Below are 72,089 nucleotides of genomic sequence, written 5' to 3'. Positions count from 1 at the left end.
TGTGATCCTAGATAACAACCTGTCCTTCACTGCAAACATCGCTGCTCCAACCCGCTGCTGCAGATACACGCTTTACAACATCAGGATGATGCGCCCCCAGCTGACCCAGAAAGCCACGCAGGTTCTGGTCCAGGCTCTCGTCATCTCACGCCTAGACTACTGCAACTCTCTCCTGGCTGGTCTACCTGCATGTGCCATCCAACCTCTGCAGCTCATCCAGAATGCAGCGGCTCGTCTGGTCTTCAACCTTCCTAAATTCTCCCACACCATGCCGCACCTCCGCTCCCTCCACTGGCTTCCGGTAACTGCTAGAATCCACTTCAAGACCCTGGTGCTTGCGTACCATGCTGCGAATGGATCTGGCCCTTCCTACATCCAGGACATGGTTAAACCGTACACCCCAGCGCGTGCACTCCGCTCTACATCAACCAAACGGCTCGCTGCACCATCGCTGCGAAGGGGACCCAAGTTCCCATCAGCAAAAACACATGGGTTTGCTATCCTCATTCCAAAATGGTGGAATGAGCTCCCCATTGACATCAGGACAGCAGAAAGCTTACACACCTTCCGGCGCAGACTGAAAACTCATCTCTTTCGACTCCACTTCGAGCGATAGAACTATTAACAAAGCACTTATATACTAATAAAGGACTGGCTTACCTAAAGCCAGCTGAGTAGCACTTGAAATATTTTTGCTCTATGAAACCTGATGTACTTATATAATTCTGTTTTCTTCAAGTTTGTATTTTGTTGGTCGAACGCACTTATTGTAAGTCGCTTTGGATAAAAGCGTCAGCTAAATGCAATGTAATATAATGTAATAATGTAACTGCAACACCTTGATTTTACTCTCAAGAGGACCATAAGGATACTCATCCACTTCCTGATAGGGCAGAACGTGATGGTACTCCCGGTCGCTCTCGCAGTACGCGCGCAAAACCTCCGGCCACGTCATGTCGTCGATAAAATACAGAGTGGAGTTGACGCTGTCTTTGAGGTCGGCGGAGGCAAACGTGGTGTTGGAGGTGTCTTCTTCACGTAGGATGACCTTCAAGAGGGCAATTTGTGTCTCTGCTCACATTGTTTATCGACGGCCCAGCAACTCAAGCTTATGCTCCTCATAACAGCAAGTCATTCAGCTCTGTAGAGAATCAAGAAGTTATACTACAGTATTTGACTCCACCTGCTTTATCTGCATCTCATTGCCTACGTGGGTTTCTTCACAAACTGACAGGTAAATCATTGCAAATATTTTTGGACTGTGAAAAGATGGGACCTTTTCAAATAAAATGGCTAATTAGCTAACTGGAAAGTGACCTAGCTTAATGTTTCATTAATGTAACAGAGCCTGTCCAGTAGCCTATATTCACAATATACTCTGTTTCTCCTGGCTTAATTAGTATCACTGGTAACAATACTGTAAATAGAGCCTAACAAAAACAGTTTAAGTACAACATAGATACTGTACAAATTATGAAGTGTATCTTTTTTCTCAATTTTACCAGAATGGAGAGTGATGTACAAACAGTGGATCCAAATCGTTGTACAGGGTATATGCAGAAATCTTGAAATCAAATTGAATACCTTTTAAGACACTTTCCATACATTTTAAGACCTCATCGCAACTTCGGTTACATTGGCGACACACTTTACCTCACATTTACTATATTGATTGTAAGATAGCACAACTAAACAGAGTGCAGACAGAATACTGAAGCCTCCTCTCCACATGACCTTCAACCTCTCTGTGAAGGTCAGGGTTAATGCAGGATGCTGCTTTGCTGCTTCTGTACTCTGTGCTCTTTCATTCCAGTAGAACTCTTCAGAAACCAGTATTTGACCAATAAACAAAACAATTGACAAAACTTTGAACTATGAAATATATTAAACTTTGGTGAGCTTCAGCGGTAATGCCATATAGGAGCTCCCTCTCAAATACCCAGGGGTTAAATTGGGCTGGGGCTGTCCGGGGCTAAGCCCGGCCCATAGGACGATGCTCTGACGTCATCACCCTCACACATTTGTCATATGTTTACAAAAAACGATATATATGTTAAGACTTTTCTCGTTCTTAATATAGACTATATTTAGGGTCGATATGTGTTGACCTTACTTTAAAATAGCAGATCTCTGTGACCGGAGATAGTTTGGCTTAGACCCCGGCCCCACGAGGACGCATACAGTAAAACACATACGCAAACGTAAAAAAGTCTTCCGTTCACACGCATTCGATTCATTAACGTGTACGTTCACACGAGACCGCTGGAAACGCTGTAGTACATATGCCAGGCCTGTAAGTGGCGCTGCTGCCGCCACAAAATACACCAAAAGCAGCGAAGAAGACCCCGGAGCATGGTTGTCATGGTTGCCCTTCTGTTTATTCTCCGCGGTGGACGGCGTGTTCTCCTGCTGTATATCTCTCAGGTAGTCCACCAGCAGATAAACCCCCCCCACAGAGTGGAGCAAGGCAACGAAACTTAAAATAAGAAGCAGCATTTTATGGCACGGCAAACTACTCCAGTAAGACCAATATCAGTGAGCAACAAGTTGCAAATGTTGAAAGTGAGAGCATACCTGCAACAGTCTCTTCAAGAAGACTGAGTAGGGTTGATACATTATCGTTTGATATACAAAGAGATTGTTTCATTTGTGGGAGAGCCAGATCAAGACCAGAACCTTTGACAGCCATTATGACTGGTACAGGTAAGAGTACCCGAGACAAGGTCCTTCATGCAGCATCAGAAAGGCTTGATGAAGGTGTACATCTTCGGCTGCTCTCATATCCGGATCTCTTTGCATATGATGCCAAATATCATAGAAGCTGCCTTAAACACTATATCTCTAAACTAACTATAGCAGCTGCCAGACGAAAAAAAGAATCAGAACAGCAGACCAGTATCTATGACAAAGCTTTTATTAAGCTCACTGAACTCATTGACAAAACAGTTTTCTCAAAAGAAATGAAAGCGACGACCTTCAACTCCTTGGCTGGGAGGTTTGATGACATACTGAGACACTGAGGTCTGGGGAAGAAGATGAGACGGTCCAACACACTAAATACAGCTCCTGGAAACTGAAGGAAAAGCTCTTACTGCATTATAAGCACAGGCTGGCATTTGTAGAACGAGCTAGAAAGTCTGATTTGGTATGCTCTGAAAGTGTGCCCATGGGATTGGCAATGCGAGCTGTACAACTCGAACACAAGCCAGAAGAGACAACAGCTTCTACAGCAGACTGTGAGACACAACAGCAAAGTCAAGGTCTCTCTGACAGGCAGATACTACATAGAGCTGCAGACATATTGAGAAAGAGCATGGAGCAGGTTGACCATACATCATATGTCAGCAGTGATCGACTATCACGTCTACGTTGCAGCAACTATGTTCCAAACAATGTTTATGACTTTGTGAACTGGTGTGTTGATTCAAATGCTCACAGAAATTGCGAGACCTGTGATGAGGAACCAGCTTTGAAGGACAATCTGCGTGTCATTGCAATCTGCCAGGATCTCATTGCACAGTGCCGTCACATCCATACGCCAATCACACTGGGACTTGCCATTTTGATTCATCATCAATTTGGCAGTAAGTCACTCATCAATGAGCTCAGTGCAATGGGGCACTGTGTTTCCTATACAGAGGTTCGACAGTTCTTCATATCTGTGGCAGCAGACCAGATATCAAGGACAGAGAGTGGTGTCTACATCCCAACTGGCCTCACTGGAGTCACTGAACATGGAATTGTTGATGCAGCCATCGATAACTTTGATCAGAATGAGGATACTCTGGACGGGAAGCAAACAACTCATGCTATGGCATCTGTTGTGTAGCGAAGAGGCCATGTCTCCACTGCATATGAATGTCTAGCACGAGTCCCAGAGAGGTCTCTCTCAACCTTGAACACAGCTGACTTGAATGGAGAGAAACTTCACAGGTATGTTTGGATTATTTGAATTTGTATTCATTCCGTTTATGTGTATAGTCAGTGCAAATTAATTGGTAGAAGTGTTCAATATGAATACTTGGTGAGGTTTAGTGTTCTGAGTTGATATTTAATGCATATGATAACAAGCTTATCTTATTATTTCTGGTTACAGATATATCAAACCTCCAAAGCGACCAGAACCGCCCGAACTTCCCAAACCTGAGATACTACACATAAACACAGCAGTCTCCAAAGCAGCAGAAGGCAGAGACCTGGTATGGAAGCTGGTCCGAAACCAGAGCGAGAATCAACAGCATATTCCTGCGTGGTCTGCATTCAATGCCTTCACATCAGACACACCTTGTCCAGTAGCCAGTGTACTATACATGCCCTTCATAAGAGAATCGCCCTCAGATTTGTCCACCATCTATACAGCTATGATACAGCTTGTACAGCTAGCTGAAGAACTGGGACAACACCATGTGCTTGTGACTGCAGACCTTGCCATTTATATCAAAGCGCAACAGATATTGTGGAACAAACCAGAGCTCTTAAAAGGGAAGATCACAATGAGACTAGGAGGTATGCATATCACAATGGCTTACCTTGCAAGCATTGGAAAGCTCTATGGTGATGGCGGACTGTTTGACATACTCACTGAGTCAGACGTGTATGCAGAGGGCACAGCCCGACAGTTGCTTCAGGGGAAGCAGCTGGCAAGAGGAATAAGGAGCATAAAGCTAGCCTCTGAGGCTCTGTTCAGGCTCTTCTGGAAAGCCATGCAATCATGGCTTGAAAAGAAAGGCAAATGTGCAATAACTGGAGCACAAGAGCAACTCCTACGAGATGTACAGCATGCATTTCATGGTAATGACAAGGCCACTGCTCAACAGCTTATCAGTGAGGTGGAGACGGAACTTACTGGGATCCAGAACATTATCAAGACTTTCATAGTAGAAGGGGCTAAGCAATCAGCAACTTTTGGATATTGGTTAATGTTCCTCAAGGGTGCTGATCTGTTGCTAAGGATCCTTCGTTCAGAACGTGAAGCAGACTTTCAACTTCACCTGAATAGCATGTGTGAAGTCATCCCTTGATTCAGAGCTGCTGGAAGAACCAATTATGCCAAGTACATGCCGGTCTATGTTGCAGAAATGAAAGCTCTTGAACATGAACAACCAGAAGCATACACATTCATGCAAGAAGGCGGATTTGTTGTCCGCCGGTCAGAGGATCACAGCTTCAACTGTGTGGCGACTGATCAGGCACTGGAGCAAACCATTAACCGAGAAGGCAAGAGTCAGGGTGGAGTTGTTGGCTTCACATTGCGAAAGGCAGCTCTCACAAGATGGTTGATGACAAGGCATGTGACCACAGCATACGTGGATGCCATGAAAGACCTTTGTGACACTGATGCAAAGGGCCCAAAAGCACACAACGAACATGGAGCCTCTAGAATGGACAGAGATGAGGGAGACATACAAAAGATAATGGAAGCTGTGGAGCAGAAGCAGAACCCCTTTGACCTTGATAGTATCCCTGAGGAACTGATCAATATTGCAAGTGGTAAGGTTGCATCTGAGAAAGTTGAAAAAGAGCTGTCAAGTTTCCTCCAAGATGGTGCTGAGCAGAATGCCATCTTTATTGAACAACGCCTGGCAAAGAGCTTCTGGGATCCTGAGGAAAGAAAACCGTGTGCAACCTTCAAAGACAGATCAGGTGGAGTCAGTACTAGAAAGGTTCACATGGACTCAGATGTGCTCTTTCGAAGATTACTTGCTGTATCCAAGCAAAGAGAGGTATCCATGGAGACTGTGATGTCTCATGAACTTGCTGCTGTCCCCCCCTCTTTGTTTTATGATGATGGAAGCATGAGAAAGACAACAAAAGCCGACCTTGCTAAACAATTGGAGTCAGTAGTTGAAGAGACACAGCAGTTGCCTAATGTTGCTGAACCATCGGCATACATCATCGATGGCATGGCTCTTCTACAGAGTCTCCCTGACTCAGGCTTTCAGACATTCAATGACCTGGGTGAGTGTGTCTGGAAGAAGATCACAACACTAATGGAAAAGGAAAACAACCGCTGTGTTGCTCTAGTGTTTGATAGGTATGATCATCCACACTCAATCAAAGACCTGGAAAGGCAAAGAAGAGGCACCATCCAAGCAAGCAGATCTACACATGTCATCACAGGCAAAGCCAACGTTCCTAACTACAGGAAATACCTCAAGGTCGGTGGTAACAAGGATGCTTTATGCAGCTTTGTAAGCAACTACATACAGGGCCCAAGAGAATTTCCTCAGAACAGTCATTTTAGCAGGAGGCTTTGAAAATGGTGAGGAGGTCAAAGTGGTCAGCAAGTCAGGTGTTGACAACTTGACAGATCTGTATAGTGACCAGGAGGAGGCTGACACCAGATGCAATACATCTAGCAGAGTCTCATTCTCGGCTCGTCATCAGATGTGATGATACCGACGTACTGGTTTTGCTTGTGTATTATTCCAGCAAAGGAATGTTTGGATCCTCAATGGTGTTCATGCACTCTGGACATGGCCCAAGGGAGAGGTTTGTCCCAGTCTGTCCCATTGCAAAGAAGCTTGGTGCAGCATTTTGTGCATGTCTACCTGCATGCCGCGCCCTCACAGGTTGTGATACCACAAGCAGCTTGTACAGAATTGGGAAGGCTACTGTGTTTACAAGACTTAAGTTTTAAGTTTTGGACTTTCTGGAAGTCTGGAGGAGGCTATTCCTGTGGCAAGAAAGTATGTCCTCCTTCTGTATGGCCAAAAGAAAAGGGAGGATGGCCGTCATTGCACCAACTTGGATGAGCTGAGGTACACACTAGCATCTACAACAGATTCATCAGCTGCAAATCTACCCCCAACAGAAGATGCCTTCCAGCAACATGTATTAAGAGCCATGTATGCAGTGTGGTGTCACAGCCATGTGGCCAAGCCTCATCTCTGGAACCCAGTTGGTAGAGGGTGGAGGCTCAGAGAAGATGGGTCTATTGAACCAGTGATGTTCGTCAAAAAACCTGCAACTAAAGAAGTCAGAGACATCACCCACCTGTACTGTAAGGACGGAAAGAGCAATGATAGCAGACCCGGCGTCATGGGCGGGCCCCATGGGGCCGGGCCCGCCCATCCAGGATTTGGGCCCGACCATCCAGGATGTGGGCCCGCTGTTTTAATCAGGGCTGAATACAACATTTTAATTGTTTTATTATTATGTTCAGTGGCGGCGCCAGGGTATACTTGAGTAGGCTACAGCCATACCAAGAAATGGCTTAGCCCCACCATGAAAAATGATTTTTAAAGTAAGCTAAATAAAGTCCGCCAACTCGTGCTGAGTAAATTGCACAGACAGCAGTTAGTAAGATTGATTTCAGCAGTCACTTGTCTGGAAATACCGAAGACTAGAAACGGTTTGAAAACTTTTGTCACGTAGTGATCATCTTCTCAATAGAACATCTTTGATAATGTCTTCTGGCCAATCAGAATCAAGATAACGACGTGGTGTTGTTGCAGGAAGTCCCGACGGAGAATATTTTTGCTGTAGTTACAGTACATCTCTATATACATCGATACAACATTACGTGTTGATAGAAATCAACACGTAATTAAATAAGACCCCACGGTTTGATGATTGATGTGTGCGCTGTCTTTCATGTTGACACACAGAACAATGAGGGCTCCACCCTTATCCACAATGTAAAGTAATGCACAGCCTCTTCCCTCTTCTCTATGTGAGGAGCAGCAGGTTCAGCTTTCATAACAAAGTAACAAAAAACTGAAATGGCATTCATTTTTTTTTAAATATGTTGTGTAGTAATAGATTTATTTATTTTTCTTCTCAAGAGAGGACCAGAATGTGTATTTTATGTTAATATTTCAAAAAATCTCCTGGGGGAGAATCTCCCCAGACCCCCCTGCAGGGGTTGGGTTTTCAGCATGTCAACTCTTTCACAATTCAGTTTTCCCGGGAAATGTAAGTTTCGGGGTGGGCCCGCCCTGGTACATCAAATGCCCGCCCAGAGACGTATGTCTGCCGCCGGGTCTGAATGATAGCATGTCTTTCAGTAGGCTTGACCTGCACAGAGTTTTGCTCTTGCTCTGACTGCCCAAATGTGAGCCATGTTGCTTTTGATGACAATGTGGATGAGTGATAGAGATGTGTTTATATTAGGGCTGTCAAGTTAACGCGTTAACGCAAAAAAAAATTAACGCCACTAATTATTTTAACGCGATTAACGGATGTGTATTTTTTTTCCTCGGCCGCCCCGTAATTTCAGAGCGCATCGAGTTTAAAATACCATCTACAAGCTGATGCTGACAGCCCCGCTCCTGCCGCCCGCTTGTGGCAGACCACACTTCCACGCTCACCGGCAGGCACCGACTGGCCATCGGGAGGACCGGGAGGGTGTGTGTAATGTGGCCCGAGCGAGCGAGAGAGAGACCTTACGTGCATTACCAACACACTCTCACTCCCTAAGCGTCCAATAGCGACGTTTGGTCAGTGTCCGTGGCATCCAATTGTGACGCTCCTAGGCTCCTTCAGCGTCATAAAGGGACGCAAATAGCTTTCAACTGATTGCAATGTATTCCCATCTGCGTCGGGATTTGACGCTCATGGAAGCACGGCATTCGTTTATGCCGGCTGCCCTTAAAGGCAATGTGAGCATCCATTCCCATTGGATAACGGAGAATTTTACACCCGGAAGTAAGTACTCCTCTTACTGTCGATTGATTTTACAGTGATATCTGCACTACTCATCGACTAAAAAACACCAGATTATCCTTGTTAATTACACAACATTGATTGGTTTAAATTGTGTGCAATGCTTTTGTATTTTTCCCCTTCGATTCGGAGAAACAAATATGTTTTCTGAGTAAAGGATGGCAGAAGACACTACACTACCCAGAAACCCCAGCTATCGTTTGGCCTACACCATGTGCTCTGTTTGACAAACCCCGTTTTTTTCACCATTCATTCCGATGGCTGGCGTCTATGTCACGTGATCTTCAAATTTCTCCCTGCAGAAAAAGAAAACATGGCCGAAATTCGTTTTATTCTCGGTAGAAAAGGTCTATTTTAAAGTTAATTTGGCCATTAAAATGCGTTTTGATGTAATTTGATGCGAGAAATATGAGTTGTTATTTCAGATTATGTGTGCAGTGGATGTACATGATCTTTAGTTTGCTAGTTATTACGAAGATTACTTCAGGAAATCGCGACGTTTTCATTGTTACCAAGGTGGTTGGTAGGGACGCTGCTATCGATATTATTTCTGTTATGTTGTGTAACTGTTTAATGGTGTTATCTGTATTGCTACCCCCTTCCCCGTCAATGTATAGTGTTGGTCCACAGCCTAAACATATTAGTTTAACAAAATCCGCATCTAAAGGTAGCTTACGTTATTTCCCCCCTGTGCAATTCCAGTCTCACATCTCAGAGCACATCGTCATTAACAAATACCGGAAACAGACCAAAATAATAATACCTTATTCCGAGTGTGCTTGCTTTTCTCTTTGAAAGTCATCACATAACGGCATTGTAATACACGGTTCGGCTGCATTACATATCTGCCGTAGTTCTGTATTTATAGAGCCCTGATGAGAAGACAAACATGAGGAACTGAAAACGTGACGTGGATCATAAATATATCAGCCATTAAACAACATCTTACATTTCTTTTCACACAATACGTCTCCTTGCAGTATCAACACTAATTCGGCTCACTTTTATATTTGATCCAATTGGTAGATAGGCTGTATTTACACCATAAAGGTGCACAGATGATATAAAGAGACACCTGGTGGTTAAAGCATGTTATTGAATTTCAATATTTTTATTATTAGATATTAATACGATCCCTATAAAGTATATTCATTACTCGTTATTCTCTACTAATTGTTAATTAAAGACTGTATGTAATGACTATTTTGCACATCCCGTTCAAGATTTCAAGATTGTCTAAGGTTTATTGACATATCATATAGGACTACACAACTGTGGTGTAGTTCTGCACTGAATGAAAAACTTGGGTCGCAGGTTCCTCAACAGTGCATTACAAGACATCTATCAATATGTGTGCATACCTCCAGCAATGTTAACTATGTTGAAGCACTTATTTTAACTGATATTATACATAATGTATTATACATATAAGATGTATGTAGATATTTCATCTCCGGCCTCGTCAGGTATTGAACAATCAATAAATAAAGAACACAGAATTGTTTAATATAAAACACAGAATTTGTGTGATTATACTAAATGATTTTCAAATAAACACAACTGCATATTTAACTGTTACACATGCTGATGTAAGGCAAATGTTCCAACTTGGGATCAATAAAGTATATCTTATCTTAAGCTGATCGATGGCTACTGCCATATTTGCAAAATGTGCCTCTGAACCTTGACAAGTGCATGTTTCAGGCTTATCAATTAATGTAATGTAATGTTATCACAGGGGTCACACACATAAAACCAGCTGTTAAATAAAGCTCTTCTGACCTTAGCTGGCATGTGGGTATATATATTAATACTGCCCATATTGGGCACAAGCAATTTTCACCCATTTATTAATTATATGTTTTAAATGTGAGTGTTTCCTGTCCCCTAAACCTCCAGGGATGTACACAGTTTAATACTGGCAACTTCTTATTATGGGAAATACGAAAACGTCTTTTAAAACTACAACTCCCAGTAGAGACGTGCCATAGAGAACATGTTGCGAAACAGAATAGCCAGCATGTGTAGTTCTGGGGACGGGAGGGGGGACGCGGTGGACCCGTTCAAATCCAGTTTTGGACAGTCTGCCGTGGTTCCATCCCATTTCAAGTGCTGTTCGAGAATCGGCTTAACCCTCGGAGCACACTCTCCAATCACAGAGCTTGAGGACTATCACGGGGTTTGTCAAGAGCACATGGTGTAGTCCAAACGATAGCTGGGGATTCTGGGTAGTGTAGTGTCTTCTGCCATTTACTCCTGGGAATGGACGCTCACATTACCTTTAAGGGCAGCCGACATAAACGAATGCCGTGCTTCCATGAGCGTCAAATCCCGACGCAGATGGGAATACATTGCAATCAGTTGAAAGCTATTTGCGTCCCTTTATGACGCTGAAGGAGCCTAGGAGCGTCACAATTAGACGCGGACACTGACCAAACGTCGCTATTGGACGCTTAGGGAGTGAGAGTGTGTTGGCATTACCGTACCGCGAACACACACACACACACACACACACACACACACACACACACACACACACACACACACACACACACACACACACACACACACACACACACACACACACACACCATTTGAATTGAATGAGAGAGGTTCCTGGTTGTTGTGTTTAATATTCATGAGAATATTTGTCACTGTTCAAATGATAATAAACATTAGCATAAAGCATATTTGTCCACTCATATGTTGATAAGAGTATTAAAAACTTGATAAATATTCCTCTAAGGTACATTTAGAACAGATAAAAAATGTGCGATTAATTTGCGATTAATCGCGATTAACTATGGACAATCATGCGATTAATCTCGATTAAATATTTTAATCGACTGACAGCCCTAGTTTATATGCATGTATCCCCCGGCTCCCACTAGCTTAGGTTTACTTAAGTTTAGATAAGAACATTTAATTTGAATACTAAAGTTTGTTAATCCAAAAACCTGTTTCCTTGTCTCTGTGTCTCACCTTCTAGTCCCTGGCACATTTTGGCTGCAGTTGGGCATAACAGTGTATAAAGACACCATAAACGTTTAGTGACATAACTCCATGAGTATGTAAGCTACCTTTACACAATTGGTATTGCTGGATTCAGTAGAACCACACATTTTCAACAAGTGTGTGTGTTGCTATGGCAATCCATGTCAGGGTCACTACAAAGTAAAGAGATCATTCTACATAGATACATTTCCGCCTATTGTAGGTATGTGTTCAAATGATCTCCAATGTACAGTAAGATATTGACATTCAGTCTTTTCTATAATGCAGAGGGATGTCCTGACTTCAGGTATGCCACGTTTTAAACCTATCAGACCTTCCATTGTGAATCTACATGAGTTGTTATGCCTCAACCCCCAGACGGCCAACCTTTATTTTTAGTTTGGGGTGTATAACTTTATATATCAATTTCACCACTTTTGCAGTAAAATATTTTTATACAACAATCCATTTCATGTATGGGAGGCCTTAGAGATGAGGAAAAAGTAAGTTGTGTTTTGTCCTAACTCCGGGAGGGGTATCTCAAAATGTTGGGGCCATTGTCACTAGCCTAATGGGACAGTAACACTAAAGGAAGACTTTTAAACCAGATACAAAGGGAAGTAGGAACGGGAAGCACTTGGGGGAGTAGTAGAAGAGAACAGAGCATTAACAGCAGGATAACATTGGGTTAGCTGCCCGGATTATAACAGACAAAGACTCATTCTGAAAACTGCACTGGAACAACATAACTTGCTTGTAAGCGATTTGAGCACCAGGAAAAGCACTATAAATGTAATGTATTATTATTATTATTATTATTATTATAACATCAAGGACATGGATTTCAAGTCAATATAGGAAAGTAAATCAAGAAATGAAGTCAACAAGCTGATCTTCAAGTTCCTCAAAAACACTGGTCTGAGGACAAGGATTTAATATGAACATTTAATAAATCAACAGTAGGTGGCGATATATGCTCCAAGTGGAAGCGATTCGCCATTAAAGAAAAAAGAAGAAGAAGTAGTAGAAGAAGAAATACGCTAACGCTACAAACAGGCACAACACTGTTACTCTGTTTTTACTGACATATAACATTTGATTTCACCTTGCTCTATTTTTTTTAACGCACGTTCAAAAACGGGCACATTTTAGGGAGTTTCAACCGGGTACCGGCCACCGAAAACGGGGGCTTTGCCCGGAAAACGGGGACGTTTTGGTCACCCATCCCACTGTGTTTACAGCTAAGCACACGCGCTAACATTAGGACTACAAGCTCACTTGGGGTTTAGGCTTACACGTTGCTTGACTGCCTGCCCACACTGCTGATCTAAACATAGTAACGTGTGTTGGGGGAAATAATTATTTAAAGTTATTTAATAATTGTGACATTTATTGTACTTTTCGATGGATGAATGATGCTCAAGGTGAGGGGGAAAAGAATACAACTGAGGGGGTAATGCCCCCTTTTGCCCCCTCGTGGCGCCGGGCCCGGTGTGCATGCATTTTGAGCCGATTTGGGCAGAATCCAGCAGGGTGGATCGTGCTGTTCATCCTATGTAATCTATATGTAAAGAACAAAGTCTAAATATTTGTATGTCAGGGTCACTACAAAGTAAAGATATCATTCTACATAGATACATTTCCGCCTATTGTAGGTATGTGTTCAAATGACTGTATCTCCAATTTACAGTAAGATATTGACATTCAGTCTTTTCCATAATGTAGAGGGATGTCCTGACCTCAGGTATGCCAAGTTTTAAACCTATCAGACCTTCCATTGTGAATCTACATGAGTTGTTATGCATCAACCCCCAGACGGCCAACCTTTATTTGGGCAGAATCCAGGAGGAGGTTGCTGCTTTATTCCTTGTATCTGTCCAACAACTTTTTTAAACAATAAACAATGTCAATATCAATACTTGGCAGCTTATAACATTGTCCTACCTTAATGCAGAAATATGCGACGCTTCGCCGTGGCATCATAGGCGTCAATAATGTCCTCTGCTTTGATTTTCTCTGTGAGGTTGCTCTCAATGTGAAGCAGGCTCAGTGTTGTCAACCTCTCCTGATGCATCGTTGTTCTGAGCCAGTTTGCTGAGAACGATCTCTCACACGTTGCTGTGCCAACGGGTAACGAGAGAGCCAGGCAAAACAGCTTTTTGAAGTTAGGATAATGTCCAGTGGCAAGTTCCTTTTTTATGTTTTCAACCGATACGCTTGGGAGTTGTCGTCACCATTGTCATCTCAGTCAGTGCAAGTTGTGGGTTGATGGAGAGGAGGCTTGCGTATTGGCTGAGAAGGCTCTGCTCCTCTGAAGTCACATTTAAACACTGCATCCACACTTTCTGCAATGGCCATGGACTGCGGTGAAAACCGTGTTGAACACTCACCTAGAAGCGTATCCAGCACAGGATAGTAGAGCTGAATTGTCCGTTTCTTTTCAAGCTGTTTTTGTCTGTGCTTGTTTGGTACTCTCTTTGCCCAAGGGTGCTGGTGACAAATGCACAGTCGAGAGCAGACGGTTGTTTGACAGGCGTCTTGCGCGGTCTCTCGTCGTTCTCTTCAATGCATACGCCAACTGACTGACAGAATGCTTGGATTTCAATCCAGATGTCCTCCCACTTTGGACTTGCTGCCCTCATGTTTTCAAAGCATTTCATCATGGACTCAATGACACTTGCAGCCTTAGACAGGGTTGTCTCTTTCCCTTGAAGTGCCTTGTGTGCGACATGCACCACGCTGAGTAACTGATGGCAAATAATCAGACTCACGCAGTGATCTGCACTTCTCACAGCATTTAACAAACCAGACGCCTCAACAAATCTGCGATGAGGTGGCTCCGACAGTTCGGAGAAGGTGGAGATCAGGGCCTTGATAGTGTATTTTACAGCAGACACGTTTTTCCCCCTATAAGTCCACCTTGTGTCACTCAGTGCTGTAAACTCCGCTTTAACACCAAGCTCATTTTGACGCCGTTTGTATGCATGATGAGTTCCCGGTTGGGCGAAGAAGGTGTACAGACTCTCAAGGGTGAGAAAAAAACCCATTGCTGTGCGATTAGAAAAAGATGTGCGATTAGAAAAAGATGAGAGAGGCCTGTAATCTTCCTCCTAGGTACACTTCAACTTTGAGAGACAGAATGGGGGGAAAGAATCCAGGAAATCACATTGTAGGATTTTTTATGAATTAATTGGTAAATTCCTCTGTAAAATAAGTATTTGGTCTCCTACAAACAAACAAGATGTCTGGCTCTCACAGACCTGTACCTTCTTCTTTAAGAGCCTCCTCTGTCCTCCACTCGTTAACTGTATTAATGGCACCGGTTTGAACTCGTTATCAGTATAAAAGACACCTGTCCACAACCTCAAACAGTCACACTCCAAACTCCACTATGGCCAAGAACAAAGAGCTGTCAAAGGACACCAGAAACAAAATGGTAGACCTGCACCAGGCTGGGAAGACTGAATCTACAATAGGTAAGCAGCTTGGTGTGAAGAAATCAACTGTGGGAGCAATTATTAGAAAATGGAAGACATACAAGACCACTGATAATCTCCCTCGATCTGGGGCTCCACGCAAGATCTCACCCCGTGGGGTCAAAATGATCACAAGAGCGGTGAGCAAAAATCCCAGAACCACACGGGGGGACCGAGTCAATGACCTGCAGAGAGCTGGGACCAAAGTAACAAAGGCTACCACACACTATGCCGCCAGGGACTCAAACCCTGCAGTGCCAGACGTGTCCCCCTGCTTAAGCCAGTACATGTCCAGGCCCGTCTGAAGTTTTCTAGAGAGCATTGAGATGATCCAGAAGAGGATCTCGGTACCCAACCCTACATTTGGGGCCTTCTGCCTGATCAAAGTTGTCACTCCGCTTGTTTTGCCGGTCATAGCCCCACTGCCCCATCTGAACACACACCCACACAACGAGACCAGTCAAGTCCATTTGAGATGATGTACTCATCTAAAACTTGGAAAATGTCTCTTCATGCAAAATAATATTTCCTCAACAAAGTTGTCTTCTGAAACAAATCTGATGTATGCAAGCAATTCTGCAAAATGTGCTACATCCGTGCTCTCATCCAGCTGCAGAGCGAAATATTCACTAGCTCTCACTTGCTCCAAAAGCTGAGCAGATACTCAGTTTCATTCTCAGTAACGGCAGCTCGATTCTGATTGTCTTGAAGGGCGGCCGTGTGATTCAAAAACCAAAAATATTAAAAGATTGGCATCAAAGGACACAGATTGTTAGATATACAGTTATTAATAACATCTAAGAAAAAGAAAAATTTAATCTTTTTTTTTAAATAAAAAATTCTGTTTCCCTCAAATTTTGCGTGACCCCCCTGGAGGCCCCCTGGGGGGTCGGGCCCCGACTTTGAAAAACACTGGTTTAGACAACAAAGACAGAGTGAAGCCCTCATTTCATAAACAATCTTTGAGTACAGACACCGTCCTGCAGAGAGCACACAACCCAACAGCAAGTTGTTGGTCCAGCATCACTTTACAAAACGTTTGCATTAAGACACTAAGGGTGCGTTCACACCTGCCTTGTATAGTCCGGTTGAATCGAACCCTGGTGCGTTTAGCCGCTTGGTGCGGTTCATTTGGGTCGGTGTGAACGCAGACCGAGACCTCTTAAGTGAACTAAACAACCGGACTCTGGTCCGCTAAAATAGGTGGTCTCGGAGCGCTTGCTTGCGAAACCCTGGAGCGGTTCATCGCTGGTGTGAACGCAGTCCGCACCAAAACATAGGAAGCGCAGTATTTACGTGTCACAAGAACGCGGATATCTTCAAAAATATTTAGCGAAAGAGTCTTTCAAGACATCCGCGGTTGTTTAGTTAAAGAGTAAAGCAGAATTAAGTGTTGAACAGTGTCGTGTAAAGTAAAAATTCTCCGTCAGCTACATAAAAGTAAGAACACCTGTCGTCGGTGAAACGCCCCTCCTTACTGCAGAACGTCTCTCATGGATAAGCAGGAAAAGAACACCGACAGGCTGATCAGGAGCCCGACGCGAAGCGGAGGGATCTAGATCGGCATGAAGGTGTTCGTTTCCCCATAATGACCGCGCTGCTGCACATTATCCCGCTTATTACACGGCCACATTCTCAACAAAGTAACGACATGACTCCCAATATTAATTGAAATGCTTTTGTGGATTTAGAAAATGATTTTATTGATTTAAAAAATAGTTGTATTTAAATTTACATGCAACCACTAAAAAATAGTCCGTTGTTACTGTTTGAACTAACGTAACTGATTCAATAGCGTTTTTGAGGAGCTTTTTGATTACAACTTTGAAAAAAATAGTTGCTTGCTTTAAAAGTAACACAATTCATTATGTCAAACCTTGGGAAGTATTTAGATATCCCTGCCCTAATGTCAAAGTAACTGGCAACTGAATATGTGTTGCCGTCTGACCTATGTCTGGACCGCTGCGTAGAAAGGAGGGTTTCTGCCCGTTACTTCTCCGCTGTTGTCTTGTCGCTTTTGTTTTGTCAGTTAGTTTCAGCCAAACTGTATACAGTTAAATCGAACAGACTTCTTCGTGCAGATGTGAGCGTCCTTGACAGCGGTCTGTCTGTTCTGGATTAAAAACGTGTCACGTGTTTTGAATTGACCAATCAGAATAGAGTATTCAACAAAGCCATGAAATAATGTTTTTTAACGGACTGTTACGGATGCTGTCTGTCTGTTCTTTAATCTGCCTGGGATTGTTTTCAGCTGTGTGTGTGTGTATGCAAATGAGCTGTGTGGTTGCTCCAACATCCTTGGCTGCCCATCTCCTGGTCCGGCTCTGACGATGGTGATTGGATCGACGTCGTCCAATCGCAGCGCACAGCCAGCGCACACCTGCTGGGGAGGAGTACAAAGGCTGCGGACAATCCTCACTCTGGAGGCTCTGCTGCGATCAGACGCCTCATACCTTTTGCTCGTGGGTCATGGACACTACAGACTGTGTTTAGTGACGAGTGTCAACTTATGTATTCAGTGTCGAGTGACAACTTATGTGCTTACTGTTGAGTGTTTAGAGTAGCTTAGTTAGAGTGTAGAGTAGGTTAGTTAGGGTTTAGAGTATCATTAGGATTGTGTGACTGTTGCTTTAGTTTAGCTGTGTTTTGTCCAGACTCCCTTTTGTTAGTTGTACCACTCTTGAAGTGAGGTTTTGTTTTGTTCTTTATTTAGCACATTAGTATGTATTTTCCCTGTATGCCTTTAGACTCCTTTTGAGTCCTCCCTTAGTTTGGTTATCTGTCAACCTGTGCCCTTTTGGCCCTTTTGTTTGTTTCAGGCTGCCTGCCTGCCATTTTGTTTACCTTGCTTTATAAATAAATCACTTATAATTAATACCAATACCACTCTGGTCGTGTCGTTTCCCTTTTGTTCCCCCTAGCCAATTGGGAACGTAACACGGATGTTGTCTGATTATATAATCATATGTCTGTTGATCTCCAGACTAACAGCAGCATGAGAATAACCTGCCGAAAGTGCCGATGCTCCATCGTGGAGGCTCCGCTAGAAATTGCCGGGATTTGCGTTTGTACCCCCTTAATGTCTGACCAATGGTTGAACAGCATTTCCGAGCACATGACTTGTGTTTAAAGTTTATAGTCCGTTTGAGTTTTGCCCGTGTGAACGCAAACCCAACCTTCTGAAAAATGAAACAATGTAACAAACTGTCGTCTGGTGTGCACCAGAGAGCGGACTATTAGGTGTGAATGCACACTTAGACTAGCTGGTCCCTTGCAAAGGTGAGTCCACTTTAAATGAGCAGTGGGTGATCAGCAGGTGAAAGGCAGGACACGGAACTTGGTCCTGAGGAGATGTAACGATTATTAAACGAGAAATAGCCTAATAAAGGGGTCAAAGAAATGAACATTTGTGATTATTAGCTAATCTCTTGGAGGTGGGTGAAATCAGGCTTAGGGAGTAACGTATTACATGTAACGGCATTAGGTCACCAGGACACAAAATAGACAAATGTATTCCCTTAGTTACAGAAGCAGCTGAAGACCAACACACTTGTGTCTTTTGAAACAATTATGCCATTTTAATCTTTTGTCACAAACATTGGAGCTCTATTTTTCCTCTCCTGTGTGGACTCTCATGTGTGACTTTAAACTTCCACTCCGTGCAAAAGTTTTCTTACAGACTGAGCAGCTGAATGGTTTCTCTCCTGTGTGGACTCTCATGTGTGACTTTAAACTTCCACTCTGTGAAAAAGCTTTCTTACAAACTGAGCAGCTGAATGGGTTCTCTCCTGTGTGGACTCTCATGTGTGACTTTAAACTTCCACTATGTGAAAAAGCTTTCTTACAGACTGAGCAGCTGAATGGTTTCTCTCCTGTGTGGACTCTCATGTGTGACTTTAAACTTCCACTCCGTGCAAAAGTTTGCTTACAGACTGAGCAGCTGAATGGTTTCTCTCCTGTGTGGACTCTCATGTGTGACTTTAAACTTCCACTCTGTGAAAAAGCTTTCTTACAAACTGAGCAGCTGAATGGGTTCTCTCCTGTGTGGACTCTCATGTGTGACTTTAAACTTCCACTATGTGAAAAAGCTTTCTTACAGACTGAGCAGCTGAATGGTTTCTCTCCTGTGTGGACTCTCATGTGTGACTTTAAACTTCTACTCTGTGAAAAAGCTTTCTTACAAACTGAGCAGCTGAATGGGTTCTCTCCTGTGTGGACTCTCATGTGTGACTTTAAACTTCCACTCTGTGAAAAAGCTTTCTTACAGACTGAGCAGCTGTGTGGTTTCTCTCCTGTGTGGATTATCATGTGTTCCTTTAAATGTCCACGATGTGAAAAAGCTTTCTTACAGACTGAGCAGCTGAATGGTTTCTCTCCTGTGTGGACTCTCATGTGTTTCTTTAAAATTCCACTCCGTGCAAAAGCTTTCTTACAGACTGAGCAGCTGAATGATTTCTCTCCTGTGTGGACTCTCATGTGTTCCTTTAAATGTCCACTCTGTGAAAAAGCTTTCTCACAAACTGAGCAGCTGAATGGTTTATTTTCAGCACTACGTTGTGGATCACTGACAGATTCATTTCTATCTTTCAATGAGTTTGAGCCTGAGGCAGGTTCTCTGGTCTCCTTCCAATCGGCACTGTCTTCAGTGTCAGGTTCAGAAGAGTCTCCAGTGTGGTCCTCAGTCTCAGGTTGTAAACTGCTCTCTGGATCTGAGTTCCTGGCTGGTTCTGGTCCTCCACAGTCATCTCCATCAGCTTCTGTTTCCAGGTGTTCAGTTTGTCTTTGATTAAGCTGAGAGGACTGAGGTTTCTCTTCATCATCTTCACTCTTCACAGGGTCAGGAGTGAAGATGGACTCAATGATATCAGCCTCCTCCAGCTCTTGAAGCTGCTCTCCCTCCGGACTGATCCTGAGTTCCTCCTGTTCCTGCTTAATGTGTGGGGGGGGCTCTGGGTCCCCCTGGTCCAGACTGGAGCTCCACTCCTGCTGGTCAGGGAGAAGCTCTTCTTTAACCACCACCAGCTGCTGGACGTCTGCAGGAAACAGGAAACACACAGTCAGAACAAACTGCTAGCATTTTAAAATATCCTCACCATTACAATGGGAGACATTTTGCAGCCCTAATTAATGCCTTTGTTTTTATAAGTTCAAATTATCTTTCTTAGTCCCATCTATTGTGTATTTCTGTTGGCTCAAGTCACCTCATGTAGCCCAGCCCCTTTCCACTTCCAGTTAAAAATGAAAAAGGTTTTTTTCTTCTGGCGTAGCTGCAATGTAAACAATGAATTGTATTTGGGATCGTTCACAGATACACTACGCCTACAGTATAGAATTACAAAACTCTGTTACAAATTAAAATCCTGCATTCAAACCTCATTTAAGTAAAAGTATGCAAATATCATCAGAACATTGTACGGCACCTTCTTATGTAAAAGTAATGACGGTGCAGTAAAATGTTCCCTGTCAGTGTTTGATTTGAGGTTTCTTGATTATTTAGTATGTTGCATTTTACTGCTGTACATGTTCAAAGTTGCGCTTGTATAAATGATTATATTTTATAAATGATTATAGATGAGGGAACCTGCTAAATATTAAAATGTGTGTTTTTTATCTACAGTACTCTCTGTGCCCCGCGCACACACTGGAGCACTGCGCAAAATCAGCTGATCACAACGTTCACGCTCTGTGGTCAAGCTGCTGCAGTTTGATTTACAACAAAGTGCAGTGAAACACACAGCTGCAAGTACTCAGATCTTGTACTTGAGTAAAAGTAGAAGTGCCAGACTGTTACTCAAGTACAAAAGTATTCTCAAGAGGCGGAGCCGAGGCGGGACCTGCTGCCACCGAGCTGGAAGATCCAGAGCTAGCTGAAGCTACCAAGCTAAGCTAACATGCTCCCCATTCTTTCACACACATTGACGTCACCAGCTACCCACAATGCAACGCGCGAAATACGCCATTTTCCTGGAGGTGCAAATATCCTGGAGGTGCAAATATAAACAGCTAGCTAAGGTAGCCAGGCAGAGCGCACTAGTTTTTTCTCCTGAATTAACGACTGAAGAAATCGCTGCAAGTCTTCGGATTACATCTAGGTCGTTACCAGCGTAAACTAGAGCTGTGTGGGTTGTCGGATTGCCCTTACAGACTGCCTGCAGATGTATGGAAAAACGACCCTCGAAAGTGGCCTTCGGTCGATTTTGGCAGCATCTACGTCTATCTTCTGGAAACACCAGGTGAAAACCCCACTTGTCACAATAATATTATCATGCCATTGCATATTAGGGCTGCACGATTCTTGCTCAAATGTGAATCACGATTTTCCTCCATAAGAATTGAGATCACGATTCTCACACGATTCTCATCGTTTCAATGAAAATATTTATTGCATTCTTACTCTTAGACGTCACGTGAGTACAATGAATTTAAACAGACAATATTTGTCTCTCTTGTAACAAAAACATAACTTTGTCTTTAGTCTGTAGTTGCTGAATACTGAACAAACATTACTACATTCAAAATGTGGAACCTGGAGCCAACTATTGTGGCTTTAAACAAAGTGCTTGACTTAAACTCAAGTCTCTCTAGTAACAAAACATACAGTAACTAAAATAAAGATATTGCTGCTGCCTGAGTGCTGAACATAAAAAATAGAATTTTTGCAGCTTTATAATAACAAAATGTAAACTTTGCAGTAGCACCTGTCCACAGTGGACACCCAACTACTGGACAACAACACCAACCTGTTTGTTACAGGGAGGAATGCACTTAAGTTACTCAAAATACCTCACCACAGTGCTGAATATAAAAACAAAACATTCACAGCTTTAGGATAATAATATTAAAAAAAGCCTAGCCGGCTAGCACCCAGTTCAACTACTGCACTTAAAGGTTCTTGTACTGAAAAAAACATAAACTTAAACAAAGTGCTAGACTCCACTGAGAGTAGTAATGTCACTGAATCAAAAGGATTAACTTAAATACTGCAGTCAGTACTGAATATAAAAACGGAACAGAACATAAAGTTACAGCTTCAGAATAAATGTAAATAAAGCCAAGCTGCCTAGCTACTAGCACAGTCCATCTACTTTTTTCGGCACAAGCACAACTTCCCTCTCACTCTCGCCAGAGTCGCCACCGGGATTTTCATCGGTGTTGTTGTCGTTGTCATTGTCCTCGACCTCCTCGTCACTCATTTCTGTGTCACTCATTTCTGTTTTTCCTGTACTACTAGTCGCTCTCGTCACTCTTTGCTAATCAGTGCTAATGCTAACGCTTCTGTAAACATACTGCCGGCTCCTGCCCTCACGTGCTGCAGTCAGTGAGTGTTGCCAGGTATACTTATTATAAGCCACATTGGGCTTATCTTTCTGTAAAGTTGCTTGGTAGTAAGTAATAATGGTTGTTGCGGTTGTGAGCTTGTAGACCCGACATGTATAGGTTTAAAGTGCTCATGTTCTTTTGCGCTTGTTTTCATAGACCTGGTTGCTTATTCCTTCCGCAAAAACTGGCAACCCTCGTGGCTGCAGCGTAACACTGCATGAGAGGAGGAGAGACAGACAGAACACTACGATTTGGATGCGATCATGGTACTTTAATGTTAAATGTATAGAGTATATTTGCTTTACATCGTTTAAGTATGATTGACATTGCAAGTTGGTATTATGCAGAAGCAAAATAATTAAAAAATGTAAAAAAATCCCACAAAAAAAAAATCAGCTTGACGTCATAGGATCGCCGTAATTTAGAAATGAGATCGCATAGGTGTCTGAATCGAGATCACGATCTTTTTTCGATTAATCGTGCAGCCCTATTGCATATATGTGGTATTTTAGAGTTGACTAGATATTGATTAAGGCAATAGACTATGATATTCAGTACAGGAAGCTTAGCAACACCAAGACTGTTTCAGGATTTTTATTTTGGAAAGTATTTTTTTTTCTTACTTCTCACGTTTTTTTATTATATTTTATTATATCATAACTTGGTACTTTTTTCTTAACATACGTAACATTAAGCTGTCTGTGGCTCTTTCCTGCTGTAACGATGCAAATTTCCCCTCTGTGGGACTAATAAAGGTATTCTGATTCTGACTGTTTAAATTCCCTTGATGAGGTGTACAGTGCCGCCACACAAACTATGAAACTTGACCACAAAGATGTGGAGCATATTGGTAATGTCACCAAGCTGCAGTCCAAGTCTTTGGTGTGGTACGAGCAGAGGGCTGGTCGAATCACCTTATCCGTTTCCCACTCTGTTCTTCGCACCAGCACTACAAAGCCGTCACAGTACCTCATCAAATCCATATGTTGTGACAGGCCATCAAACTTGAAGACGACTGCAATTATGTGGGGGAATGAACATGAACAAGTTGCCAGGCAGCAGTATGCTGACGGGGCCGTCTCTTCAGTGCACAGTGATCTCAAAGTCAACAACTGTGGACTCTCAAAGTCAACAACTGTGGACCTTTTCTTGCTGCCTCTCCAGATGCCATGCTGGCATGCTCGTGTCATGGGATGGGCGCGTTGGAGATAAAATGCCCATTTCAATTTCATGAGATGAGTGTAGAAGAAATGAGCAAGGAGAAAGACAGTTGTCTGGACCAGAATCTCGAGCTCAAGGAGTCACCAGTACTACACGCAAACGCAACATCAGATGTATGTGATTGGTGCAAGCTACTTCCTTGTGTGGCTGCCCACTGGGGGTCATGTATGCACAGTTTTCCCTGACAAGGAGTACACCCTAACTTCTGTGCCTGTTTCAACAGCATTTCGGGAGGGACATATTCGCCCTGAGCTGTTGTTCAGAAAGTTGGAACTGGGTACTAAGCAAACTGAACATGGCAACAAGCAGGGTCATTGTTCGTGTGGCTGCGCAGATAATGTACCCATGCTAGGGTGTGATGATGACTAATGCACACACCAATGGTTCCACTGGAATTGCATTGGCATTACCAAGGAGCCTAGGTCCAAAACGTGGTACTGCGACAATTGCAAGTCCAGCAACACCAAGAAAAAGCGACAAAGGAGACAGTGAATGTTTCCCTCTCAGTGTGGACTTGTAGTTCATTGTATTTGTATGTTGATTTATGTACAGGCAGGCACACGGGGTTTTCAATAGGCTCAGTTATTGTTGGGAACAATTGTATGCAAAGGGGGTAATCTTGCCATTAATGTATACTAACATGTAGTATGTGTAGTATGTCCAATTCTGCCATTTTGGAGTTGCCCGAAATAAATGTTTATATCCGAGAAGGATTATTAATGAATTAATTAATATTAATGATTAATAAAGGCTTTTCTTGTAATTCTGCTCGTTTGTGATCTCATATAGTGGATCATTGTAGTCCTTCATAGGCCCAGATGAAATTACAATTGAAACGATATTGTTGGCAACATGTATTCTTTATGGAACACAAACAAATCCATGAAACTCCAGGTCAATATTTGAACAAAAAAAATAATACAGAAAATATGGATGGAATCCTAGGGAAAGTATCACAGAATCAACATACAAAATAGGGCTGTACAATTAATCGTATTTTAATCGCAATTACGATTTTGGCCTGCCACAATTACGAAAAAAACTATTATTTTGCTTTGCTAGGTTGTGACAGTGCACTGCTACATATTTGATCTAATTAATTTTGGTCTAATTTATTTGTATTTATCATATTTATATATGTTTAGTAGCTTGTGGAAGTGCGCTCCGAAATATTTGTTGATCTTGTTTATTATTTTTGATATTATTTATTTAAATGTAAATATAAATGTATCATTTATTTAATTTATTTTTGTATTGGTTTTTCAGTTGAATTATACGTTCAGGGTAATCAACAGTTAAAAATATACTGTTCAAATTATTATTTGTTTTAAAGGATTTTTTCAAAGTCAATGTCATCCTTCAGAGATTTAATATGTCGAATCGGCAAAGTGCCTTGCAAAATAACAAAACGGTTTTTCATTAGGCCAATCAAACACTCAATACGAATTCTAACCGATGACAATTTCCTAGAGGATTCAAGGTCTTTGGCTGGTAATTGACTCTGCCCTTTAGTGAATGCTGGTGTGAGCAGCTCTACACCAGCAATACCCGCAAACTCTTCCTTCATCGTAAACCCCCAATCCGCTAGAACTTGGTCACCCGGGTGATGGTCACATTTAGTCAAGAATCCGGTTTGATGTACTATTTCCACATCGCTCACCCTCCCACCCCAGGCATCAGACAGAAAACAAATGGCACCAAGTGGGTTACATCCAATAAGAAACTTCATAGTGGTGTGACGCTTATAATTTGACCAGACTTGGGCACGAGCTTTAAGGTTCTCTGGAGATTCAATGAACACTTCAAAACAATCTATGATACGAGTCAGTCTAGGTACAGACTAGAGCCTTGAATGCAGGTGGCATATTAGAAAAGATGCGCTCCCTCTCTGGCCAACTAACAACACGCTTCAGTTTCACAAAGGCTACATCCATCCACTTCCAAAAATGATCTATGAGCGTGCTCTGAGGGATGCCTACCTGGTCTGCCAAATACTCAAACTTCATGCCATGTTTCAACTTAACTATCATATAAAAAAACTGATCAATGTAGGGGATGGATGGGGTAGCTTTGCATGTCATCGAAACTAGCAAGAATTGAAAGGTGGATAGAAAAATGGGCCAAGTTAGTAATACTGACACTTCTCATTGTTGTCAGCAACAGTGTTCGAAGACAGCCGGAGAGAGTTGAGGGTGGCCCTAGCATGGTCCCTCTCAGCAAGAGCAGCATCTCTTTCCGCCCTGAGTGCAGAGATCTCATCAAAGAGCATCCGTTGAGACACGGAAGGTGGAGACACTGAACTGGTCGACGGTGGAGGCGAATCAGGAGTAGGTTGATGCTGTGGAGGTTCGGAGGCCACTCTGCACTTCTTTGCTGAGGGCCCATTTTCTTTGCCAAGCATCTTCTTGCCATGACGAGACATAGCATTCCAGAACCTAATACACACAAACATTACATATACCAGGGGTTAGGGCTAGGAATGTAACGATATACCGAATATCGCGGTAAATAAATGTCCCAATACCGTCATGAGACTGACAAAATCTACCGCGATTTTTTTATTTATAAATATTATTTTTTTTAAACACTTTTTTTTGTTTAAACGCTTATTGAACCAGACGGTCCCATTGAGATCATCGATCTCTTTTTCAAGAGAGACCTGTCCAACATGGCAGCAAGTAGGTTACAACATGAACATAAAACAACAGAACACAAAAGGACATGGTATTTACAGGGCTACATGTACACACCTAGAGACATTGACAAGTACCAACAGTATATTTATATCTCTGTCAATAAGCCTCACCTTCTTGGCAAAAACTGTATTGTTCTTGAAGTGGTGGAGAGACAATGCACAGTTTGACCCACTGCTGTCCCCCATGGCCAAAGCATATCTCTCCGTCCCACTGTGGTGGCATTAGACTTTTTCGCTGTCCGTCATTTTGACAGACAGGAACGTAAAATATCCGTCATAATCCCTTATTACCCGTCGGGTCTGAACAGAGAGAGAGAGAGCACGCTCATGAACTGTCCTCCCAGACATGTATTGATCTGTACACAAAGTACGGTTTGGAAACTATATCATTTCCTTTTGGAGGGCATGCATACCACGGCATAACACCAGAGCCTCGCTGCGGGGAAACGTTGGCGCTGTTCCGAGTTTGTTCTAATCTGTCAAAATGACAGACTGCTTTCAGATTTTTCCGTCATTGTTAAATAAAATATTCGGTTAACGTGACCACTGCTGTCCCAGCAACATCGGTAACAAGCGAGAGAGTTGTTTCCAGAGCAGGGGATATTGTAAATACCCAAACATCCCAGCTTATAAATACCTGGAAATGTGGACATTCTCATATTCCTAAAAACCTGTCTGATGATGCCGAGTGAGTGACTTAGTGAGTTTGAGTTGAGTTACTTGAAAAACTAAAGTGAAACTTGATTTATTTTATTGCAGGGTCTGATTATTAAAGGTCCTTGTTTATTTGTGAGATGCAGTGGCACAAAGACAATGCCTACTTTGTTTGGTAGTACTATAGGTACAAAAACACTGGTTTTCTTGTTCCAGTCTGTTACTGTCACTTTGTTTTTGACACTTTAAAATACTGCTATCCTACTAAAATGCTGTACAAATCAGATGTATTATTTAATAAAGAAACATTTGCTGAGTAAAACAATTTTTTATTGGAAAAAGATTCCAATTGATATTCAATATCGCGATAAATACCGTACCGTGGACTTGTTATTGCGATATTATCGTACCGTGAGTTTTTGGTATCGTTACATCCCTAGTTAGGGCTGTGCGATTATGGCAAAAATCATAATCACGATTATTAAATATGATTATTTACATTTACAGATATTACATTATTAAAGTATCAAAAAGGTGTGTGTGTGTGTGTGTGTGTGTGTGTGTGTGTGTGTGTGTGTGTGTGTGTGTGTGTGTGTGTGTGTGTGTGTGTGTGTGTGTGTGTGTGTGTGTGTGTGTGTGTGTGTGTGTGTGTGTGTGTGTGTGATGGATTGTTGGAGCTATGTGCAACTCGAGGCATATGCTCGAACGGGAGCTGCCTGGACGCTGCAATCATGTTGCGCACTATCCGTGCTGAGTGTGCTGACTTCTCGTACAATGTCCCGCTGTCTGGCTTCCTGCATAAAGTCAAGGGCTCGGCGCAGTTGTCGGCGAAATGTCGCTCCTCTGTTTTCATTTAAACAGCTCCTTATATCCGTTAGCGTAGCTAGCTAGCTAGCACCAGATGCTAACGCGTTATTAACGCGTTAACTTGACAGCCCTAATTTATATATATCATTTATATTAAAATACAATTAATTGCACAGCCCTATCAGGGGTGATAACTAACACCTATCCACAGCTGGTATGTTCAGGGTTCGACGTTCAGGGCTCGACATTAAGGACTGCCCGATGGCCCGGGGCCATCTAGTATTTAGCTCGGGCAATGTAGCCTCACCTGCTGGTTGCCCGATCGGGCAATCTATTATGCCAGTGTCATGCAGCTCGCGGATCCAGTAATGAGTGACCCGACAGTGAAACTAAACATATCTATAACTAGTTACGGTAGTTTGAGAGGTAATTAAAATAGCTACGTGTGAAATCCTAACCTGAAGTGTGTGTTTTGTCCGCTCACCGCTGCAGGTGATCATGCAGAGCTGCGTGTCGACTCGTCAGCAGCAGCTGATCTCTCTCTCCCGTCAGATTAGACTTCACTTGCGTTTATGTCCATATCGATCAGATCCAGCTAGTTCTAGCTAATGATATGACTACCTGCTTATTAAAAGACACCTAAACAATAAGCGTCGCTATGCAACCGGGTGAGGCCAAAGTATAGCGCAGCATTATGCATTTGTTTACATGCCCACCGGAAACCCCGAGGCATTACCAACAGATCAACGCACAATCAACCCATACAGGACATCTCTTTCTCCACATTAAGTGTTAGACATTAGAATTGACTATTCTTGTCTGTCACATACTCTTCTTGTCTGTCACATAAGAAAATCACACGTAGCTATTTTAATGACCTAACTACCGTACCAAACTACCGTAACTAGTTATAGATATGTTTAGTTTAACTGTCGGGTCACTCATTACTGATCCGTGAGCTGCATGATACTGACGGGCTGTCAGGAGGGGGAGAGCTCTCCGTTTATTATTCCCGTGTTATTGTAAATTACTGAACACGTTTGAATAATGTAGTTAATCTACTATAATTAGTTTGTTTAATATCGAATCATATCAATTTGTTTTAAAGCTCAATAAATAACAAAGAAGACCTTTGACCGGCTCTTTTCAAATTGTGTCCGGAAGATTTAAACTTTAACGGACATGTTGACCGGCGAAAAAATATTCGAATGGAAACTCTGGTATATACATGAATTTTCGCAAACCTTCTCAGTTTCTGGCACTTGTCAGCTGTTGGTAGTTTCCCAGGCGTACCAAATTTGGTCGGGATATAATCTGGATGGCTGGGCTCCTTGGAAGGCTGCCCTGAAAAACAGATCAGAGAACTTGGAGTCATGTAAAACAAGTAAAATACATAATTTACAAAACAGAACAAATGTTGTAGTGCATAGTCATGAACGAGAAATTAAAACAAAACTAAAATTTACATTTGCAACAATGCATTTGCAACATAAACAGTGCCATGTCTCGTGTTCGAAAAGGAGTGAGAAGAAGTATAACTTATTTAATCTCACCCCCTTGTCCCTAAATGATTTATTTATAATCTATGATCTGCAATAATTATAATTATCATCATTATTCTTGTCATTATCATTATTGATCTGCTTTACCTGTTGATTGATATATATACATATACACATACATATACATACACACTGACATATTGATCTGCTTTACCTGTTGATTGATATATATATATTATACATATACATATACACATATACACACACATATATATGTGTACACATACATATGCACACCTAGATACTCACACATAAACACATAGTCAAACACCTTCCCTATCCCTGTACCTCGAGAAAATAATTTCTCTGTATTTCCTCTTGAACTGGTTAATGTCTGGACATCGCTTTAGCTCCACATTCACACATTAATGACTTGTCATAGCTGATGTGTGGCTCAGTTTACTCTGTGAAAGATGGACAAGTAGCAGGGAGTATGTACATTGTCATTGGTAGATAGGAACTACAATGTTGGGGCTGACCAGACCAACCATGATGCTATGCTACCATGCTATGATTCTGCTGTAGAGGAAGGTAAACAGTAGTTTGGTCCAGTCCGGGCTAGGGGCGGACATCAGATTAATCATAAACATAGTAGTTGTTCTGAAATACAACTTCAACTTACCAGAAATGAAGTGTGCCGAGCAGATGTACACATATTGCACGGTGTCCTTGGGTTTCCACGGCTTGTGAGTGATGGCATCGACGCGAGCGCAAGCTCTCGTCCACTGGGCCCTCCGTCCTGGCTGTTTTTCATGACTGGGGAACTTGAAGAAAGAAAACTTGGATTTTCCATCACTATCTATCATCAAATGATGATTTCTACAAGTCCCAGCACTACACCACTTCACCATCTTCAAAGTATTGGATCTAACAAGTAAGTAACACGGCTAAACCCTCTGCCTGCTTGCACCTCGCGTAAAATGGCACATACCGGAAGTACGGTGTCACCTTCTTCTTTAGTGTTTATTGGCGGTTGACAAACCAACTTGTAGGTGCATTACCGCCACCAACTGGACTGGAGTGTGAACAAGAGACTATGCAGAAAACAATAAACAAAAGAAACAAAACAAAGAACCAAAACTCTAGATTATTTTAAATGTATCAATTTCTCTTAGAAACGTAATAATCTCTCAATATATATTGCCTGATGTTTTCCCTAACAGCCCTGATAGCGACAAGTCATGGAATGTTGCTTTCTTGAGTGTCTGGAAAAGCACATTTCTCTGAGTACTATATTTCCTGCAAAGCAGTAAAACATGCTCAACAGTTTATGGCTGGCTGCAGTGTACACACTTTCCGGTTGGATGCTTTCCTATTATACTTAAAGTATGATTGAGACCTGTATGACCTATTCTCATCTGAGAAATTACATGTTCCTCCCTTCTTTCAAACCCCACCTTCCTTCCATCCCCCACATACCTTTGGATTTTATAAAGATGTCTTCCTGTATCACTAAGGTCCCAATGATCTTGTCATGTTGTTTGTGCATATTTCTGAATGAATGTTTGAACCTCCGCTTTGCTGAGTGGAACTTCTATGTCTATGTTCAAACTTCTGAGTGTGTGTTTGGCCAGAATCTCCACCTGTTCTTTACCCTCCACACCAACATGAGCAGGAACCCAGAGGAAACGAGTTGCTCTGCCTTTGTTTTGCATTTTATATAAAATTAGAAATATTTCATTTATTATGTCCATTCTAGATGAAGATCTGCCTGATCGTATACTCGATAATGCTGAAAAGCTGTCAGATGCAATTATACTATTATGTATTTCTTTCTAGCAAACCTATAAATAATATTCTAAGTTATTGAGTTTTTAGCATAATACTTCAGAATCTTAAAATCCCTTAACGTTTGTATGCAATTGTGCTAAATTCAACACTGGAATCAAGCAAATATTAATATGTTTGCATGACATTAGTTATTTATATTTTGATATCCATCCATCCATCCATCCATCTTCTCCCGCTTATCCGTGGTCGGGTCGCGGGGGTATCAGTTCCAGCAGAGAGCCCCAAACTTCCTTTTCCCCACATCAACCAGCTCTGACTGGGGGGTCCCAAGGCGCTCCCAGGCCAGCGAAGAGATATAATCCCTCCACCTGGTCCTAGGTCTGCCCCTTGGTCTCTTCCCAGCTGGACGTGCCTGGAACACCTCCCTAGGGAGGCGCCCAGGTGGCATCCTAACTAGGTGCCCGAACCACCTCAACTGGCTTCTTTCGACGCGAAGGAGGAGCGGCTCAACTCCGAGCGGCTCAACTCCGAGTCCCTCCCTGATGACCGAACTTCTCACCTTATCCCTAAGGGAGACACCAGCCACCCTGCGGAGAAAACCCATCTCGGCCGCTTGTATCCGCGATCTCGTTCTTTCGGTCATGACCCATCCTTCAGGACGATAGGTGAGGGTAGGAACGAAAATGGCCCGGTAGACAGAGAGCTTTGCCTTCTGGCTCAGCTCCCTTTTCGTCACAACGGTGCAGTAAAGCGACTGCAGTAAAGCGACTGCAGTAAAGCGACTGCAGTACCGCTCCCGCTGCTCCGATTCTCCGGCCCATCTCACGCTCCATTGTTCCCTCACTCGAGAACAAGACCCTGAGATACTTGAACTCCTTCACTTGGGGTAAGGACTCATTCCCTACTTGGAGTGGACAGTCCATCAGTTTCCTGCTGAGAACCATGGCCTCAGATCTGGAGGTGCTGATCCTCATCCCAGCCGCTTCACACTCGGTTGCGAACCGATCCAGTGAGTGCTGAAGGTCGCAGACCGATGAAGCCATCAGAACCACATCATCTGCAGAAAGCAGTGGTGCAATCCTTAGTCCACCGAACTGCAGACCCCCTCCCCCACGACTACGCCTCGAAATCCGATCCATGTATATTACAAACAGGATTGGTGACAAAGCGCAGCCCTGGCGGAGGCCAACCCTCACCGGGAATGGGTCCGACTTCCTGCCGAGGACCCGGACACAGCTCTCGCTTTGGGAGTACAGAGATTGGATGGCCCTGAGTAGAGACCCCCTCACCCCATACTCCCGCAGCACCTCCCACAGTAACTCCCTGGGAACTCGGTCATACGCCTTCTCCAAGTCTACAAAACACATGTAGACCGGATAAGCGTACTGAGTTGAAGGCCTCCTGAACTTGGGCCTCCTCCAGACGTTCCCAGTTCACCCGAACTACACGTTTGGGCTTACCAGGTCTATCCAGAGGCTTCCCCCGCCACTCGACCCAACTCACCACCAGATGGTGATCAGTTGACAACTCCGCCCCTCTCTTTACCCGAGTGTCCAAAACATACGGCCTCAGGTCCGATGATACGATAACGAAATCGATCATGGACCTTCTGCCTAGGGTGCTCTGGTACCACGTACACTTATGAGCATCCTTATGTTCGAACATGGTGTTTGTTATGGCCAATCCATGACTAGCACAGAAGTCCAGTAACAAACCACCACTCCGGTTCAGATCAGGGGGGCCGTTCCTCCCAATCACGCCCCTCCAAGTGTCTCCATCATTGCCCACTTGTGCGTTGAAGTCTCCCAGCAAGACTAAGGAGTCCCCTTCAGGAGCCCCATACAGGACTCTTTCCAGGGTCTCCAAGAAGGCCGAATACTCTGAACTGCTGTTGGGTGCATAAGCACACACAACAGTCAGAGTTTTCCCCCCCCATAACCCGCAGGCGTAGGGAGGCGACCCTCTCGTCCACTGGGGTAAACTCCAACAACGAAGCACCCAACCGGGGACTTGTGAGTATCCCCACACCCGCCCGGCGCCTCACACCTTGAGCAACTCCGGAGAAGAATAGAGTCCAACCCCTATCCAGAAGTAAGGTTCCAGAGCCGACGCTGTGCGTAGAGGTGAGCCCAACCAGATCCAACTGGTACCGCTCCACCTCCCGCACAAGCTCCGGCTCCTTCCCCCCCAGAGAGGTGACGTTCCACGTCCCCAAAGCCAGCTTCTGCCGCCCGGGTCTGGTCCGTCGAGACCCTCTGCTTTCACTGCTACCCTTCTGGCAGCGCACCCGACCCCATCGCTGTTTCCCGTAGGTGGTGGGCCCGCGGGACGGAGAAGCGGAGGTGTTGCCCACGTTGCCTTTTCGGACTGGGCCCGGCCGGGCTCCGTGGCAAGCCCGGCCACCAGACCCTCGCCAACGAGTCCTCCTTCTGGGCCTGGCTCCAGAAGGAGACCCCGGGCTTCCTCCGGGCCGGGAATCCTCACTTCTTGTGTCGTTTTTCATGAAGTCTTTTGAACCAATCTTAGTCTGGCCCCTTGCCTGTCTCAGTAACTTCTCATAATATTTAAGAATAATTCAGATTGCTTGTATGGTGTTGCCTGAGACTGTGATGCTTTATGAAATGTTGTGTTTGAATTTGTCAGAGAAACAAAGACCGAGCAGCTGGAGGCGGACACAGCTGTGCTTGCAGAGAAAACTCCCACCTCAACACTTAAAGTACAAACTTCCACCGGCTCCGTGCGGCTGTGTTTCTCCTTGTTTCCTGATCTCTCTTTCCTCACAGATATAACTGGCTCTGCAGATGGTGAGGAGTCACAGAGAGATCTTTACAGAGACACACATATTCTCCAGCTCCCTGGGATCAAAGCACCAGTGATTCAACGGGAGAGCGCTTTCTAACGCACAGAGAGACGCACGTACTGATATACACCTGGACATCAGCAGGAGAGGACTCTTCAAAGTAGAGACACTACATAGTGATATACACCTGAACATCAGCAGGAGAGGACTCTTTAAAGTAGAGACACTACATACTGATATACACCTGAACACCAGCAGGAGAGGACTCTTTAAAGTAGAGACACTACATACTGATATACACCTGAACATCAGCAGGAGAGGACTCTTTAAAGTAGAGACACTACATACTGATATACACCTGAACATCAGCAGGAGAGGACTCTTTAAAGTAGAGACACTATATACTGATATACACCTGAACATCAGCAGCAGAGGACACTTTAAAGTAGAGACACTACATACTGATATACACCTGAACATCAGCAGCAGAGGACACTTTAAAGTAGAGACACTATATACTGATATACACCTGAACATCAGCAGCAGAGGACTCTTTAAAGTAGAGACACTACATACTGATATACACCTGAACATCAGCAGCAGAGGACACTTTAAAGTAGAGACACTACATACTGATATACACCTGAACATCAGCAGCAGAGGACTCTTTAAAGTAGAGACACTACATACTGATATACACCTGAACATCAGCAGGAGAGGACTCTTTAAAGTAGAGACATATACTAATATACACCTGAACATCAGCAGGAGAGGACTCTTTAAAGTAGAGACACTACATACTGATATACACCTGAACATCAGCAGGAGAGGACTCTTTAAAGTAGAGACACTGCATACTGATATACACCTGAACATCAGCAGGAGAGGACTCTTTAAAGTAGAGACACTACATACTGATATACACCTGAACATCAGCAGGAGAGGACTCTTTAAAGTAGAGACACTACATACTGATATACACCTGAACATCAGCAGGAGAGGAAGCTTTAAAGTAGAGACACTACATACTGATATACACCTGAACATCAGCAGGAGAGGACTCTTTAAAGTAGAGACACTACATACTGATATACACCTGAACATCAGCAGGAGAGAACTCTTTAAAGTAGAGACACTGTGCATGCATTTTGAGCCGATATGGGCAGAATCCAGCAGAGTGGATCGTGCTGTTCATCCTATGTAATCTATATGTAAAGAATAAAGTCAAAATATTTAAGATAAAGCTGTGGAACAATCTCAATAATCTCAGTCAGTGCAAGTTGTGGGTTGATGGAGAGGAGGCTTGCGTATTGGCTGAGAAGGCTCTGCTCCTCTGAAGTCACATTTAAACACTGCATCCACACTTTCTGCAATGGCCATTGACTGCGGTGAAAACCGTGTTGAACACTCACCTAGAAGCGTATCCAGCACAGGATAGTAGAGCTGAATTGTCCGTTTCTTTTTCAAGCTCTTTTTGTCTGTGCTTGTTTGGTACTCTCTTTGCCCAAGGGTGCTGGTGACAAATGCACAGTCGAGAGCAGACGGTTGTTTGACAGGCCTCTTGCGCGGTCTCTCGTCGTTCTCTTCAATGCATACGCCAACTGACTGACAGAATGCTTGGATTTCAATCCAGATGTCCTCCCACTTTGGACTTGTTGCCCTCATGTTTTCAAAGCATTTCATCATGGACTCAATGACACTTGCAGCCTTAGACAGGGTTGTCTCTTTCCCTTGAAGTGCCTTGTGTGCGACATGCACCACGCTGAGTAACTGATGGACAATAATCAGACTCACGCAGTGATCTGCACTTCTCACAGCATTTAACAAACCAGACGCCTCAGGGCCTTGATAGTGTATTTTACAACAGACACGTTTTTCCCCCTAGAAGTCCACCTTGTGTCGCTCAGTGCTGTAAACTCCGCTTTAACACCAAGCTCATTTTGACGCCGTTTGTATGCATGATGAGTTCCTGGTTGGGCGAAGAAGTTGTACAGACTCTCAAGGGTGAGAAAAAAACCCATTGCTGTACGATTAGAAAAAGATGTGCGATTAGAAAAAGATGAGAGAGGCCTGTAATGTTCATCCTAGGTACACTTCAACTATGAGAGACATACAACTATGGAAGACATACAAGACCACTGATAATCGTGGACGCAAGATCTCACCCTATGGGGTCAAAATGATCACAAGAACGGTGAGCAAAGATCCCAGAACCACACAGGGGGACCGAGTCCATGACCTGCAGAGAGCTGGGACCAAAGTAACAAAGGCTACCATCAGTAACACACTACGCCGCCAGGGACTCAAACCCTGCAGTGCCAGACGTGTCCCCCTGCTTAAGCCAGTACATGTCCAGGCCCGTCTGAAGTCTGCTAGAGAGCATTTAGATGATCCAGAAGAGGATTGGGAGAATGTCATATGGTCAGATGAAACCAAAATAGAACTATTTGGTAAAAACTCAACTAGACGTGTTTGGAGGAGAAAGAATGCTGAGGTGCATCCAAAGAACACCTACTGTGAAACATGGGGGTGGGAACATCATGCTTTGGGGCTTTCTGCAAAGGGACCAGGACGACTGATCCGTGTAAAGGAAAGAATGAATGGGGCCATGTATCGTGAGATTTTGAGTGACAACCTCCTTCCATCAGCATGGGCATTGAAGATGAAACGTGGCTGGGTCTTTCAGCATGACAATGATCCCAAACACCCTGCCAAGGACCCCCATATAGCATTATCCTCTGGCAGGGACCCCCCTGTTTTAAAAGGAATTATGTGTACAAGTGTCTCGCGATGGAGCATGCAATGTGTTGCCACTACATTTGGGTAGGGTTGGGTATCGTTTGAATTTCCACGATTCTACTTTTCGATTCTTTGAGGGGCAGGGTAAAAAAATGATACATGCTTCTTCCACCAAAAAAAAGTGTAATATTCACATTAATCAGTCTGTTTATATTCACTGCTATGTAACTGTAACCTGTGAACAACTGAAGCTACAACAGTGGGTTAGGGTCCAACTTTTAAAGGAACCCCCCCATTTAAAAACAGTTCTTGTTGAGAAAAACAAGCATATCTGCCTTCTCAGGCATGCCGGGAAGAAATGTTGGAACATTTTAAAGTAAAATGCTTCAATCTGGTGCACTTTAAGCAGAATTACTAGAGACTAGATCTAGGGGGTACAACTCGAAACACCCATATGAAAAAGATCGGTTTACATTTTAATAATCAAATAAGTATGTGAACTGCAGAGTATTATCATCTGATATTTAAGAAGTGTGTTACATTTGAAATGGCAGAAAGTCTTGTTGCAATTTCCAGATATTAAAAGAGGTCCCTTGAGTTTCTCTGGTAATTATCAATAGTAGCAGTTAAGTGAATACTGTTCAAACAATACCTGTGTTTGTGTTTTATATTGATTTCTCTGTTTTATCCTTTCATAAATGTGAGGACTAAAATGGCTATAAACAAGGGCTGGTTGGAGTAAACAGGGTTTTATTGCTCTATGGGGGAGGTGTAGGTATGCAGGACAGGGTGCTAAGTGGATGAGAGTATATTCTGCTTAAGATCTCTAGCATGTCATGTTTCATGGAAGTCTACATATCTTGAATAGTATATGTGTGGGTTTAATTACTTTGTATTAATAATAAGCAGTCTGTGTAACCAGAAGTTGGAGATATGAGAGATGAAATCGTTGTGTTATCTTTGTGAGCAAGACCCCACTGTGGTCTCTGCAATGTGGGGGGATGTGTGTGTGTGGAGGCTGCAGAAATATGAGACAGTGAATGCCAGAGGTGTTTGTTTGAGATGACCGGAAAAGACGACCAGTTAAACTCCACCCCTTCCTGTTTCTGTTGGTATTGAGAGCCTGTGCATCCTTTTGTTCTGCCTCTCTTCTCGCGCGGCCCGGACCGGAGGGTCGGGGCAGCACGTGAACAAGGCCAGGAGTAGGCATATTCCTGACATTACGCATATGATATGATATGGCTTTTATATGGTATGGTAATGTATTGATTGTATTGCATTGTCATATTACCATTAAAGTAGATTATTGTTTAACGGTTACTTGGTAGCTCTGGATTCCTTCCTGTATGATAACCAGCTTGTTAGGGACGCGCGGAGATTTGAAAAGCGGACCAGTAATCCCTCAAAATCTCTATCAGAACATAACTAATAACCTACCATAGCCAATAACAAATACATGTAACGTATTTTATTGTTGTTGTTTATTCATCTTATTTTACTTTTTTATTTATGCATATGTTTTTATCTCTCCAGTTTAAAACGATATGTCTGGTTTACTGTCCTATAGTATACATTGGAATGATTTCAAACCTGTTTTATCCCAATAATTATAAAGGAGAGTCTTGGAAATATGTGCTTACATACATTGTGATCAAAACGTTTGAGACCCACTGAGATAACTTAGACTAAAGTGAACTATCTAAACACTCAGAGTCCTTTGCCTCACTGAGCTGTAGTTATCAGCCTCTCAGTCTGACTGGAGAGGACTCTCCCTCCACCTTGTTGTAGAAACATCTTCTTCTAATATCCGTTAGAGCAGCTAGCACCAGATTCTAATAACTGCGCCGGTACCGGTGCACCCTCCCTCTCTCACTCGCTCACTCGCACTTTGGCTGTGAGCTGCGGGCGCCAGGTAAACCAACATCCCCCATTTTCATCACTTGCAGCGCCCATCGTACAGGGCGAATTAAACGTGTAACCGGGGTGAAAAGGGTGTTACATTTACTTAATTATGAATGTTGTTACATCAAGGCCGAAAATTAGGTGAACCGAAATTCATATGTCTAAATGATGCCGTTGGAATCGAAATGTTGGAACCGGTTCTCGGTACCCAACCCTACATTTGGGGCCTTCTGCCTGATCAAAGCTGTCACTCCGCTTGTTTTGCCGGTCATAGCCCCACTGCCCCATCTGAACACACACCCACACAACGAGACCAGTCAAGTCCATTTGAGATGATGTACTCATCTAAAACTTGGAAAATGTCTCTTCATGCAAAATAATATTTCCTCAACAAAGTTGTCTTCTGAAATAAATCTGATGTATGCAAGCAATTCTGCAAAATGTGCTACATCCGTGCTCTCATCCAGCTGCAGAGCGAAATATTCACTAGCTCTCACTTGCTCCAAAAGCTGAGCAGATATTCAGTTTCATTCTCAGTAGCGGCAGCTCGATTCTGATTGGCTTGAAGGGCAAAAGGGCAAAAATATTAAAAGATTGGCATCAAAGGACACATAGGTTGATAGATATACAGTTATTAATAACATCTAAGAAAAAGAAAAATGTAATCTTTTTTTTTTTTTAAATAAAATATTATCTTTCCCTCAAATTTTGCGTGACCCCCCTGGAGGCCCCCTGGGGGGTCGGGCCCCCACTTTGAAAAACACAGGTTTAGACAACAAAGACAGAGTGAAGCCCTCATTTCATAAACAATCTTTGAGTACAGACACCGTCCTGCAGAGAGCACACAACCCAACAGCAAGTTGTTGGTCCAGCATCACTTTACTATTTTATCTTATCTTTCTTACAGTGCAGATGCTTTTCTGCTTGCTCTTGCCTCTGCTTACTTTTTATGCTGATTTTACTATTCTTATTCTCTGAAAACTTCGAGCAGCGGCTCCTGGATATTAACTTATCATTCCAAGGAACAGGAGGGCTGTGTACCGGGTATTAAATCTACAAGTGGTAGTCCTCCCTGGAACTCTCTGGGTGCAAGGCCGAAGAGTAAATCATTTCCATGGGATTTGGGAGGACGGATAACAGGCAGAGCCCAGTGCTCAGAAATCTGTGATGCGACCGGCTGGCCTGCATTGTTATCACCCAGGAAGAGCGCCTCTTCAACCCCTATACAGCCGTGGACAGCTGCTAAAGGGAGAACAACAAAAAATCCTCCTAAAACACCAAGTGTGCCAATCCAGAACAGATACGCTCCGCTGACCAAGAGCCGGAGATCCCTTTCTGATGACCTGGATAACCTGTCCTCTTCACACAGCAGGGTAAGGACCAATAGCTACTCCAAAAGCAAAAGGCTAGAGGGAAAGCTAACGACTGGGCTGAAACTCTGATTGTGGGTGACTCTGCTGTAAGAGATGTAAAAGGTCTGTGTAGTAAGAACAACACCAAAGTACTCTGTTTCCCCAAGAATACGGTCTCTGACTTGGCTGAGAAGATCCTGCATATTGGGGCTGAACATCCGACTGTGAAGAATGTGGTTCTGCACATTGGAACAAATTATGTTGTGAAACAACAGTCAGAAGTGCTGAAAGAAGACTTTAAATGTTTGTTGGAAACTGCCAGCTCTCTAAATGCAGAGGTGTTCATCAGTGGCCCTCTGCCGCCAGTCAGAAGAGGAGTGGAGAGATTCAGCAGACTGTTTGCACTGAACACCTGGCTTTCAACGGTCCGTACTGACCATTCTGTCCATTTTATTGACAACTTTAACTTTTTCTGGGACCGCAGACATCTTTTCAAGGCAAATGGAGTTTGCCTGAACAAGTCAGGAGTGAAATTGTTTATCTCTAACATATTCAACTGCCTGCGTCATCAATCTGTTCCCTCTGCCAAGGACAAGCGGCAAGAGGAATCAAAACAGGAGATAGACACAACACATCGCGCAGAAAACCCTGAAGAAGTATCACTGCACCCGCCTGAGGAATGTTCTGATTATGGGAGACTTATGAGACACATGGAGGACTCTCCACCGCCCGTCACCCCCCCCCTGTCAACGCCTTTGAGGATACTCCGTTCACCCTCGCCCACCCTCCTGGAGATTGCTGAACCCACAAAGGAGATACAGAGGGTTGGCACCGATTCCATCCTGGAGTTCAAAGACCAAACTAAGGCGACACGCAGGGCTGGCACCATGTCCTTTACCCCCGCTCCTCAACGACGCCCACCAAAATCACCGGGGAGACGCGCACCATCTCCTCTGTCTTCATCACCCCGCCTACGTCAACCACCTCCCCACCCTGGCAGCATGTCCTCTACCCCCGCACCATCTCCCCCGTCTCCATTACCGTGCCTACGTCAACCACCTCCCCCCCTTAAAGAAAGCATCTGCAGTCTCCGAAGCCTGATAAGGATGTGTGTGTACAAAACACAACAAACTCTCACTGATATGTGTGGGGTCCAGGCTCAAGGGCGTATGGCACTCTCAACTCTTTCCAGGACATGCCGGGGCCCTGGCTGCCAGTAGCTTTGCCGATATCTGTGTTGATAGGTAATAGATTAAGAGCAGTGAATCATCTTAGAAACAGGAAGCGCTCAAACGTTCGTGTGAGTTTATCTAATTTAGCAGTGATTCCATGTCAGCCACAGCTTGTTACAAAACACCTGACTGATAGCGTGTTTAACGAACTTAAACTAGCTTTATTAAATGTCAGGTCTCTGGCAGGAAATACATTTTTAATCAATGATTTTATCACTGAGCAAAATCTGGATTTTATGTTTTTAACAGAAACTTGGATTGAACAAAATAACAGTGCAGCTGTTCTTATCGAATCAACCCCTCCCAACTTTAGTTTATGAGTCAGGAGAGAATGCATAAGAAAGGAGGTGGAGTTGCTATTCTGTTCAGTGATTCCCTTCAATGCAGGAAGACATCGTATGGGAACTTTGCTTCTTTTGAATATGTGGCCCTTCAGCTGAAATGCTCCTCTCGAGCTCTGTTCCTAAATATCTATAGACCACCCAAATACTGTGCAAGCTTTTTTGATGACTTTACTGAACTGCTGTCTATAGTGTGTATTGACTTTGACCGTCTAGTCATTGTTGGTGATTTTAACATCCATGTTGACAACCCCCAGGACAGAGGGGCTAAAGAACTGTTCTGTGCTCTTGATAGCTATGGACTGACTCAGCATGTGACGGAGCCCACGCACAATAAGGGGCACACTCTGGACTTAATTATCTCAAAGGGTCTGAATATCTCTGAGGTTGTGGTGACTGATGTTGCGCTCTCTGATCATTCCTGTGTTTTCTTTGAGAGCTCTATTTTTGTTCACAAAAATGTTCAAAAAGAGGTAACCACAAAGCGAAATGTAACTGAATTTACTAGGGAAATGTTTACTCAGAATTTTTCTACCACACTTGCCCCTGCTAACACCTCAGTAAATGAGCTAGTAGATCATTTTAATTCAAAAATTGACAATGTTATAGATGCCATTGCTCCAACTAAGGTAAAGGAAGTGACTGGGAAGAACATATCTCCATGGAGAAAGGCCATGACCGTGAAAACAGAAAAACGAGAATGTCGAAAAGCTGAACGCAGGTGGCGAAAAACAAATCTCCAGGTTCACTTTGACATCTATAAAGAGAGACTTGGCCTTTATAATTTGGAATTGAAAAACGCACGACAATCGTTCTTCTCTGACATCATTACCAAAAACAAAAACAACGCACGTGCCTTGTTTGCTACCGTCGACAGACTAACTAACCCCCCAGTGTCAGTAGCCTCTGAATTTCTATTCACCAGGGCGTGCAATGATTTTGCCTCCTTCTTCACTGACAACATTCAGAAAATCAGACAAGCAGTCAGTGCCTCTGCATCAGGAACAGCACATGTGTTGTCTCTGTGTCCACCTAACATCAATTCAGACATCATGACACAATTCCATCAGATTAATGATAAAAACCTAGAGGACATTATACAACTTCTGAAATCCTCCTCCTGCTGCCTTGATATTATTCCAACAGAATTTTTCAAAGATGTTTTGCCTTGCATGGCCTCAGATCTACTTCATATAGTAAACACATCTCTTCACTCAGGTATTTTTCCACAGGCCCTGAAAACTGCAGTCATTAAAGGAATGGTCCACTCATTAGATAATTAATCAAAACTTCAGTATTTAGTGAAACATTATGTTTAAACCATACCCTGAAGAAATCAGCGATATTCCCCGGTAAATAATGATTTTATAGCTCTTTTTTATCAAAACCTTTATATTCCGTCTGGCCGCCGCCATTTTTGCCATTTTCAGTAGTCACGTGATGGTCGTGACGTCATCCATGCGTTCACTTTGTCAACACACGGAAACATGGCGGAGTATTTTAGTTCAGACTCGTCAGCAGAGGAAGAAGTTTTGACCAACGTGAAGAGATTGGATGCGGGAATCAGTACAATACGACACCCACTGTGCTTAGACCCTCACATCGTACAAGGAAAAACTTCCGGAGAAAACCCACAGTTTAAAGCAGGGGTGCCCAACCTTTTTTGAACCGAGAGCTACTTTTAAAGTTGCCAGTCTGCCGAGATCTACCAGTCCAAATAGAGAGGCGTAGCCATTACTGACAGCCTACTACCAGGTAAATACACACTTCTACTTGTATAAAACTGACCTTTGTACGATTAATACTTCATAAAATACTGCAGATCCTTTATCTTACCTCTTTTGAATCTACACACATACAAGTATTTAACTGAAGTTACACAACAGTGTTGTTGATACAGAGTTGGAGTTTATTCACACGTCACTACAGTGGGTAATGTTTTTAAGAAACATTGAACAGTGCTGCCACATATGACACAGGAAAAAAGAAAAGACTGAACCCTTTCTTTGCCATTATTTAAAAATAGTGTTGCTACAAAAGTATAAATGAGGCTTACTAATAAGACAACTCAGATCTGAAGCTACTCAGGAATCTGCTGCCAACGTGCAATAAAAAAGACAAAATTAATAGAATCAAACCCTTTTTTTGTTGCATTTTAGTAGATTATAAAAAGAAATGCCTTTACAATAGGATGCAAGCAACACTAGTTTCTCAACCTGAATTGATAATAGACTATAATCAATTTAAGTTTGCATTCTTATACCATTTTGTACATTAATTATAATGAATAAGTTCAAACAAACTCAAACTCACAGCTGATTAATAACGGTATCTAACTTGAGTTTTTATCATATCAAAAACCTGTTGAAATGCTGCTGTTATTTTTATTACGCATCGACAGCCTCCAGGAATGCTTCTTTCACAACTTCGCCGTCTTTGAAAGACTTCATGTGTTCCTCAAGAACGTGACTGACACGATAAGATGCTCTGGTAGCAGCTCTTGCTCTTGTTGTTGAGCCTGGTGAAAATGGACTGCTGTGCATTTAGCTGTCCTCTCAGGCCCCTCCCCTTTTGGGAGCGTAGGGCAGAATTAGGAGGGAATTCCGTCTCGTAGCGTTTGTGCACTGTTTTGAAATGCTGCTCCTAAATTACCCTTCTTCGATAAAGCCACGCTCGCATTGCAGATGAGACAGATGGACTTTGAATTGGAATAGATACAAAAATAATCATCCTCCCACTCGGAGTGAAAATTATATATGTTTTGCTTCTGCCATAATTGCGGTCTTGTGTGTGTGTGCGGACTGTCACTCCTGTTGACACGGACAACGTTAGCGAACTAGTGCACTGCCCACTGCTCACCAGCCACGCCCCGACACATGGGGTCACGCCGGCCAATCACAAAGCTTTGATGCGTTCAAGTGCATTATTCTGGCACAGGAAGATTATGTTACAGGACATTAACGATAAAACAGAATATTGTTGTTCTATTTTTAGACACATCTCGCGATCGACTGGGAATCTCCCCGCGATCGACCGGTCGATCGCGATCGACTGGTTGGGCACCCCTGGTTTAAAGGGAACATGGGAGAAACCTCAGGGAGAGCAACAGAGGAGGGATCCCTCTCCCAGGACGGACAGACGTGCAATAGATGCCGTGTGTAAATTGAAAAGATAATACATTTGCAACATAGGTAGTCCAAATGTTTGGAAATGCATGTGTGTATAATAGGAAGATGATATAAGATACTATATGTATGCATGTAGTACCACCCTTGCTAGCGATTCCCTCTCTAGTTTAGCATACTCAGCTTCGTTGTCCCTGGCCATAGAATCACGATTTTATGGTGCCGGAAAAAACTGGGGGGAAATACACACTAGCCGGTACTACGCTATATGGAAAGGCCACCAACAACTGTCCTGGCCTGGACGCTAAAGGACGTTAAAACGGGGCTAGCCGCTGCAATGGAAATGCGCTATAACATACCTTATTCTTACTCCGAGCACTACTTCTGCTCCTCCGTCGCTTCACACTTGCAGAGGGCGATTTCTCAACTGGCCGAACTGGTGTCCTGGTCGGTGATGACACCAGAAAGACCGATGGTACTGCATCTCCATTAAGTAATGGTTGTTCCATAAATCCCATGTTATGTTTTATCATACTCTCAGAGTAGTCGTCCGGAAATTTGAAATGTTCGCTGCATACATGAGCCTGTGAATCATTCGGTTCGGGCCGGCCACATTTCGCTAGCCACTGCCTCCGAATGTACTTCTTACGCTTACCTTTTGGCAACAGATGGAACCGAGCATTCCGTGGATTGTTCCTATCAGAATTGTGGCAATATTTCGCGATACAGTGAGGCATATTTGAAGAGCGAAACTACAGTAAATAACATGGAGATCAACTTGTCTTCGAAAACCAAACGCATGGTTTACGTCACGTCCGGAAAATGGCGGCGCCCACAGTGTTGATGTTATTTCGGTATATAATCAGTTTAAAATCACTGATAATGTCATCGGATTAAAAAAATAAAAAAAAGACTGGCAGAGACTGGTCTGTTTTATCGGATGATAATTATTTAAAAATGAGTGTCATGAGCATACCATTCCTTTAAACTGCTCTTAAAAAAGAATAATCTAGATGCTTCAGTAATGAACAGGCCCATATCAAACCTCCCATTTCTAGGTAAAATCATTGAAAAAGTTGTTTTTCAACAGTTGAGTAATTTCTTGCATTTAAATAACTGTTTCGATGTGTTCCAGTCAGGCTTTCGTCCAAACCACAGCACTGAGACTGCTCTTGTAAAGGTCTTTAATGACATTCACTTAAACACAGACAGTGGCAGAACTTCAGTGTTAGTATTATTAGATCGCAGTGCTGCGTTTGACACTGTTGACCACAGCATATTACTAGACCGACTGGAAAACTGGGTGGGACTTTCGGAAACAGTTCTAAATTGGTTTGAATCCTACTTAAAGGACAGAAACAACTTTGTTTCTATAGGTAAATACACATCTGAGTTGACAAATATGACATGTGGGGTTCCTCAAGGCTCCATCTTGGGGCCTCTTCTCTTTAACATCTACATGCTACCACTGGCTCAAATAATGAAGAACAACAAAATAAGTTACCATAGCTATGCAGATGACACACACATTTACGTAACAATTTCACCAGGAGACTATGCTCCAATTCAAACACTGAGTAAGTGCATTGAACAAATCAATGACTGGATTTGTCAGAACTTTCTCCAATTAAACAAAGATAAAACTGAGGTAATGGTTTTTGGAGCCAAGTCAGAACGTATAAAAGTTAGCGCTGAGCTTCAGTGTGCAATGTTCAAAACAACAGATAAAGCCAGAAATCTAGGTGTAGTCATGGACTCTGACCTGAGTTTCAACAGTCACATTAAAACAGTTACTAAATCAGCCTACTATCACCTAAAGAATATATCTAGGATTAAAAGACTAATGTCACAGCAGGATTTGGAAAAACTTGTCCATGCCTTTATCTTCAGTAGACTCGACTACTTCACAGGTCTCACTGTCTATTAGAAAGCTGCAGCTGATTCAGAACGCCGCTGCTCGAGTCCTCACTAACACTAAGAAAGTGGATCACATCACTCCAGTTCTGAAGTCTTTACACTGGCTTCCTGTGTGTCAAAGAATATATTTCAAAAATATTGCTGCTGGTTTATAAAGCACTGAATGGTTTAGGCCCAAAATACATTACTGACCTCCTGCTAAATTATGAACCATCCAGATCTCTCAGGTCTTCAGGGACTGGTCAGCTTTCTGTCCCCAGAGTCGAACTAAACATGGTAAAGCAGCGTTCAGTTATTATGCTCCAAATATCTGGAACAAACTCCCAGAAACCTGCAGGTCCGCTGCTGACTACTTTTAAATCCAGGCTGAAGACTTTTCTTTTTGTCGCTGCTTTTAATTGAAATATTCATATCTTAAACTGCACTGTAACTTGTATCCATGTATTTTTCCTTTTAATGTTTATTTTATTAGCTTTTCTTTTTTAATGCTTAATGTCTTTCATTTTTTGTAAAGCACTTTGAATTGCCTTGTGTTGAAAAGTGCTATATAAATAAACTTGCCTTGCCTTGCCTTTACAAAACGTTTGCATTAAGACACTAAGACTAGCTGGTCCCTTGCAAAGGTGAGTCCACCTTAAATGAGCAGTGGGTGATCAGCAGGTGAAAGGCAGGACACGGGAACTTGGTCCTGAGGAGATGTAACGATTATTAAACGAGAAATAGCCTAATCAAGGGGTCAAAGAAATGAACATTTGTGATTATTAGTGAATCGCTTGCAGGTGGGTGAAATTAGGCTTAGGGAGTAACGTATTACATGTAGTGGCATTAGGTCATCAGGACACAAAATAGACAAATGTATTCCCTTACAGTTAGAGAAGCATCTGAAGACCAACACACTTGTGTCTTTTGAAACGATTATGCCATTTTAATCTTTTGTCACAAACATTGCAGCTCTATTTTTCCTCTCATGTGTGACTTTAAACTTCCACTCCGTGCAAAAGCTTTCTTACAGACTGAGCAGCTGAATGGTTTCTCTCCTGTGTGGACTCTCATGTGTTTCTTTAAACTTCCACTCTGTGCAAAAGCTTTCTTACAAACTGAGCAGCTGAATGGTTTCTCTCCTGTGTGGACTCTCATGTGTGACTTTAAACTTCCACTCTGTGAAAAAGCTTTCTTACAGACTGAGCAGCTATGTGGTTTCTCTCCTGTGTGGATTATCATGTGTTCCTTTAAACTTTCACGATGTGAAAAAGCTTTCTTACAGACTGAGCAGCTGAATGGTTTCTCTCCTGTGTGGACTCTAATGTGTTTCTTTAAACTTCCACTCTGTGCAAAAGCTTTCTTACAGACTGTACAGGTGAATGGTTTCTCTCCTGTGTGGACTCTCATGTGTGACTTTAAACTTCCACTCTGTGAAAAAGCTTTCATACAGACTGAGCAGCTGTGTGGTTTCTCTCCTGTGTGGATTATCATGTGTTCCTTTAAATGTCCACTATGTGAAAAAGCTTTCTTACAGACTGAGCAGCTGAATGGTTTCTCTCCTGTATGGACCCTCATGTGTTTCTTTAAACTTCCACTCTGTGAAAAAGCTTTCTTACAGACTGTACAGGTGAATGGTTTCTCTCCTGTGTGGACTCTCATGTGTTTCTTTAAAATTCCACTCCGTGCAAAATCTTTCTTACAGACTGAGCAGCTGAATGGTTTCACTCCTGTGTGGACTCTCATGTGTTCCTTTAAATGTCCACTCTGTGAAAAAGCTTTCTCACAACCTGAGCAGCTGAATGATTTATTTTCAGCACTATGTTGTGGATCACTGACAGATTCATTTCTATTTTTCAATGAGTTTGAGCCTGAGGCAGGTTCTCTGGTCTCCTTCCAATCGGCACTGTCTTCAGTGTCAGGTTCAGAAGAGTCTCCAGTGTAGTCCTCAGTCTCAGGTTGTAAACTGCTCTCTGGATCTGAGTTCCTGGCTGGTTCTGGTCCTCCACAGTCATCTCCATCAGCTTCCGTTTCCAGGTGTTCAGTTTGTCTTTGATGAGGCTGAGAGGACTGAGGTTTCTCTTCATCATCTTCACTCTTCACAGGGTCAGGAGTGAAGATGAACTCAATGATATCAGCCTCCTCCAGCCCTTGAAAATGCTCTCCCTCCATACTGATCCTGAGTTCCTCCAGTTCCTGCTTAATGTGTGGGGGGGGCTCTGGGTCCTCCTGGTCCAGACTGGAGCTCCACTCCTGCTGGTCAAGGAGAAGCTCTTCTTTAACCACCACCAGCTGCTGGACGTCTGCAGGAAACAGGAAACACACAGTCAGAACAAACTGCTAGCATTTAAAAATATCCTCACCATTACATTGGGAGACATTTTGCAGCCCTAATTAATGCCTTTGTTTTTATATGTTCACATTATCTTTCTTAGTCCCACCTATTGTGTATTTCTGTTGGATCAAGTCACCTCATGTAGCCCAGCCCCTTTCCACTTCCAGTTAAAAATGAAAAAGGGTTCTTTCTTCTGGCGTAGCTGCAATGTAAACAATGAATTGTATTTGAGATCGTTCACAGATACACTACGCCTACAGTACAGAATTCAAACCTTATTTATGTAAAAGTATGCAAGTATCATCAGAACATTGTACGGCACCTTCTTATGTAAAAGTAATGATGCACTGCGTGCTAATAGAACCGTCCTTAGGGCAGCAGAGCGGAAACACCGCGACGACGTCCTAACCTATCAGGCTCTCCTCTCCTCTTTCTCTGCTTCCATCTCTCAGGCAAAAAGCACTTCCTTTCAAGATAAGATCCAATCTTCCTATTCCAATCCTAAAAAACTATTTTCCATCTTCTCCTCCCTCCTGGACCCCCCCAAAGCCCCTACCCCTCCTCCCTCCTGGACCCCCCCAAAGCCCCTTCCCCCTCCTCCCTTCTGTCAAGCGACTTTGTTAACCACTTTGAAAAAAAGGTTGATGATATTCGCTCTTCTTTTTATGACTCACCTCTACTCACCACTGGGACACCAGACCCTCCTTCCACCCGCACACTGACCTCCTTCTCCCCTCTCTCTCCAAGTGAGGTTCTTACCCTCATTACCTCTGCCCGCCCTACCACCTGTCCTCTGGACCCTATCCCTTCAAACCTCCTTCAGACTATCGCTCCTGATATTCTACCGTTTCTCACTCATTTCATCAACACTTCTCTAACTTCTGGTCACTTTCCAAACAGTCTCAAGGAGGCGAGAGTAAACCCTCTCCTAAAGAAACCCACTCTCGACCCGTCTGATGTTATAAACTACAGGCCTGCCTCTCTCCTCCCGTTCCTGTCTAAAACACTTGAACGCGCTGTCTTTAAAGAACTCTCCTGTTATCTCCATCAGAACAACCTTCTGGATCCGCACCAGTCTGGTTTCAAGGCAGGTCACTCCACAGAAACTGCTCTCATTGCTGTCACTGAGGAACTGCACACTGCTAAAGCAGCCTCCCTCTCCTCTGTCATCATCCTGTTGGACCTGTCTGCTGCATTCGACACGGTGAACCATCAGGTCCTCCTTCGCACTCTCCAAGAACTTGGAGTTTTAGGCTCTGCACTTTCCCTCCTCACCTCATACCTCAAAGACCGCACCTACAGGGTCACTTGGAGAGGGTCCGAGTCCGACCCTTGTCAACTAGCTATAGGGGTCCCTCAGGGCTCTGTTCTTGGTCCCCTGCTCTTCTCCTTGTACACAAACTCGCTCGGATCAGCCATTAGCCCGCATGGTTTTTCATACCACTGCTACGCTGACGACACCCAATTAATTCTGTCCTTTCCCCGCTCAGAGACCCAGGTCGTCGCACGCATCTCTGCTCGTCTAGCTGACATCTCTCAGTGGATGTCCGCTCATCATCTCAAGCTCAACCTTGACAAGACTGAACTGCTTTTCCTTCCGGGAAAAGATTGTCCCTCTCTTGACCTGACAATCAACATCGGCACCTCTGTTGTTTCCCCGACTCAGACTGCAAGGACTCTGGGTGTGATCCTAGATAACAACCTGTCCTTCACTGCAAACATCGCTGCTGCAGATACACGCTCTACAACATCAGGAAGATGCGTCCCCAGCTGACCCAGAAATCGACGCAGGTTCTGGTCCAGGCTCTCGTCACCTCACGCCTAGACTACTGCAACTCCCTCCTGGCTGGTCTACCTGCATGTGCCATCCGACCTCTGCAGCTCATTCAGAATGCAGCGGCTCGTCTGGTCTTCAACCTTCCTAAATGTTCCCACACCACTCCGCTCCTCCGCTCCCTCCACTGGCTTCCGGTAACTGCTAGAATTTACTTCAAGACACTGGTACTTGCGTACCATGCTGCGAATGGATCTGGCCCTTCCTACATCCAGGACATGGTTAAACCGTACACCCCAGCGCGTGCACTTCGCTCTGCATCAGCCAAACGACTCGCTGCACCCTCGCTGCGAGGGGGACCCAAGTTCCCATTAGCAAAAACACGTGGGTTTGCTATCCTGGCTCCAAAATGGTGGAATGAGCTCCCCATTGAAATCAGGACGGCAGAAAGCTCACACACCTTCCGGCGCAGACTGAAAACTCATCTCTTTCGACTCCACTTCGAGCGATAGAATGACTAACAAAGAACTGCTAACAGAGCACTTATATACTAATAAAGGACTGGCTTATCTAAAGCCAGTTGAGTAGCACTTGAAAGGCTTGGCTCTATGAAACCTGATGTATTTATATGATTCTGTTTTCCTCAAGGTTGTGTCTTCCTGGTCGAATGTACTTATTGTAAGTCGCTTTGGATAAAAGCGTCAGCTAAATGCAATGTAATGTAATGTAATCTATGAGCGTGCTCTGAGGGATGCCTACCTGGTCTGCCAAATACTCAAACTTCATGCCATGTTTCAACTTAACTATCATATAAAAAACTGATCAATTAGGGGATGGATGGGGTAGCTTTGCATGTCATCGAAACTAGCAAGAATTGAAAAGTGGATAGAAAAATGGGCCAAGTTAGTAATACTGACACTTCTCATTGTTGTCAGCAACAGTGTTCGAAAACAGCCGGACAGAGTTGAGGGTGGCCCTAGCATGGTCCCTCTCAGCAAGAGCAGCATCTCTTTCCGCCCTGAGTGCAGAGATCTCATCAAAGAGCATCTGTTGAGTCACGGAAGGTGGAGACACTGAACTGGTCGACGGTGGAGGCGAATCAGGAGTAGGTTGATGCTGTGGAGGTTCGGAGGCCACTCTGCACTTCTTTGTTGAGGGCCCATTTTCTTTGCCAAGCATCTTCTTGCCATAACGAGACATAGCATTCCAGAACCTAATACACACAAACATTACATATACCAGGGGTTAGGGCTAGGGATGTAACGATATACCGAATATCGCGGTAAATAAACGTCCCAATACCGTCGTGAGACTGACAAAATCTACCGCGATTTTTTTTTTATTTAAATATTTGTTTTCGTTTTAAACCTTTATTGAACCAGACGGTCCCATTGAGATCATCGATCTCTTTTTCAAGAGAGACCTGTCCAACATGGCAGCAAGTAGGTTACAACATGAACATAAAACAACAGAACACAAAAGGACATGGTATTTACAGGGCTACATGTACACACCTAGAGACATTGACAAGTACCAACAGTATATTTATATCTCTGTCAATAAGCCTCACCTTCTTGGCAAACACTGTGTTGTGTTTGAAGTGGTGGAGAGACAATGCACAGTTTGACCCACTGCTGTCCCCCATGGCCAAAGCATATCTCTCCGTCCCACTGAGGTGGCCTTAGACTTTTTCGCTGTCAGTCATTTTGACAGACAGGAAAATATCCGTCATAATCCCTTATTACCCGTCGGGTCTGAACAGAGAGAGAAAGCACGCTCGTGAACTGTCAACGGGGGGGGGGGCGGTGTTATGCCGTGTGTGCATGCACCTCGCGGGAGCGCACACAGCGTAAAGCAAAACCTCCCAGACATGTATTGATCTGTACACAAAGTACGGTTTGGAAACTATATCTTTTCCTTTTGGAGGGCATGCATACCACGGCATAACACCAGAGCCTCGCTGCGGGGAAACGTTGGCGCTGTTCCGAGTTTGTTCTAATCTGACAAAATGACAGACTGCTTTCAGATTTTTCCGTCATTGTTAAATAAAATATTCGGTTAACGCGATTATTATTCAATATCGCGATAAATACCGTACCGTGTTTGTTATCGCGATATTATCGTACTGTGAGTTTTTGGTATCGTTACATCCCTAGTTAGGGCTGTGCGATTATGGCAAAAATCATAATCACGATTATTTGGGTCAATAATTGATATCACGATTATTAAATACGATTATTCATTGACTTGAAAATATCCATTTATTGAACTTTAAAACAAATACAAATAATAATTTGAACGTATAATTCAACTGAAAAACCAATACAAACATAAATTAAATAAATGATACATTTATATTTATATATATATAATTTATATTAAAATACGATTAATTGCACAGCCCTACCAGGGGTGATAACTAACACCTACCCACAGCTGGTATGTTATTGTAAAATTGTACTTCACATCCATCACAACAGTATTACAGTGTTCGATTTAGGCCAGGCATATCATCAGTATATACATGCATTTTCACAAACCTTCTCAGTTTCTGGCACTCGTCAGCTGTTGGTACTTTCCCAGGCGTAGCAAATTTGGTCGGGATGTAATCTGGATGGCCGGGCTCCTTGGAAGGCTGCCCTGAAAAACAGATCAGAGAACTTGGAGTCATGCATATCAGTGTGCCTCCTCCAGTCTAAAGTAAGATCAGTGTCATCAGGGAGGTGCTATATACAGATATATCACCTCCCTGATGTCATCAATGAGGTGCTACACATTCCCTGATCCTAGTATCCCCGACAGCTAACTCAAGTATTATAATTTATTTATTGATACATTTATTTCGAACAAGTTGAATAAATAATTTACAAATCAGAACAAATGTTGTAGTGCATAGTCATGCAAGAGAAATTAAAACAATACAACAAATTACATTTACAACAATGCATTTGCAACATAAACAGTGCCATGTCTCGTGTTCGAAAAGGAGTGAGAAGAAGTATAACTTATTTAATCTCACCCACTTGTCCCTAAATGATTTATTTATAATCTATGATCTGCAATAATTATCATTATCATTATTATTCTTGTCATTATCATTATTGATCTGCTTTACCTGTTGATTGATTGATATACATACATATGTACACATACATATGCACACCTACATACTCACACATAAACACATAGTCAAACACCTTCCCTATCCCTGTACCTCGAGAAAATAATTTCTCTGTATTTCCTCTTGAACTGGTTAATGTCCGGACATCGCTTTAGCTCCACATTCACACATTAATGACTTGTCATAGCTGATGTGTGGCTCAGTTTACTCTGTGAAAGATGGACAAGTAGCAGGGAGTATGTACATTGTCATTGGTAGATAGGAACTACAATGTTGGGGCTGACTAGACCAACCATGATGCTATGCTACCATGCTATGATTCTGCTGTAGAGGAAGGTAAACAGTAGTTTGGTCCAGTCCGGGCTAGGGGCGGACATCAGATTAATCATAAACATAGTAGTTGTTCTGAAATACAAGTTCAATTTACCAGAAATGAAGTGTGCCGAGCAGATGTACACATATTGCACGGTGTCCTTGGGTTTCCACGGCTTGTGAGTGATGGCAACGACGCGAGCGCAAGCTCTCGCCCACTGGGCCCTCCGTCCTGGCTGTTTTTCGTGACTGGGGAACTTGAAGAAAGAAAACTTGGATTTTTCATCACTATTTATCATCAAATGATGATTTCTACAAGTCCCAGCACTACACCACTTCACCATCTTCAAAGTATTGGATCTAACAAGTAAGTAACACGGCTAAACCCTCTGCCTGCTTGCACCTCGCGTAAAATGGCGGGTGTCGCCTTCTTCTTCTTCTTCTTCTTCTTCTTCTTCTTCTTCTTCTTTAGTGTTTATTGGCGGTTGGCAAACCAACTTGTAGGTGCATTACCGCCACCAACTGGACTGGAGTGTGAACAAGAGACTATGCAGAAAACAATAAACAAAACAAACAAAACAAAGAACCAAAACTCTAGATTATTTTAAATTGATCAATTTCTCTTAGAAACGTAATAATCTCTCAATATATATTGCCTGATGTTTTCCCTAACAGCCCTGATAGCGACAAGTCATGGAATGTTGCTTTCTTGAGTGTCTGGAAAAGCACATTTCTCTGAGTACTATATTTCCTGCAGAGCAGTAAAACATGCTCAACAGCTTCTGGCTGGCTGCAGTGTACACACTTCCTGGTTAGATGCTTTCCTATTATACTTAAAGTATGATCGAGACCTGTCACCTGTATGACCTATTATCATCCCAGAAATTACATGTTCCTCCCTTCTTTTAAACCCCACCTTCCTTCCATCCCCCACATACCTTTGCATGTTATAAAGATGTCTTCCTGTATCACTAAGGTCCCAATGATCTTGTCATGTTGTTTGTGCATATTTCTGAATGAATATTTGAACCTCCGCTTTGCTGAGTGGAACTTCTATGTCTATGTTCAAACTTCTGAGTGTGTGTTTGGCCAGAATCTCCACCTGTAAGGCCCTAAACGGGCTGGCTCCGGCTTATATAGCTGACTTAATCCAGCGATACACCCCAGCCAGAGCTCTAAGGTCTGCCGACCAAATGCTGCTGGTAGTGCCGAAAACCAGGCTAAAAACTAGAGGGCACCGAGCCTTCGCAGCAGCTGGTCCCAGGCTCTGGAACACTCTGCCCTTACCTGTGAGGTCGGCCCAGACACTAGGGGCTTTTAAATCCTCTCTAAAAACACACTTTTTCTCTCTGGCCTTTTAAAAGTGAGCAGAGCATGACATTTTTCATTTTGTATTTTAACTGTGTCTGCCTTTATATTTGTTGTTTTTAACTTAAATGCTACAAATTGCAATATGTTCCGTATATTTTTTGTTCATGTACAGCACTTTGGCGCGACCGAAAGTTGTTTTAAAATGTGCTTTATAAATAAACTTGATTTGGATTTGATTTGTTCATTACCCTCCACACCAACATGAGCAGGAACCCAGATGAAACGAGTTGCTCTGCCTTTGTTTTGCATTTGATATCAAATTAGAAATATTTCATTTATTATGTCCATTCTAGATGAAGATCTGCCTGATCGTATACTCGATAATGCTGAAAAGCTGTCAGATGCAATTATCCTGTTATGTATTTCTTTCTCCTCTATCCATTTCAATGCCAACAACTCTGTGGTGTATACTGACACATGACATCTTACTTGTTAGACGCTTTTATCCAAAGCAACTTACATACTCAATACTGTGGATAATCCCCACCGGAGCACTTTGGAGCATGTAGTTGTGCCCAGGGACACAACTACATGCTGACTGGGTTTGAAACTGTGACCATCTGATCCCCATACCAAGGCTCTATCCACTGCGCCACACGGTCTGTGGTGTATACTGACACATGGTCTACGGCAGTGGTTCCCAAACTTGTTGTGCCCAAGGCACACCAAAGGACAAGTAAAAATCTCAAGGCACACCTATTGTGCAAAATAGCCCTTATAACACGTGTTATCACTCATATCATGTAAAATATCTGTAAATGTGCATAATTATTTACTAATGCCAAATAAAATGTGACAAAGACAACTATATTACTCATGAAATATTTATTAACGAAATATTTCAGAAATTAATTTGAAATGTTATCAAATTAGGCTTCATCAAAGCAGCAACACACTCATTTAAACCAGACAGGTCACAACATTAAAAATGAGACAAAGGAAATGCAGCACAGAGAACTGTCAATGCAAGGAAGCTGCATTGTCCATGGTCCTGAACTACAAATTATAAATGTAACATTTCAGCAGAGATGGGGTCGTTACTAAAAAAAGGTAATATATTACATATTACTTTAAAAAAAAAAAGTAATATATTACACTACTTCGTTACTCTCTACAACTACATAAAGTAACTCGTTACTTTACTCGTTACTTTACTCGCAGGGCCGGCCCGCCCCTCCCTGCCCCTCCCTGCAGGCAGATCATGCAACTGCTGAAGTTTCAAATGTTCTCTTTAGTTCAGTTTCCATTGTCGCATAAGACTGATCCAGATCCTGAATGTTTTCCTATCTGACCGTGGCTGTTCTCTGTCTCCTGCTATCTGTATATTTTGCGCAGTCTATCTCTGCTCACTCTCATGTGTTGCACTGGAACCAGACACCGCAAAGACTTCAGCCGAGCACGTACGAACTGCGCATGCGTGAGTGGCAATAACTCTCCTTACCAGCAGGCGGCGGTAGTGTGTATGCGTCATTCAAAACAGGCAACAACCGGAAGACAGAGAAGAAGAACAGACCACTACGTGATATAAACAAACAACAAATAGCGTGTGCGGTAGCTCCACCTTAGCATGTGTTCTTTGCAGGTGCTTGTTGAGGTTTGACGTGGTGTTTACAGCAGTGGATAACAGCTGGTGGCCTGGACACAGTTTCCACCTCACCGTCACATTCCTGTCTATTCTTCGGATGAACTCAAAATAATGTGCATACCTCCACCCCTCGAGAGTTATCACTGACTCAGCCATGTTTATGCAGCACTGCACGTGGACGCGCAAGTCGCGCAGATTACGTACATATAAACCTACAAAGTACTGATATAGTAAATTAAAAAATAATTATTTTTGTGTAGTTGTATATTGCAATAATAACGTATGGTTGTCACAAAATCCACACCGTTTGGGAACCACTGGTCTACGGTGTCGCCCTCGGCCCAATACCCGTGTGTGTGAAAGAATCTGCACACTGCCATCGCATTTTACGTTTCTAAGGTAAGCGGATATGAAACTATTCAGCAAACCTATAAATAATAATCTAAGTCATTGAGTTTTTAGCATAATACTTCAGAATCTTAAAATCCCTTAACGTTTGTATGCAATTGTGCTAAATTCAACACTGGAATCAAGCAAATATTAATATGTTTGCATGACATTAGTTATTTATATTTTGATATCACTTAACTATACGTTTAATACATTTAAGTCAAGCTAAGGTACATGTGATGCAGGCCCGGCTCCAGGATGAAATGACTGAGGGGGCTGTTCAAAAATCCGAGGGGGCGATTTCTTTTTCACAACAACGACAAATACTGGCAATGTAATGAATTGACACACCAAGCTTTTTTCCTTCTCACTGCTCTACAGTCTCTTTGCTTCTTTATTTTTATTCCGGATTGACCCCTCTCATTCTGTTCTTTTCCTCTGATCTTTAATAATAGATAGTACATTATTAGATGGCTGCACTTTGGTTAACAGACTAACATTGATTTCCTCAATTTATAAATGGACAGGCTCTGTAATTATAGCATAACCTGTTCTCCTCTATCCCTTAACTCATCTTCCTATACAGATTTACTTACATCTAGTCAGGATTAAAGAAACATTAATCTGGTTGATTTTTTATTTTCAGGATTGAATGTTCAAATCAAGGCCTACAACCTGGCATTTCATAAGAAAGTGACTAATATATAAACCAAATGTAATATTGGATCAAACACTACACCAAATGGACAGACACAGATCAAAAATTAAAATAAAGTCCCCTAGTTTGTCTCTAGAGTCTAACTGCCATGAGAAAAACGAATTTAATGTTCCACAATCCGTCACTAGATGTCGCTCATTGTCAGGGGCGGACTGGGGGGGAAAAGTGGCCCGGGGATTAATTGACAAACAGGCCCACTTAATGCGCAGCATGTATCGGCCGGCCGGCGACGAAAGTATGTTACTTAACAAAAAACCCTATGCATTTTATGTTATTTTGGACCATTGTTCATATAGTAATCACATTACCTGAGCCCTCGAGCTGCTAGAGCTAAATAGTTACAGCATATATTTAGTGATTTTAATGTTAACAGATCTTTGATGCAATAACATTTTGACCCAATTTGCCTGACTTGACGCATGGAATAAAACATGGGCGTAGGAAGCATCCTCAATGTGGGTGAGACCATTTAACAGGGGGTGTGGGCAGGTGGTGGACCTCACCTCCTCTCGGGGGGTCCGGGGGGCATGCTTTAAATGTTGAAGTGAAATGCATCAATCTGGTGCACTTTGAGAGCAACATTAGGGACTAAATCTATGGCAGTCAGTGGGGGCTTGGACTGTGAGCCGTAGGGTCGCCGGTTCAAGTCCCCGACCAGACCTATTTGGAGTGTGGACTTCTACTTGGAGAGGTCCCAGTTCACCTCCTGCCGTGGTGCCCTTGAGTAAGGCACCAGACATCCCCCTTCCCCCCTCACTCCCATTGCTCCGCAGGCGCTGTACAATAGCTGCCCACTGCTCCTAGTACTAGACTCCTGGTGCTAGGATGGGTTAAAAGCAGAGAACACATTTCACTCTGTGTGCTGTGTGCTCTGGTGCGGTGACGTCACTCTCTGGTGCGGTGACGTCACTCTACTTTAAAGAGTCCTCTCCGGCTGATGTTCAGGTGTATATCAGTATGAACTTGGCGTTTCAGGCTCTGCACTTTCCCTCCTCACCTCATACCTCAAAGACCGCACCTACAGGGTCACTTGGAGAGGGTCCGAGTCCGACCCTTGTCAATTAACTACAGGGGTCCCTCAGGGCTCTGTTCTTGGTCCCCTCCTCTTCTCCCTGTACACAAACTCGCTCGGATCTGTCATTAGCCCGCATGGTTTTTCATCCCACTGCTACGCTGACGACACCCAATGAGTCCTGCCCTTCCCCCGCTCAGAGACCCAGGTCGTCGCACGCATCTCTGCTCGTCTAGCTGACATCTCTCAGTGGATGTCTGCTCACCACCTCAAGCTCAACCTTGACAAAACTGAACTGCTTTTCCTTCCGGGAAAAGATTGTCCAACTCTTGACCTGACAATCAACATCGGCCCCTCTGTTGTTTCCCTGACTCAGACTGCAAGGACTCTGGGTGGGACCCTGGATAACAACCTGTCCTTCACTGCAAACATCGCTGCTCCAACCCGCTGCTGCAGATACACGCTCTACAGCATCAGGAGGATGCGTCCCCAGCTGACCCAGAGAGCCACGCAGGTTCTGGTCCAGGCTCTCGTCAGCTCACGCCTAGACTACTGCAGCTCCCTCCTGGCTGGTCTCCCTGCATGTGCCATCCGACCTCTGCAGCTCATCCAGAATGCAGCGGCTCGTCTGGTCTTCAACCTTCCTGAATGTTCCCACACCACGCCGCTCCTCCGCTCCCTCCACTGGCTTCCGGTAACTGCTAGAATCCACTTCAAGACACTGGTACTTGCGTACCATGCTATGAATGGATCTGGCCCTTCCTACATCCAGGACATGGTTAATCCGTGCACCCCAGTGCGTGCTCTACGCTTTGCATCAGCCAAACAGCTCGCTGCACCCTCGCTGCGAGGGGGACCCAAGTTCCATCAGCAGGAACACGTGGGTTTGCTGTCCTGGCTCCAAGATGGTGGAATGAGCTCCCATTGACATCAGGACAGCAGAAAGCTCACACACCTTCCAGACTGAAAACTCATCTCCTTCGACTCCACTTCGAGGATAGAACTATTAACAAAGCACTTATATACTAACAAAGGACTGGCTCCTCTAAAGCCAGTTGAGTAGCACTTGAAAGGCTTGGCTCTATGAAACCTGATGTACTTATATGATTCTGTTTTCCTCAAGGTTGTGTCTTCCTGGTCGAATGTACTTATTGTAAGTCGCTTTGGATAAAAGCGTCAGCTAAATACAATGTAATGTAATGTAATGTAGTGTCTCTACTTTAAAGAGTCCTCTCCTGCTGATGTTCAGGTGTATATCAGTATGTAGTGTCTCTACTTTAAAGAGTCCTCTCCTGCTGATGTTCAGGTGTATATCAGTATGTAGTGTCTCTACTTTAAAGAGTCCTCTCCTGATGATCAGGATACTCTTCATTATGAACCAGATATAAACCTCAGAAACTTATATTTGTATTTATTATATTTCACACGGCGGCATCAGTATGAAAACACCTGAGAGCTAACGGCTAATGCTAACCGTTAGCTCTCAGGTGTTTTCATACTGATGCCGCCGCAGCTCACCTGGTGACGTCACTAAACCCCCGTTAAACGGAGCATCCTGCCGCCGGTAATCAGCCGGTAATCAGCCAGTAATCAGCCGGTTCTCCTGCTTCTCAGGTTCTCCGCTGTGTTTGGGAGCAGCGGATCGATGTTTGATTATTACTGCCTGCTTCTTCCTCTCTCTGTGTTGGCTCTCAAACTGGCCTGCAGCGCCCCTGTGGTGGGAGGGTGTAACTACACTTTGAGTATAAAAACGTTATATTATACTTTATTTACTAAAACATCCTGCTCTGTTTACCCCAGATAAACAACAACACTCTCGATGTGTTCTGTAAACAGCACTCTTCTCTTCTCTAAACTGCAACTGAGTCTTTGTTTACCTTGCTGTCCTGGGGCCTGTACTACGAAGCTGGTTCAACCTAACCTGGATATGTTTGAGTTAGCCGGTTGGCCTAATCCAAAACATACGCGCTCTCGCTACGACGCGGGTTATCAAGTGGATCGCTCAAGCCAGCCGTGTCCTATCTAGTTAGGTGCGCGTTCACATGAAAGGGGTGGTATTAGACCAATCACAAACATGGAGAAGCTACTGACAGCGCAGCGTCATACTTCCTGAATGATAATTGAACTTTAATACTAGTCAAAAATGAAGAAGTTAAACTTTAAACATCCATGACTTAAACACTTGATCAGGATCAGAGCCTCAGAGCTGCACCTGCAAGGTGAACACAGCTGGAGCAGAACACGTGTTTGAATGCGTACATTAACAGGTTTATGATATCACTGCCCCGTCTAAAACACGATCTGACTTCAATTACATTTGTCTCGAGTGTTTCCTCAACTTATGTGTTGCTTAAAATAATACTTCTGCATCCAGTCTGTGACGCTGTGAGTGTTGCACGGCCAGATGGCTCAAGAAGCTGACTCATATAAGGAGATATGATACATTATGATGTGATATGAATTATAATGGAACACATCGACGTCTGCACTCAGTGTACTGATGGTGCTGCAGCTATTTAAGAGCTTTCTTAACGCTGATGTTATAATAGTCAGACTGCTCTGAAGATGGAGGTGATATTCTATTCATGTTCACGTTCACACAGTCGGTGATTTCTGCCGGCCGTCTTTCCTGCAACGGCAGCTTTTCTGTATTTCCTTTCTCCTGTATTATGACTTACTTGATCGCTTTAAACTCCGCACACTGAGCTCTGATTGGTCAGCAGGCGGTGCTTTCACTGAGTTGAGCTCTTAGCCTGCACCCTAACCCAGGCCCTTTCTCATTTCATCAAATCCCCCTCCTCGACTCCTCGGTCCTCCGGTAGTGACATGCGCCCAACCCGGTATCACGGTGAGACGTGAACATGTGACGCTTTACCATTGCTGGGAGACGTGAAGATGTCACGGTTTCCTGTTTTCAAAACGTGAAAGGCGTGACAGCTACACGGTATTGTTAACCCATGTTAACCAGTGGAGAAATACCCGGAAGTGCCAAGCAAATGGTCTACCGCGCCTATTGGTCGGTTTTTATTGTCAAAATTAGATGTTTTTAATTTATTTTGTAATCCTCACACTCGATTTCGCCGATTTTCTTGTGGCTCTAGCTGGTCGAGACCTCTTTCAGCAGAAACAAAGGCTACGATGTTAATCCATGTGTGTTGTTGTGGAAATAACGGACGTGACGTTGTGTGATCGCTTAGCAACTGAAGTCCGTGAAATATAAACACCACTAAGGTTCAAGGGTCAAGGGTTTTTGTTATCAGATGCTAGCTACAGTGTAATTTTGGCATTTCAAATCTTAGATCCCGAGCTCCTCCAACAGTGCAACATAATATAAATAGGACATAATAAGAAAAATACATAAAGATAAATAAAAAATAGTGCAAAATGCACCACTTTTGGTTCAAATTATGAAACCAGTAGATTCATTCATTTATTTATTTATTTGTGTTACTCCAGCTATATCGATGTTAATCCATTTATGTGGTTGTGGATTTACTGTACGTTACGTTGTGCGGTCCCGTAGTAAGTGAACACCATGCTACCGATTACTGTCCGGTGACCATGAACGCACCGGACATCGGCTACAACCTCCTCTCTGTCTGACTTCGCCAAGCAGGTAATGTGCTGCACCGCATGCCTCCAATATTTGTAATGTTTATTGCAAGTAAATCAGTTGTAGTTACATATCTTTTTAAAGCACGAGCTAGCTAAACACATATTAGCTTTACTTGACCGGAGATATAGTGCAGTGATGAGTCCTATAACCCGGAAGTGAGTTCGCATTTTACAACTATTAGTTCCCTCGTCTCAGAGTCAATGGGATTTCTCCATAGCATTTTGGAAAATAGCTCGAAATAAGATCTGTGGAAAACGAACCTGCTTTATAAATGCACGTTTTGTTCAGCCGGATAATCTCCACATATCTACCCTACTTTTATACTTTTCGAATCATAAATCTAATGGCCAGAAGCAAAATGCTAACGTTATGCTATAAACTAACTACAGACCATGGATGTATAATAAGAACCTTTAGAATAATTACCTTTTAGAAGTACACAAAAACATAACTGCTAACAATGTAAATGCTGTGTTGGAAAAAAAAGTGAATGTAAGAAAATGTTGAGTTAAATACTTTTGGCACTGTATACAAATCTTGGAAAAATGCCTTTGTGGCTGTCATACTTGCATACAGTGGCAACTAATAGTATTGTGAAGAAATGTCATGACAACCATCTTCAGACTGTTACTGCACGCTGATTGTTGTGGTCCTATTTAGGACAAAACGTTCAGAGCAGTCCTTGTTCCAGTCCGCCCCTGATTGATTAGTGCTTTAACTCGTAAATTACCCCCAATGTTAAAGCTTGTTGATGATATGTGAGATTGTAAATTGTCGTGCATTCTAAAGTGTTCACTGTATTTTTTTCCTTCAACAGATAGCCTACCAAAGAAATATCAAACAGCACTTTTAAGAGCCTTTTTCAATTTCTTCTCTTCTCCCTCCTCATAGCTATATTCCCTACATTTCTTCCTGTCTTCTCCCAATTTTTACCATCTTCATCTCTGTCTCTTTACCACTTTCTCTTTTGTATTATATGCACACACACACACACACACACACACACACACACACACACACACACACACACACACACACACACACACACACACACACACACACACACACACACACACACACACACACACACACACACACACACACACACACACACACACACACACACACACACACACACACACACACACACACAGGTAGTGTGCCCACAGGTAAGAACTTACACTTTTCACGATTTATATATAGCATTACAATCGACTAACAGTGTCATATATTTATGTTATGTTACATAATATTTTACCGCTGAATTTTAGCTTTGCTTTGAAATTGTACTAAAACTAAGTAAGGGGCCATTATTGCATTGATACTAAATTAATTTACTCAAATTAAATAAAAATGCAAGTGTTTTTATTCTATTCTAAACAGGATGCAGTTTTTGTTGTAGCTTGGGGAGGGACTTACAGTCACGGACTAGACAAAGGAAAATTAGTCAATATTTGTATTTGATTGCATTCTGAATTTGAAACCCAGTTTTAAATGACCTTGTCTTTTATTTGTCTTTATCTCCAAAAGAATGCCAGGACCAGGTTCGACTTCGAGGCAATGTTCAAGCTGCTGCATGTCACTCAATGTGGCATGCAGCAGCTTGCAAGTTCTGCAAGGCGGTGCAGCCCCGCAAACTGCGCCTTAACAAAAAGATGGAGAGGTTTGATACAAAGGCAGACACCTGGGTCCAGGCCCAAAAAAGAAAAGAAGAAGAAAAGAAAGCTAAACCAAGCGAGGAACAGCTAGAAGACGCCATTTTCCATGCCGATTTACTTTGTAAACAACTGAAGGTACATTTTTTAATTTCAATTGTATTGGTTTTGTGCCCGATGTACTGATTAGGTTGATTGATTATGTGCTTGTAATTTTGTAATGCTTGTAAGTGAATAGGAATACACTGGGAATGAAAAGCAGCTTGTTGTGGTAATGCATGACTACTTTATTGAAGGAGGAAGAAGACAGAGCCAGAGCAGCATCTAGCAGGAGCAGAATCCGCTGGGTAGGCAAAGATGCTCAGGGGCGTCCTCTGAAGAGGAGGAGCAGAAGTGGGGCGACCTGCCGACGTACTGAAGGTTGTGCATGTATACAGGTATTCATGATTAACATATCATTTTTGTTTTGATTGTTCGCAACATGATTGGTACAGCATGTTTCAGCTTAGAGAGGTATTGAACAAATATCTGTTATTCCGTCGTACGTATAAAAATAGGCCATTGTAATAAATAGTTAGAGTTGGTTAGAACTGTTAGAACTCTTTTAATGCATAACATTTGCCTGCGATTGCCTCCTGTTCTCTGTAATTATTATCTGTTATCAATATATCTATTATTATAATTATTATTTTTCAGCCAGAACTGTTGCCATTGACAGTCCAGTGACTGTGGAACCAGCAACCTCTGCAGTACCCCCTCAGCTTTTTGGTAGGATGACATTTACTATCATTGAAAGTTAGGAAATGTGTCAACATAACATCAAAGGAATACGTGATGCGATATGAGTACGCTGTTGTGATGCTGAACATTTTCTTTTTTGTTTGTTTCCAGAAGATGAGATTCAGCAATTACAGGAGCTTTTGGTTGATCAACCATCAACCTCTTCCTCATGGTGCCTGCGCCAAAGTGCTGCCCAATTGGAGTGGCAAAAGGCAAGGTCCCATCACTTGGACAGCTTGCTGTCTTCAACTGTGGTACCGGAAAGGAGATGCTCACATTGCTCCGCTCCTGCGGTCCTTCGCTGCAGAGAATGCATGCCCCTTGAATGGTTGTGTCATGACTGTGACGTTTCTAAACACAGCACACCCTTCATAACAGGGAGTCCTTCAATGAAGGATAGTTCTAATGCATTCCCCCAACAATGTCACTAGTCAAGACAAATGACACTTTGAGACACCAAGGTATTTCACTTAACACAAGTTAGCCCCAAGTGGTTATTTTATAACTTCCCTAATGTGCTGGTAGTTTAAGACATATGTTTAACCTCTCTTCGCAGATCGTCTTCTGCCCACTGGGAGGCCTTCACACTCGTGTAACCCTGAAGGTGTTACAGAGTCTATCGGCAGGCCTGTCATTTTCGTCTGCATTAATGGTATGATTTTAAGTGTTCCTTTTGTCACCCTAATACAGGTAATGAATGCGATTGTTTTGACTAAACTGTGTTTGTTATTAGGGCGTTATGATTTGCAACACATGCCATTACGAGTGGACACCTGATTGGGGAGACCTCATTAGAAGCGGTTACTGGCCAGCTTCTCTGAACGGAGACACGTTATATTCCACGGATGTCTTCAAATCTTTTGAGGACCTGAAGACTGTGGCACCAGGTTTGTCCAGACAGGCCTTTTTACAGATGCTGGAACGGAGGACACAGCATTATGGGAGGGTAAGATGACTTTCACTAAGTATTGCATAAGTAGAGGGCATTGTGAAAGGATGCATTTTATTTTGTGTAGATGAAATATGTTGATTGGAAATATGTTTATGTCAAAATAACTAAATTGAAAAGCTTACAATGTTACTGAAAGTAGTTGAACTAGTGTTACATTAGAGCTAAAAACCTAGCACTGGTACAGTAGATGTAGGACATACTGTAAGATCAAACATATCATAATCACACTTTTGTTCTTTACTGAAGAACACAATTTGTATGATGAAAAACATTGTGCTCTTCTGTGGGAAAGAATGGGATTCTGTATTGTACTGTACTGTATAGAGTCATGGTGCATATGACAAAAGCTGAAATAATGTTCCTTCTCTTCCAGCATCTGCCAATCCTGACCTGACCTTCACTTTTCAGGATATCGTGTGTTAGGGATACTCCTAGTAGCCCCCTCTAGCCTCCAACCACTGTGAAAGTCTTCCTGTTTCCTCGCATTATTCTGACATGTGTAAGGTAACAATTTTGCTTCTCAAACTTCCAGACAGGAAACATCCATGGAGATGTCTTCCAAAGGAGCTTTCTGGAGTATATGGCCTGCCAGTACGAGTGCCAGAACATGACGTGTGAGGAACCCTTCTCATGCCCAGCTTGTACTCCCAACATGTTGGCTGTGTCAGTGGATGGGAATAGGACACGGTACCGTTTCCGACTGTCACAGAGGTACATCTTTGTTGTATGTCAATTGAATTTAAGAAGTAGTCTATCAATGATGATAATAATGAATTGAACATTTATTTTTGAATTTAGGATCGATGAACCACTTTTTAAAGGGCCGTTCATCATGGAAGACTCGGCTGTCACAGACTTTGTTGACAAAGTCAGAACAAATGTAAAATGTGTAAGCACAGCATTTTTTTCCTATCATTTTTCTAGCCTTTACTTGTTTTGAGAGTGTAACATTAAAATGTCTTTAATTGTAGACCCCAGGAAAAGGTACATGTGGTACCAGCTGGTCAGCTGCTCGAGAGACAGCCAGAAGAGCCAGCAGGCTTGATGAAGAAGGGTTAGAGGTGGCTGTATGTAGACATGGAGTGCTACTGAAAGCTCTCAACAGCTGTTCCTTCAAACGCAGTTTCAAGCTACAAACGTGCATTTTCATTGCACAGATATTGCTTGTAAATACTGGCCCTACCTCGAGAAAGTGGCAAAGACAATGCCAGAACTGCGACCTTTGCTGAGCATGCAACCGTTTCTCTCGGTCATGCATGCCAAGGCCCATTCCACAAAGTGCGAGGTAGGCCCACTCTTATATTATTGTGATTGTAAGAATTTTTTTTTATTTATCTATGACATATAATATGTGTACTTGTTAGATTGTGTGGAGTGGGAGACATTTGGAGGGTGCTGGTTCGACGGCCGGGGAAGAAGTGGAGATGGTGAACAGCTTTCTGTCACGTTGTGCCATCACAACTAAGTACATGACAACATGTCCTCTTGTCATTAGACCAACATAATTCTGTCTTGAAGTTATTCTCCATCTCTTACTTTACTTTATCTTTGTCTTTGATGTAGTCTGTTTCAACTGTACTAGAGTTTTTATGAGTTTATTTCCAAATACCCAAGTTATATTATCTGCTTGTCAATTTTACTTTTAAAAACAGCTCGCAATGACATGTTGACTGTCCATGCAATGGGATGGAACAGACGGAAGCAGGAAAACCTTCATGTGGTGTTGGCCAAGAGATATGTCAAGGTAATTGGCCATGTAAGCATAGGCATGACAAGATTAGATTTGTAAGGCTAATGTGCAAACCTGTCACAAACAAATAATTGTCCAAGCTGGTAAAGTGTTGGATACTGAGTGCTTGCGCAGGTCTGGAAAAGTTTGAATGATTAATTACTGTTTTCAAGACATGAAAAGTTATGGAAATTTGGGTGAAAATCTTGAAAATACATCTGTATCTGCAACATCTTTTTTACAACAGACAATCACAATGTTGGAGGGTGAGACTCACAAAATGAAGGACACCTGCGAAGAGCTTGGATGCCCTGAGGACAAGTCCAACAATGGGTTAATGATGTTAGAGACTGGGCAACAAAACGGTATGCTGTTTCCTAACTTGATAATATAACATTGTTATTTAACGTATAGTATTAACACCAATGTTTTCTTTGTTCTCAAACTGTGGTTCTTGTTATTTACCCAAGACAACACATCAGGCGACAACCAGTCTCTCCAGAGGTCCATTGAGCAGCTATTTCTAGGGCTGTGCCAAAAGAAAGCTTGCCTCTATAGACAGACTGGTAAGTTATTAGTATTCAGTTGCAGTCATGTAATTAAAAAAGTCCATTGAACATTGTTTCTGTAATCTTTTTTACAATGACGTCATATAGACAGCAATACGATTCGGCAGTTGCGTCGCAAAAGGTTAAGGGAGGAAAAGACCAAACTCTTAGCGGCAATACGCCAGTACAACACCGGTCAGCCTCCTGAAACAGAAATCCAGGAAGAAGAGGTGGAGAGAAGACTGTCTGCAGAACAGCAAACAACAGACAGTCTAATATGGCCATGGGAAGTGCAAAGTGATGGTAAGAGCTTCTCTTGTTTGTGTTTATATAATATGTTTATTTTCTGGCACTAAGCAAGACCTATAACACCAGCTTCCCAGTCAATGGACTATGACCGGTCACTTATCCTACTGGTGCATGTCTTGGTCGGTAATGGTATGCTTGCTGTTCCTCTCTCTTCAGAATCGGTGTCCATTTTGGCCCAAAGAAAAGTCTTCGATGCCTACATGGGCAAAAGGAGACTTGTGGAGGAGAGGGCCATAATTGTGAGGGAGATGAGGCAGCACTGCCTTTATCTGAGAAGTCAGGCTGACAAGATCAGGATGCAGATGCAACATGTGTCTTGTGGAGGACATAGTGCTACATTCCATGATACCATACCCAAATACTACTTAACATCCACAGTGTGTACTAGTAACACAAATGAGATGCCTTTTCACTATTCTATTCTCTATGTTCTGCCCTAGACATGACTCAAGAAGGGAGAGATGGATTAGCTAGTCTTCTAAAGAAAAGACTTGCTGACGTGGACACACACATCCAGCATCTTTCTTCGGCCTACAGCCTGGCAATCGGACCAAATGGCCCTCAATGGCCTGATGACTCTGTGGAGAACCATGACCAAGACAGTGACATCAGTGATGATAGTGAGGAAGACCCTGATGAGGACATCACACACACCCTACCCCCTCCTTGAGGAAAGGACGCTGGGGCACAGCGCCTCTCTCCCCCACCCTACCCCCACCTTGAGGAAAGGACGCTGGGGCACAGCGCCTCTCTCCCCCACCCTACCCCCACCTTGAGGAAAGGACGCTGGAGCACAGCGCCTCTCTCCCCCACCCTACCCCCTCCTTGAGGAAAGGACGCTGGGGCACAGCGCCTCTCCCCCACCCTACCCCCTCCTTGAGGAAAGGACGCTGGGGCACAGCGCCTCTCTCCCCCACCCTACCCCTCCTTGAGGAAAGGACGCTGGGGCACAGCGCCTCTCTCCCCCACCCTACCCCCTCCTTGAGGAAAGGACGCTGGGGCACAGCGCCTCTCTCCCCCACCCTACCCCCTCCTTGAGGAAAGGACGCTGGGGCACAGCGCCTCTCTCCCCCACCCTACTCCCTCCTTGAGGAAAGGACGCTGGGGCACAGCGCCTCTCTCCCCCACCCTACCCTGAAGGACACTAGGGTGTACAGCAGGGGTGGCCAACCAGTTAGAGGTTGAGAGCCAATCATTTCCCTGCATTACTGCAAAGAGCCACATCATACACATAGGCACACATGCTGGGTGTATGTCCCCCCACCTCTCTCTCTCTCCTTTCTGTGTGCTCCCTCAGTCTCTTCCTCTGTGTGCCACTCTCTCTCACACATAGAACATGAACATCTAAACATTTACAATAATTGACCCACACACTCGGACACACCCTCCCTCACACAGACACACAGACCTTCTGCTCAGTCAGAGTTCTTGTTAATGTCACACACCATGATATTGACTGAAATGTACTTAAACCTCTCCTACCAGTATTAAGACCAGAGGCCAGTTATCGTCAACCAATAACATTGTGTGCACTCGCACACACAACCTCTCACTTCAAATAATGTGAAAAAAAGTTTGTTATCTTACTATGCATGTTGCTTCTTTGAACTAAGTGAACATTCTGGAATGAATTGCCTTGAACAATCCTTAAAAATGTGGCTTGTGAGGAATATGTAAACAGTTTGTATTAAAACAAACCCATGACTAAGGTTGGTTCAAACATTGCTATGTATTGTATTGTAGTTAATTCTCCTCACATGATAACTATCTCAACCTTTACCGACCACTCTGACTGACAGAAGCTCTGCGGACAGAGATGCACTTTCTCTATTTTTTATTTCTTTACCACAATTCACCTATTCGGGAGTCCTTCTGTGTCAGCAACCAGCTTTCCGTGAGCAGGCCCTCTCTCACACACACACACACACACACCTACCTACAACTACAAAGTGTTGCCGTTTAGGGTTGAAAACATTATATTGAGTTATTACGGTTTTATCTTAGATATTATCTTCAGAAGCAGAACTCTCCCTTCACTGTCACATTGCGAGTGCAGTAAAGCCTGCCTCCGGTGCTGCAGGATCTCCATTCTGATTGGCTGAATCACTTCTGTATTTAAAACTGTGTAACGATTGGCCTGGAACCTGTGTTGTTACCCTTTGTGAACTGGGATAAATATGCGCAGAAAAACACAACATTCTATATGAATTGAAGTTCACAAACCATGGCTTACGTGTCAACTCACTCATTTCTTTGTTGAAGTTCACATATCTGTTATCTGATTAAATAAATGCTATTTTAGCCCACTTCCGTCCAACTGGACAGATGTTATCCAATACCCATAGTCTGACAGGTATTCGCCTGGCTTTCTTAAAGTAAAACAGGTACCCAGTTCACAAAATACATTTATTGTCATGTTTCTCACACTAGGAATGTAACATTAAAACAGCATTCATCTACATATAAGAGGCAATGTATAAGCTGTGTCCAAGTTCTGACACCCATGTGCAACATCTGAACTGGCTCATATATTGTCTATTAATGTTTCTCATAACTAATTGTATTAAAATAAACTCATTTTCCATCAACCAGCTTGTCACAGGAGTCTCAATGTTTCGTCACACCCTCTGAATGTACCATTACAACAGCATTCAGCTACATATAAGAACACATACAAGTTTGTCCAAGTTCTGACACCCTGTGCAACACCTCAACTGGCTCATATCAGAATCAGAAAGCCTTTATTAGTCCCACAGCGGGGACATTGCCACTTGTTACAGCTAAAGTGGCATAGCATCTAAACAAAAACGGATGCATACCACAGAATAAGCTAACATATTAATTATATTATATATAATTATATTTAAAAACATTTTAGAAGGTCTCACGAAATACTTTAATGTAAATTAAAATGTGAAGGAATGTGTGTAATGTGGTGATTGCTATGGGTGATTGACATTATTCACCCACGGATGTATTGTTCCGCACGGACATTTTAGTTAACCGGACTTCCTGTTGATGTGAAATCCGAAAACATTTAAAGAAAATAAAATAATACTTTATTCCGAGTGTGCTTGCTTTTGTCTTTGGAGGTCATCACATAACGTCATTGTAATACACGGTTCGGCTGCATTAAATATTACATATCTGCCGTAATTCTATATTTATAGAGCCCTGATGAGAAGACTTCTAGACAAACATGAATAACTGCCGCCGAAACTGAATATGTGACGTGGATCATAAATATGTCAGCAATTAACAACATCTTAAATTTCTCTTCACAATATAAGTCTCCTTGCAGTATCAACACTAATTCGGCTGACTTTTATATTTGATCGAATTGGTAGATGGGCTGTATTTACACCATA

General features: G+C 43.1%; 2 protein-coding genes across 4 annotated transcripts; both read right to left on the bottom strand.

Moving 5' to 3' along the window:
* Positions 1-18,715: 18,715 nt before the first annotated feature.
* LOC139434511 (gastrula zinc finger protein XlCGF57.1-like) lies at positions 18,716-60,752 on the bottom strand. 3 transcript variants are annotated; one of them, XM_071204448.1, is made up of 4 exons: positions 30,019-30,332; positions 29,079-29,178; positions 25,818-26,113; positions 18,716-20,170 (listed from the first exon to the last, which is right to left on the bottom strand). In XM_071204448.1, the coding sequence occupies exons 1-4, from the start codon at positions 30,245-30,247 to the stop codon at positions 18,744-18,746; spliced, it is 2,052 nt and encodes a 683-aa protein (XP_071060549.1). In that variant the 5' UTR covers positions 30,248-30,332; the 3' UTR covers positions 18,716-18,743. The 3 variants fall into 3 exon arrangements, with proteins under 3 accessions (XP_071060549.1, XP_071060550.1, XP_071060551.1); XM_071204449.1 differs by having other exon boundaries at positions 29,079-29,173; positions 30,019-30,094; XM_071204450.1 differs by lacking the exons at positions 29,079-29,178; positions 30,019-30,332 and adding an exon at positions 60,651-60,752.
* LOC117452251 (zinc finger protein 454-like) lies at positions 47,211-54,512 on the bottom strand. The gene is made up of 4 exons (XM_071204451.1): positions 54,172-54,512; positions 53,164-53,263; positions 51,541-51,836; positions 47,211-48,817 (listed from the first exon to the last, which is right to left on the bottom strand). Exons 1-4 carry the CDS (start codon positions 54,398-54,400, stop codon positions 47,472-47,474), a joined length of 1,971 nt encoding a protein of 656 aa, XP_071060552.1. The 5' UTR covers positions 54,401-54,512; the 3' UTR covers positions 47,211-47,471.
* Positions 60,753-72,089: the final 11,337 nt, after the last annotated feature.

Source organism: Pseudochaenichthys georgianus, chromosome 9, assembly GCF_902827115.2.
Source record: "Pseudochaenichthys georgianus chromosome 9, fPseGeo1.2, whole genome shotgun sequence".
Taxonomy (NCBI): Eukaryota; Metazoa; Chordata; class Actinopteri; order Perciformes; family Channichthyidae; genus Pseudochaenichthys; species Pseudochaenichthys georgianus.
This window is presented reverse-complemented; position numbering and strand designations above follow the sequence as displayed.

Bases quoted from the DNA above. Each gene is read 5' to 3' on its own strand.
- LOC139434511 (XM_071204448.1), bottom strand. From the start codon at position 30,247: ATGGTGAAGTGGTGTAGTGCTGGGACTTGTAGAAATCATCATTTGATG. The intron at 29,179-30,018 runs GTAAGTTGAAGT...TCTGTTTTTCAG, and splicing joins CTCGGCACACTTCATTTCTG to GGCAGCCTTCCAAGGAGCCC. The intron at 26,114-29,078 runs GTTTGCGAAAAT...TGTGTGTATTAG, and splicing joins AAGTGCCAGAAACTGAGAAG to GTTCTGGAATGCTATGTCTC.
- LOC117452251 (XM_071204451.1), bottom strand. From the start codon at position 54,400: ATGGTGAAGTGGTGTAGTGCTGGGACTTGTAGAAATCATCATTTGATG. The intron at 53,264-54,171 runs GTAAATTGAACT...TCTGTTTTTCAG, and splicing joins CTCGGCACACTTCATTTCTG to GGCAGCCTTCCAAGGAGCCC. The intron at 48,818-51,540 runs GTCAGTATTACT...TGTTTCCTGCAG, and splicing joins TGCTGACAACAATGAGAAGT to ACGTCCAGCAGCTGGTGGTG.